Consider the following 72,089-nt stretch of genomic DNA (forward strand, 5'->3'; position numbering starts at 1 on the left):
GGCACCGGCATTCTGAGCACCTGCATACTGACCGCCAGGATCATAATTACATCCCGTAACAAGTACAGGGGGACAGTTAGGGCAACAGTAAGTAGCTAGACTCAGCAGGCAGTGGTAGACTAAGGGGAACTCTGTCTAAACCTGCTGAATACATGCAAGAGAATAATTTATTCTCTTTGTCAGACACTCCTACGCTCCCCAAAGCTTCAAGTGGGCTCTCACAACCCATTTTTTTAAACCAAAAGCAAGGAAATTATTTTTTGTGCTGGAATGAAGACTCATAATGATTTATTAAGATAATTCCCTTGTTGTTTTTTACTATTTATTGAAACTAGTAACTGAAGTACCTGGTGTTGCCCAGGTTTAAATCTTCAAGTTATTTAGTTAGGCATCCCAGACTAATTGCAACCCCTCTGTGAAGTTTGCATCCAAATCCTTCTAGTGGAAGGCCCAGAACAGGCTACCCGGGTCAAAGTTCTGCCCAGCATACACCAATGGGAGATCTGACCGGGTTGCTAACCCCCTAAAACCTAAACCCCCTAGTATGTCTTCTGGGATCCAATGGTACCACTCTGTGACGTTTTCATCCAAATCCATCCTGTGTAAGGCCCAGAACAGGCTCCTCGGGTCAAAGTTCTGCCCAGTGTACACCAACAGGAGGCCTAATTAGGACCCTAACCTCCCTAAAACCTGGCTAGGATCCAACTGGCCCACCTTGCATTGGTTTCATCCCAATCAGTGCAGGGGTGTATCTTCAAATTATTAAGTTTTATTATGTGATGCCATCCAAATCCATCCAGTGGAAGACCCCGAACAGGGTCCCTGGGTCAAAGTTCTACCCAGCGCACTCTGCCGCGAGGTCCGACCAGGACCCCAACCTCTCCCTTAGGCGTCTCAGACCAATTTCCACCCCTCTATGAAGTTTTCATCCAAATCCATCCAGTAAAAGGCCCAGAACAAGCTCCCCGGGTCAAAGTTCTACCCAGCGTCCACCACGGGAGGTCCGACCGGGTCCTCAACCCCCTAGTATGTTTTCCGGGATCCAATGTTACCACTCTGTGAAGTTTTCATCCAAATCCATCCAGTGGACGGTTCAGAACAGACTCCCCGGGTCAAAGTTCTGGCTAGTATCCCTGGGTCAAAATTCTGCCCAGTGTACACTTAACGGGAGGTCCGACCTGGGCCTCAACCCCCTAGCATATCTTCTGGGATCCAATGTTACCACTCTGTGAAGTTTACATCCAAATCCATCCAGTGGAAGGCTCAGAACAGGCTCCCTGGGTCAAAGTTCTGCCCAGTGTACATCAACGGGAGGTCAAACCAGGACCATAACCTCCCCAAAACCAGACCGACCAATGAACTTTATATATAAGATTTGGAATATTCCACTGTCTCCTAGGCTGCAGGCTTTAAACCCCCATTCTTTTTCCTGTGTTTCACTGTAGATCCCTTCTCTTCTTTCTTTTGTCAAGGCTATCCTCCTAACCCATCCATTTTGTCCCTGCACGCTTACACATCCCTCTGTGACACCCATGTCTGACTGCCCCTCCCCTTTATTTCTGTAGCCCTTGAATAGCCATGAGTAGCCCTTGAGCACTCGCCTGAGAGTCCTGGAAAGGTATTGCTTCCGTTATCTACCTGGATGCATGCAGGATTGATAAATCACAGGGATCCCATGCGGCTACATCCAAGTAAGGTCACTAATAGACAAATGTAAACACACTCAGACGTTTTGAGCAATCTTGTTCCTCCCTAGTTATTAAGCATACAATGGGGCCTATCCTTTTATTGGGCATGACTAAATGAATGGCAGGCCAAACACGTACCACCCTTTTTCCTGCTTACTGGGAACCTTTTTTTAAATTGATTTTTTTTTAGGTGTTTTAAAATTTTCCGGACAGTAAACAAGTATAAGTTACAAATGACAATTATAGAGACTTGAGGCAACTTGAACGGTAGCATTGATTAAATATAGAAATTCGCTGTGAACACTATGACATCAGCATAGGCATAATAAATGTTAGCAATCACCAGAAATAATCTGGAACATACATGTTGAAAGAGAGTAGGGAGATAAGGGGGATGTGGAGAGAAAGGAGAAAGGCACAAAAACTACATTAGTTTACACAATAAGGCAGATAATAATATACTGTATATACTTTATAAATAAAGGAAATGAACTTATCACCCAATGCTACACTCATTGGGGCTAGATTCAATTAGACATGAGCAGAACATTTTAGGAATTTAGGCATATTTATCAAATTGGTCCTCTGATCTATATGAGTCGTACCTTCTTCATATGCAGGACGCAACATTGTCTAGCCATACATACACACTGCACTGGAATATTAATTGAAAAAAATAAATAAATACATTTAAATAATAGTATCTATTCATGGAAAAATGATTTATTCTAGTAATAAATAATTTTTTTCTACATAACTAATGACTTCCTGAGATGCCAATAATGACTGAAGGACAGAAGCGGTACTTCTACCATCCCTGTCATTGATAAAGCTACTGCCAGCAATATAAATCCTTCCTAGTTCACATTTAGTGGCAGAAACTGATGACTTATTACATTCAAAATATTTGATATGCTCATGAATAAATTAGACCAGAATGTTTAGGAGAAGCGCATATTTTTAATAAGGAATCATATACAAGAAAATTACATAGGTTTACAAGACCCAAGTAAATATATAGAAAAATGTAGCAGTTGCAATAGCAATGATTGGGAAAGTAAGCCGATACCGTTTGCTCATTTAATAGTCAGTGCTGCAGCTTTTTTGTGCACAGATGTATTTCCAAAAGCTGTTAATATATGAAGTTTAGAAGCTCTAATCAAAAATTTCAGAATCACAGGACGTTATTAAGAAAGATATTACTGATCTCACCACAAGAGGGCTCCACATACAGTGATCACTAGCAGCATGGTGGGAGAAGAATTAAGTAAACCTGAATTTGGAGGACAGTCTGTATAGGGTTCCAGACAGGCTGCATAGGCCATGACATGGGCAATGTAACTCTGCTCATGGATGCCATGGAAGAGATGGGCTTGGGGTCCTTTAGCCATAATGGCCACATCTTCCCCTCCATGCGTCTCTGATGAAAGCGGAACAGCCGACTGCTGTTTGTAATTTCCTTCTATGGGAAACAAATATAAATGTGAAGCTGATAACTATGTTTATAAAAGAAATCATAACCAATGCCATGCAGTTCTACAAGATAGAATAAAAGCATATTACATTTACAAGGTAAAGTGTTAGGGAAGTGTAAGACTTTAATTACACATCTACAAGTGTCCACCTGAAGCATCACTGTCCAACTGTCTGCTCACAACCCTGAAGGACAGTGAGCATTTCCCACTATGAGCCTGATTCAGAGGTTTATGCAAGTCTTCGATGTTTAATGATCTGTACATGCTCATATGCATATCTGGTCCTGCAATGTCACTGGCAGTGCCCCAAACACCACAGCATGATTGATATCTTGCTGTCTTTGGGGGGCAAAATGATGGTATGTCAGCCCCATTTTATGGGCATGGCACAGCCAGGGGATACGTCCTTGGCCGCAGCTTCACTGGCCCCAGCAGCGTGGTTTTGCTAGACATCCTGAGTAATCTGAGGGTTACTCAGATGTCCCATCTTCTCCTCAGATGCAGCATCGTATCAGAGAAGCCGGCAGTGTTAATCTTTTCACTTACGACACCTGCTGCAGCTTTTGCATATGTAAGCACAGGCGTTGCGTACAAAGACACAATGATGGTGCCACTAATGTAACACTATGAATCAGGCCCTATTAGCAGTGAAGGAATAATGAATCCATACCTATGTTAATATTGGTAATGTTTTCTCGTAATCCATTTACAAGCTTAAACCCAGGTCCATTGCCATACAGCAGGCTGGTAAAGGGATTTCCATCCATGGCTCTATCTGGAGCTTGTCCTGCCAAAAAAATACAGAATAACCATTTAAATGTGTTTCTGTACAAATATAAAAAAAATAAACTCAAGACAAAAACAGTTGATTAATTTACATATGCAAATATTTGTTTCTAAATGATCATTACAGTAGCTCAAAATATATTCAGAGTCAGAAATCATGACATTAAGCTAATAATACAAAATAAACCTTCCCTAATGTAAGTTAATGAATGTGGCGTAACTAGGGTTTTTGGAGCCTAGGGCAAGTTAAAAAAATTCCCCTTATGCAGTGCTCCTGTAGTAGTGCCCCTTATTCAGTGCCCCCACTAGTGCCCCTTACACAGTGCCCCCAGTAGTGTACCCTTATACATTGCCCCAGTAGTGCATCCTTATACAGTGACCCCAGTAGTGTACCCTTATACAATGCCCCCAGTAGTAGTCCCCCTTATACAGTGCCCCCAGTAGTGCACCCTTATACAGTACCCTAAGTAGTAGTCCTCCCTATGCAGTCAACACTAGGCAGTGCCCCCAGTAGTAGTCCCCCTATGCAGTGACCCCAGTAGTGGTCCCCCCTATGCAGTGCCCCCAGTAGTGCCCCTTATACAGTGCCCCCAGTAGTAGTCCCCCCTATCCTGTACCCCCAGTAGTGCCCCCAGTATTGGTCCCCCCAGTAGTGCACCTAGTAGTAGTCTTCTCTATGCTCTGCCCCCATTATTGGTCCACCCTATGCAGTGCCCCTTATACAGTGCCCCAGTAGTAGTCCTCCCTATGCAGTGCCCCCAGTAGAGGTCCCCCTATGCAGTGCCCCCAGTAGTGCCCCTTATACAGTGCCTCCAGTAGTAGTCACCCCTATGCAGGGGATGCAGTCAGAAAGCAGACGGTCAAAATGCCGACCGCTGGCTTCCCGACTGTCAAATTCCATCCGGGTACTAATGACAGGGATCAAAATCCTGACGCCTGTCATTATACCTATGCCAGGAGCCCGATGCCCGGTATACCGAATGAAGGTAAGCCGGACGGCGGGTGCGGACAGCCTAAGGGTTAGGTTAGGTCTCCCGGGGGGGGGGGGGGTAGGGATAGGTTAGGGGAAGGGGGGGTTAGGGTTAGGCACCCCGGGGGGAGGTTAGGGTTAGGCACCCCCCGGGAGACTTAGATTTAGGCTGCGGGGTCGGGGGGGTTAGGTTTAGGCACTTGGGGGGGTTGAGGTTAGGCACTAGGGGAGGAGGTTAGGGTTAGGGGGGGTTAGGTTAGTTATACTTACCTAAATCCCCTGTCGGAATCTTCACTGCTGCTGGTCTGCCGGCATCGGGATTCATACTGATTCCCCATGCAGTGCTCCCAGTAGTGGAAGTGCCCCCAGTAGTGGTCCCCCCTATGCAGTGCCCCTTACATATATCATACAAAGAAACTCACACAAAAAAACAACACTTGAATCCCCGCTCTTGCGCCCGCCACCATCCGCTCCTCCTTCCTCCCCCTTGGCACTAAGGGAAAGATGTCATGACGTCTCTCCCATCACCCATTGCGGGAGCCGGAAGGTGGAGCTCATGAGTGATCTCCAGCCCGGCTCCACCAGTGGGCGCAGCAGCCAATGAGAGCCTGTCTGACTCTCATTGGCTTCTAAAACAAACGCACCACCACCGGGTAGTACAAGTGTACTACCCGGTTCCTGCGGCAATGTGTTTGTTACTGTGTAGTGTGGTCTGTACTACACTGACTTGAAACCCTGTCCTGGACTGCGGCCGGCAGCGCGCTCCCCCCCCCCCGCCGCCATTCAGATGGCGCCCAAGGCACGTGCCCTGCACGACCCCCCTAGTTACACTACTGCTACAAAGTTACATTAATTATTATAACTTAATCAATTAAACACAAACAGGATAATGACAAAGTTGTACATCTATAATTTAACTAATACAGAGGTTTCCCAAACTCAGTCCTTAAGACACTCTAACGATCCAGGTTTTAAGGATAACCATGCTTGGGCACAAGTGACTTAATTAGTCAATTTGATTTAACCATCTGTGATCAACCATGGATATCCTTAAAACCTGGACTGTTTGGATGTCTTGAGGAATGAGTTTAGGAACATCTGAACTAACAATTGCATGGAATATTCAATGTGAACATTTGAAGACTGCAATAATGAACAATCAATACTACGTGATTATTCCAGAATTCCACCCAGAATTCCATATTTACAAAAATGCCAAAGGATATAGTATATATATATAGTAAATATATATGTACCAACCCCTTAGAAGAAGTCAGGAGGAGACAAAACGCGTTAAGGAGCTCTATTCTCTTGCCACCTGAACTTATTTCTCCTGAATGAAGATAAGCATTTTAACATATTTATTCCCTTTTTTGCTGCTCTAAATTTATTTATTATAGTATATTCTATATTATAGAATATTCCATACATTATAGTATTCTGGTATTTATGGGTTGGGTTGGCTACAATGGTTTGTTTATGGCATCCATTTACCCACGTATGCACTTCCGGGTTTGAGCTGTGGGAGGTGACTAGTTGATTGATGTGGCTATATAAATCGGCTCATTTGGCAGGTGAACTCAGGGTCTCTGAGGTGGAACTATGTTGGTGATTATTATGTCTTGACAAAGGTCAGTCCTGACCGAAACATTTACTTTTTACTATGCACTATGTGAGTAATTAAAACAGCTTTTCTACAACTGGTGAGTGCCCATTCCGTTTGGACTCTGTATATTCAGGACATTGATGTCCTTAGTGGAGCATCCCATACTTTGACATCTATATACAGTGAGTGCAGCTTTTAGGATTGTTTATATATATATATATATATATATATATACACATTATACACATACTGTATATACACATAAACATATAGTTTGCTCCAGCACTCACAGAATTCATATATCAAAGCGTCAGGTGCCTTCAGAGTACTACACAACAAATATCTACAGCAGGTGCGGCACTCACGGCAATAAATCACTCCTTTAGACCATCAAATTGTCACAGAGAGAAACAAGGGTGCCACACTGTATTAAAAGTGATTATTGTCCCGGGACCTACTGCTGGATGCCTTCTTCTGAGAGCTATCTATGGATAATCTTGTGTCTAAAGAAACTCCATTGGGTATTTTCTATGGCTCTCTTTGAATGTTTATTGTCTTTTATGTAATAAACAACATGTTATACTGTATCACATGGTTATGGGCCCTTCTTTTTTAAGTTTGTGATCTTGCAGGAATTCTCAGAAGATTCTCATGTCAATTTCTTGTGGTTCCTAACCACGGGGTGTTGCATCAAACCTTGGAGAGAGATAAAACAACAACCAATCAGCTCTTAACTGTCACTTTACAGGCTAAACAGTTAGGAGCTGATTGGTTGGTACTTTATCTCTCTCCAAGGCTTAGTACATCTACCCCTTTATACACTTAATATATCTCCAAGGTTTGAGACATCTCCCCACAGTCCTCACGGTAAACTAATAGTCCAGGTTTTAAGGATATTAATAAGTTATACCAATTTCGCAATGGAACCACTCACCCAAAATACTGTTGCCACGGTCTGTGTAGCCACCAAAGGTGAAGACGTGGGAGTGGTCAGCGGTCACAACGGTCAGTGTATCAGATTCTGAGGTCAGCTGCCCGCCCCTCTGAATGGCTTTGTCAAACTCAACAGCCTCAGTCAATGAATTTCTTGCATTTGAGTCATGGTGACCATGGTCAATTCTACCACGTATAGAAAACATGTTAACAATGTTAGCATGTATAATACTTTAAGTATCATTGGACCATAGCAAAGAAATGCTGCGATAATAATACGACCCAAATATACTGTTATTATTAAGGATTTGTCAACCATTAGCAATGAACCTGCGGGGTCGATGACATAAGCGCCATCACGTGCTGAGCCGGTGCTTTGAGATGAAATCATCTCCAAGCACCAGCTCTCTCTATGCTGAGCACGGGACATGATTCGTATCAACACGGGTTACCCGTTCACATTGCACCGCAAGCCGGGTTGAACACGCATTCAACCCTGCTCGTTACCCGGGTTGAAATGCCTGGGTTATTTTAACCTGGCCCTTTCACAATGAACAATAACCTGGGTTGCTGCGCGTTCACATGCAATAGCTTGGGTTATTGCTGGCAGAGCAAAGGGCAAAGGGGTATTAGTTGCATGTTAGCATTTGTGGGAAAGGAAGCATTACATGTGTTCTGCTGTTTTAATAATAGAAAATCAAGAGAGGGGGGAAAAGCAAACTTTCTGCAACTATCATCCAGCTGTTGACTAAGTTGCTACTCAGGGCTGTAACTAGGGGTGTGTGAGCGGTGCAGCCGCACAGAGTGCAGGGCTCTGTGGGTGGCACCGTCACTGCCCTGCGGCCCTTGCCTCTGGCTAGTAGGGTGCATGGAACAATAACCTACAGCGAGTATCGCTGCGGTAGGCACCCTGCCATGCAGGGGCGTAACTAGACCTAGTAAAATTTCCACTGGCACCCTAGGTCCCCGGCCCCCCCTCGGTCCATACCCCCCCCTCCTCCCCCTCCTCACTCCCCTCTCCTTGACTTACCTGCTCCCTGGTTGCTCTGTGCAGGGCAGACACAGGTCCTCTCCCGTTCGGCTCCATCACTCCTCACTGACTGATGCTGGGAGGAGTGGGCCAGGCCTGTCAATGAGGCAGGACGGAGGCGGAGCCGACAGGAAAGAGGCGACCACAGAGAGGGGTGCCGTGACCTCCGAGCAGGTAAGTCAAGCAGAGGGTAGTGAAAAGGTTGCGGAGGGGAGTGTGGGGAGAGGGGGGGCGCGGATCGAGGCCTGGCAGCCATACCCCCTGCGCCTACGGTAGTTACACCACTGCTGCCATGTATACAGCTGCACGGAGCTTCTTGAAGTTGTTACTTCTCAGCTTTTGTGTTCAGATCTATCCAAACCCAGTTATATACATACTCCGATTCCTTGCAGACCAGGTCACTTATTGTGACAATAAGTAGTTATCAAAAATTGTTTTAGTTCAGCTTTCTCCCCACACAATATACTTATCTTCTACAAAGAGAAAGAACCCGTTGGGATTCTTGCTCAGTATCTTAATGGCCTTCTCAGTCATCTCAGTGAGGGACGGGTCCATGTTAGGATCACGATCAAGCTCATACTTCATATCTCTTGGCTCAAAAAGACCTAAACAATTTCAATCATATAATGTATATAGCAATTACACAACAGTGCCGGTATTATAAAAGTTATGATAAGTACAAGTCATGTATTATCATCCCATATCCCCAGAGATTGCTATAATATATATCGTACTGTATGTACATCATATCATCATGATATTACACTACCAATAAGATAATCAGTTCCAGTTTCATCCACAGCATCAAGTTGTTGTTTGTTCCACACATATCGTGACCCCTGCAAATAAACAAAAAAGTGACATACAAATGTCAGCTACATGCTGTTTCATTACAGAACTCAGAAATAGTTGGTTGTCAATTATTTTGAGTATGGGATACCAGCGCTCAGAATCTCGATATCGAGAACCCCCTCCCTACCCCTAATCCTCTCTCCCCGGTGCCTAAACCTAAGCACCTCCCCCAACCATCGGGATTATGACCACATCCCTTTCATAGTGCCAGACACACCAACAATGCATAAGTATATGTATGTATATATCTATATATCTATACATCTATAAATATATATATATATTTATTTATTGTGTGTGTGTGTATATACATATATATATATATATATATATAAACACATCTATATATACTTTTCTAATGTAATATATTAAATAGGTGCTCAGGATTCCTTTAAAACAGGCTTGTCAAACTCAAAATACCAACCAGGCCGAAAATTCAAGGTCAATGTGGGCCGCAACAAAAAAAAAAGTCATATGCAATTTTGAAAGGTTTATTAACTATTATTAATAAAAAAAACAGTTCAGTGCCCCCTGTAGTAGTGCCCCTTATGCAATTACCCCCTGTATTAGAGCCCCTTATGCAATGCCCCCTGAAGTTGTGTCCATTATGCAATGCCCCTTATGCAGTGCCCCCAGTAGTGCCCATTATACTGTGCCCCTTATACAGAGCCCCCAGTAGTGCCCCTTATGCAGTGCCCCCAGTAATGTCCCTAGTAGTGCCCCTTATGTTGTGCACCCAGTAATGCCCCTAGTAGTGCACCCTTAAGCAGTGCCCCCAGTAGTGCCCCTTATGCAGTGCCCCAGTAATTCCCCTAGTAGTGCACATTATGTTGTGCCCCCTGTAATGCCCCTAGTAGTGCCCCCAGCAATGCCCATAGTAGTGTACCTTATGTTGTCGCCCCAGTAGTGCCCCATTTAGTGCCCCTTATGCTGTGCCCCATCCCAGTATAGAACAGGTCCCACTCACATGTGCAGTACTTACCTTTCTTCACAATGGCCGCTGATCACTGCTCCAGTACACGCCGTCATCACTCTCACCCCCGCGTAGACACTGCCGCTGACTGGATCTAATTAGATCCAGAGCGGCAGACGCAGGCTCCTCTCATCGTGTGTGACGTCATGACATCACCTGTGCGCTGCATCACTGAGACGCTGGCCTCTGAAGAGATCAGAGGCTTCTTTAGTCTCTGATCGCCTCAGAGACCAGCGTTGATAGTTTTAAATAAAGTAAACACTGCCCGATCGGAGCTGAGCTCCGATTGTGGCAGGGGTGTGGGCTGCATATTATATAGATTTGGGCCCACACTGTCGGGCCGCATATAATGTTTATTCTGGCCGCATGTTTGACATGCCTGCTTTAAAACAAAAACAATAAAATCACACACCCAAGTAATAATAAGGTGAATTGCAAATGTATTATTCATCTCCTTTTTTTTTTTTGCAGCCTGAAAAGTAGAGATGTGCGTAGACCACCACATTTTGGTTTTAGTTCTAAATCAGCGTAGTGGTTTTGCTCTGGTTTTGCCAAAACCACCCTCATGTGTTTTGGTTTTGCTTATTGTTTGGGATTTCTTTAAAAATATATAAAAACAGCTAAAATCAAGTAACGTGGATTTGTTTTTGTTCCTATAGTATTATTAACATCAATAACATTCATTTCCAATCATTTCCAGTCAATGTAAACCACCTCACAGCTCACAATATTGTTTTCACCAATATTGGCCAAAGACTGCAGCAAGCTGGCTGGCTAAACTAAGCGACAGAGCAGTGCCACAAACACATGGCAGCTTAAAAGAATATATACTATCACATATATGAAAAACAATGGTAAGTAAGTGCAGCTCCCATCAAGTTAACTTCTCTAGCAAACATACACAAGAGCCTGTTTGTACTGGATTGCAGGTGCTAGTTAGTGTCTGACAAACATATACAGTGACAAAGATGCCTGCAGTTCTTTATGCCCTTCCCACCCACTCCAATTACCTACACCTCTCTGTAATGGTGACTAATATGTAGTACTGCAGCATGAACTACAGCCAGCACCCTCTCCATACACTCTCCTGTGTGAAATGGCACCTGAAATCACAAGGGAGAGACTTACATGCAATCCGAAACACGCAAAATCCATTTTTGGGATCCAAACTTGGCGAGAAGCCCCGAGTCGGGACTCAAGGCCTAATTCAGACCCGCTCGCAAGCGTAGGACGCTCGCAAGCGGGTCGATGGTGCCCTAATGCGCATGCGCACAATGGAGGGAGCTCCGTCGTGCGCATGCGCGAGACCCGCATAGCGACAGCCAAGCTGTCGTTCCGGGTCTCGCACCAAAGGGGGCGTGCTGTCGATGGTGAGTGACAGCACGCCCCCTTTATTGGGCGTGCCGGGGGCGTGGCTGCCAGACGGAGGCTGTGATGTCAGTGGGAGTGATTTTGGCTCTGATAGAGCCAAAATCACTCCAGGGCTTGCGGCCACGAGACCCTACCTCAGGGTCTCGTCGCAAGCCCGATGGTCGCGATGGTCTTGACCTTCGCGACCATCATCATGGACGCTCGCATAAGCTGTGGGTGGTAACCCATAGCTATGCGAGCGTCCAAGAGGCCACTCCATTTTTAGGTAGGAGGGCCCTGATTCAGAGCGAGCGCTCTGGTCAGAGCGTCCGGCTCTGAATCAGGCCCTCAGTTCTACTCGGTACCCCAAAGTGAACCAAGCCTCGACTCGGTTCAGCTTGGAAGCCCAAAGTGATCCAAGCCAGGACTCAGTTAGACTTGGAAGCCCAAAGTGATCCAAGCCAGGACTCAGTTAGACTTGGAAGCCCAAAGTGATCCAAGCCAGGACTCAGTTAGACTTGGAAACCCAAAGTGATCCAAGCCAGGACTCAGTTAGACATGGAACCCCAAAGTGATCCAAGCCAGGACTCAGTTAGACTTGGAACCCCAAAGTGATCCAAGCCAGGACTCAGTTAGACTTGGAACCCCAAAGTTTGGGCGTGTTCAGTCTTAACAAAACCAAACTACTCATCTCTACTGAAAAGTTGTACCGTTCATATTGTTAAAGCAATTCTGTGCTGACACAGGTCAAAATGAGATCAAGAAACGCTCGTCTCATGGGAATATATAAGCGCTCAAGACAGCATGCAATGTTTTCTGAGCATGGCCCATTGACCTGTTTGTGTCAGCAATTTCAACCCTACACTTTTGTAACTAGAAAAGCATCCAACTAAGAAGTCTTATGGTAAAAAAAAAATAGGATTATATGTAATTGTTTGGAATCATTCACTTGCATACTGAATATTACAGCTAATGCCTCAACACATTTTCAAAGCTCATACTTCACTACAACAGTGCTGCAGTTCTCTTCCAAACATAAGTGCTGCAGAGAAGCCTACTGTATACTGTATATACTTGCATGCAGGGCCGTTTCTAGGGGCAGGCGACCCGTGCAATCGCACGGGGCGCGCTGCCTCCTACCCCTGCTGTAGAAACAGCATGTTAACTGCCAGGCGCCCGCTGAGATTCAGTTACCAGCGGGCACCCGGCAGAGCAGCTGGAGACGGAGACGGAGGCTCCTGCTTCCGGCTTCCGGCTCCCACAATGTGCACTATGGGAGGACGTCATGACGTCTTTCCCATAGTGCAAAGAGAGGAGCAGCCGAGCGGAGCGGACGCCAGAGCGGGGCTGAAGGTAAGTGTTACTGGTTTTTTGTTTTTTTTTTGTGTGTGCAGGCAGCCTGGACAATACTTGGGGGGAGGCACTACTACTGGGGGCACTTCTGCTGGAGGAGCCACCACTACTGGGGGCACCTGGGCACAGCTACTAGGGACATTACTCTGGGGGCACTTCTACTGGGGGAGACACCACTACTGGGGGCACCCGGGCACTACTACTGAGGACATTACTCGGGGGGGCACTTCTACTGGGGTTATTGCTTAGGAGGCACCACTACTGGGTGCATTACTCAGGGGCCAGGGGCACTTCTACTGGGGGCACTACTACTTGGGGCTTTTCTACTTGGGGCACTACTACAAAGGGAGCATTACTATTGGGGGCACTAATACAGGGGCATTAATACTGGGGAATTTATAAAGGGGACACTACTACAGGGGGCATTACTATTGGGGGCAATACAACTGGGGACACTACTACTGGGGCACTACAACAGGGACCATTACTATTGGGGGCATTACTGATGGGGGCATGACTACAGGGGACATGACTACAGGGGGCACTACTAATGGGGGCTCTGCATAAGTTACACTACCACTGTGGACACTGCATAAGGGGCATAAATACAGGGGACACTGCATAATGGGCACTTTTGCCTGAGAGCCAGTGGGGAAGCCTAAGACCTGTCAGGATGGAATGGCAAGGGAGGGGGCTGGAATGAAGTCTGTATTATGTGAATCATGTTTTTTCAATGTGTTTTATGTGGTTCTGGATTTAATAATGTATTTGAGGTGGATGTGGTTTTAAAACGTAGTTTATGTGCCTCTGGCTTTTCCAATATTTTATGTGGAAGTGGTTTGTTGCAGTGTATTTTATGTGGATCTGGCTGGGCTCGCTCCGAACGCGACTAAAACCGGGTGTGATGCAAGGTCATACTTCTGCAAATGTCACACCACAGGCATGTACACAGAAATGCGGCGTGGGCTTGTGACAGCTAGGCCACACCCCATTGTGCGCATGCTGTCTATCGTTTGTTTAGCTACATATATTTTTCAGCGCTTTGCCTCTGACAGGTTTGCCACCCCTGGGCTCAGTAGTCACAGTGGCATTTTGACTGCTCGCACTGGGAGCCTCAGACCCTAGAAACTGCCCTGCTTGCATGCTGTGTTTCAAAGTGAAGGCAACAGAAACATGTACAGTATAAAAATATTTGTAGGTCATCTTATTATCAGTTGGGGTATTCGTATTAAAGCATTTGGTGGACTTAACATTTAAGTGGCGCAATCTTGCAACACCTGCGTGTGCCTTACAAGGCTGGCCATCCAGCACCAGCTGATGGGCATAGAGGAACGTGCTAACGATAAAATTATTTTAAGCATTTTGCACTGTCCTGCAGTATAAGAGCAGATAAGTGGATGTTCATGACCAGCAGTAAGAAAATACCCCAATGGAAGCGACATCTGGGTGGGAATTTGCTAAGTAGTGGGTTTGCGATAGAGCCAGGATTTCTGCATTTTCCTGGTGGTTTTGCATCCTGCCAATTTACTAAGCTAAAAACAGATGCAAAACTACACTTTAGAGTAAAAGAATGCAGCCCAATATGAGATCTTTATTCTAAGGTTTCCTCCACACACCTCTCCTGTTAAGGAAATTCCAGAATCCCTGGTAAAACACTTGGGGCGGTATTTAATTAGTTTCACATCGGCGAGAAAGTTTTGCCTGCCCGACTTTTCGCCTACATCGCGTGATTTGGATGCAAAAACTTATTGTGCACACCTCCGCTATTTGCCATATTCAATTACAAACCAGGCGAAAACGCCAAGTGGCGAATGCAGAACAGGCTGAAAGTACTGTCACAATTGGGGAAATCAGTCTGAACCCCCTAAAAAGATGCATCAACATTGGGGATCAATGTAGAAGTGTTCCAATAGCCCTAATAAGGCTATTTGGGGTACTGAAGTTGTTGAAAAATCTTGTTATTAGCGTCCTTATAAAAGTGGTGAAAGCAGTACAAAGCAGTATTTTTTGGTGAAAATAAGTAGTCCAGTCAAATTTGAGGTACTTGAAAATGGGTACTAGCATGTCTCTAAAGTGCAGTTTTTAAAAACTTGAAAAACACACCCTCTGGGGGCGTGGCCTGGCTGTTAAAGAAGACGGACGCACATGGCCGGGGCTCCTGCTGAGAGTGGGGTGAATTACCACTTATAGCCTCCCTGACGACCCCTCCTTTCCCCCCTGTCCTCCTGCAGCCTATGAACATCGGTCGGTGAGGTTCGCGGAGCCAGGCCGTGTTGTTTAACATAGCCGCAGGTTGCAGCCCACTGACCCGCCGGGAGCCGGGACCTCGATATTCGGCCGTGAACCAGGGACGTTCGTGGCAGTGCCGTTACCCCTGCAGCGTGTCTCTTTACCTGGCCCCCTACTTCCGCTGACTACTGGGAGCGAACTTACCTGCTTCTGCCGGACAAGACCTCCTGCATGCTGCTGCCTGCCGAGACTGCCTGCCGCGTCCTCCACATGACTCGGTCTCCTGCCGGGGACATACTCCACGTGTGAGCAGTCGGGCCTTGCTGCAGGAAGCTGAATCTGAGGTCTCTGTGAGTAACGGGAGAAGTGGCTGACTCTCTTGTTGTGTCCTGTGGGCCCTTTGTCTCAGTGGTCTCATTCCCTTATTGCTGCTGCCCAGGGGTGTATCTACCGGTCTGTGCGCCCCTGGCAAAATAATGGACTAGCGCCCCCCTCCCTCCAAATTTTCTGAATAATTATATTCTGTCTCCCCAGCCATCCCCCTTCATTCTCCACAGCCATATCCCTTCAGTGTCCCCAGTCATTAGCCTTCCACTTTTTGTGTCCCCAGAATTTTCTATTCTGTGTCCCCTGCCAACCCCTTCTGTGTCCCCAGGCATCCCCCTTCATTCTCCACAGCCTTTCCCCTTCTCTCTCCCCAGCAGTCTCTTTTCAGTGTCCCCAGGCATCCCCCTTCATTCTCCACAGCCTTTCCCCTTCTCTCTCCCCAGCCAACTCTCTTTTGTGTCGCCAGGCATCCCCCTTCTACTCCTCCCCCCATATCCAGCCCCCGCAGCCCACACAGATACTTACCGTATCTTCCTGCTGTGGTGTGGCTGCGGCAGGCTCCTCAGTGAGTACAGCAATGCGGCGCGCGTGACGTCATGACGTCACGCGCGCCATGTGTAAAGGTAAACTTTATTAGTCAGCTGCTCTGTGCTCAGCTCCTCCACAGAGGACGAGGAATAGGAGGACGCAGCCCTGCAATGGAGGAGCTCCAGCCCCTGGCACACAACGAGCCTCAAGCTATCAGAGTCCCGGGTCAGAGCCATGCCGCTGCCCTCCTCCCAACACTCCCTTTCCGGGCATCCGATCTCCGGGTCCTGCAGCATACCCACACAGGCTCCCTTGCCTGAAAACACCTACATCTCTGCTCTGTCCCCCTTGGAGGCAGCCGCAGCATCGTGGGCCTGGCCTGACACCCTCAGTGCCCCAGACGAGCCTCCCCCTGGCCGGTGCAGGCGGGCGGCTACAGGGTCGTATCTACCCTGTAGCTGCAGGTGACACCACCGGGCAGCGCCCCCCTTTGGCCGCCGCCCCTGGCGAGTGCCATCCTGGCCAATGGGTAGATACGTCCCTGCTGATGCCTTCCCCTTGTATATGAGTGCTGGAATGTGAGACATGTTGGCTGGAACAGGGTTTCCATTTCCACACTGGCTTTCGTGATACAGATGTTGAGGAGTTCTGGAGCAAATTGAATATCTATTGTTTTTCCTTTAATACAGCGTACAACACTGGACTTTTTCCTGGTTTAGCTGGATATGTCATAAAAGGCCTTTAATATCCAAATATGCTGATGCAAGTTTGGCACTGCTCTCGGACGGAGTTCATAGATTACTCCAGAATTGATATATTTGAGATCAGATCTCTCATCTGCCCATTCCTATTACGTTTTTACTCCAATATCTCTGTATTGTTATCTCTATTTCTGAAGCAGCTCTGACCTCCAGTGGCCATATTGTTCTATTTTATCAAATATGTGAGATGATGTGCGTCATGTCCATTTGATACAGCTGAATGTGGTAACCCCAATACCCCTCTACATAATGCTACGATAGCTGAATGATTCTTTATATTTCTATATAATAACTATCAGAATCCCATTTGACTACACACCTGTGAATCCTTGATATAAGAGGTGCTCATCTAATTAGGTCTATCCCCTCATGGCTCCGAAAAGAATTAAAGCTGCCAAATCAGCTCCACCTGTTCATTTCTTTAGCTCTTCCTCCAACCCTACTAAAAACCGTCCCCAACAAACATCACCTGAAATTACTCCTGCTTCTCAGACCTTGACTAAATGAGTAAGCAGCCCTGCAACACATCCTCAAGAGGACTTGGATATACTAGATGGTCCAGTTACTCTGAGATCCATTCACGCTATGCTGAATTCATTTAAGATGGAAATAACTTCAGAATTAAAATCGAACATTCAAGCATTACGGGCTGATATATGTGAGGTTGGAGATCGAACTGACCACCTAGAAACCAAGATGGAAGAGCTCGTCGCATCGCATAATGATCTGATATCAGCTCATGATCTACTTCAAGAGGACCTGAATGCTATGCGTGATAAAGTGACCAACTTAGAAGATCGCTCAAGGCGCAACAACATAAAAATAAGAGTTATTCCAGATTCTGTCACAAATGCAGAACTCTACGATTATGCAACAGACCTCTTTCAGAAATTGCTTCCTACTGCCTCTTCTTCGGACCTCCTTATTGACAGGATTCACAGACTTCCTAAATCGAAACAGGCTACAGCCCATTCTCCCAAAGATACTCTTCTTATGGTACATTTCTTCCACATTAAGGAACGCATTATTAGAGCTGCTCTGCCTTCCTCATCTACAGCTGAATGTCTGGATAATCTTCAGTTGGCAACACTTGCTAGAAGACGTCTTTTCCACCCAATTACGGTGGCCCTATGCAAAGGAAATGTGCAATATAGATGGGGATTTCTTACCAAACTGATCATGTCCAGAAATGGTAAATATACCGTCATACATACACTCCCCGGAAGATGGCCCTGCTATTCTCCAGGATTGGGGCATTGCTATTGACAGTTCTCCTAATCTAGAAAAAAATATAGGTAGGAACCTGCGCTTCAATTTTATGGATGCTGCACTTCAATCCACTGAGGTGGTCACACAACACCTCACAAAATGGCATAAACAATAAAAATGGGAAAAAGGCGCAACCTTCTAGAATATAATAAACAATAAATATAAATAATCCCAATTAAAGTCCACAAAATCACTAGAGAAGTGAAAAATGTCCTCCTTCAATTTTCAGAGTGGGGTAATTCCGACAAATGAGATCCTCATAGTTGACATGCAAAAAAAGGGGAAAATCGCAATATAGCGTAATATATTGATTTTAATCACATAAAAGTTAACACAAAACGTATATCCAACATTTAAAATCCTCCACCAATATCAAAGCAGTGTACCAGAGGTGGCGGTGTATAATGCACACCCATTCACGTATAAGCCAAACAATCCAAAGTCTCCCGGGTACAACCTGGAATGACAGCTCCTGGATGTGCACTCTTTGCTTAGATGTTAAAAATCCACTGGTGCTGTGTTCCTTTCACCAACGCGTTTCAACTCCTATCTGGAGTCTTTTTCAAGGTGTATGTGGTTGTGGTTTAGTCAGTACCTTAAATATCCCCTACTACCCTCTTATAGGTTAATCTGGGTAGGAGGAGTTCAATAATATAATACATTTCTTCAAATGTGCAAATAAAACAATCATGATACCTTTATAAATATAAGCATATCTAAAAACAATTCTATAGATCTACAATAAAAATGAATAATATAAATTGCACTTTCATTCTAAAAATACATCATTCAGTGGGGACGCATCACTTCCTGTTTGTACAATACCCGGAAGTGTGCCGCTAATTCCCCCGACTTGAACCAACCTTGTGGCCTCAGCAAGGACCGCGTCAGCCTAGAAGTCCTTCCAGCAAAACAATCCCCTCCGCAGCGTCACAACCGGATGCTTTGCCAGCGCATGCCCGCCGGTACACGGGAACAAGCCTGTCCCATGTGCCAGAAGTCGGGTGCCGCAAGGCATCCGGTAGGGAGATGGTCCATACGTCACATCCGGAAAGAGCACTGCAGCGTGCTGTATGTAAACAATGCATCACTTCCGATGTAAACAGACCCACTCTTATACATAATACATAAACAGGGTAACAATAAAAAACCAGGGAACAATAAAAAATGGTGCTAAAGGAACCATTTAGGTTCAAAATCGACGTTTAATCCATTAGGTGCTAAAGTGCCAATTTCATAAATAGATTTCATCTTTGTTTTAGCTAAAGAAGTTTCCACATCTCTTTTTCTCCAATGGCCTTCTACTTGTTGGATTCCTATCACCAATTTCAAATATTTAACGGAACATTGGTGAACTTCTTTGAAATGTTTAGAGAGTGAGTGGTTTTCATATCCCTTTTTAATGTTCCTAATGTGCTCGGCCCATCTTACTCTTAAAGGCCTAGATGTTCGGCCAATATATTGGAGGCCGCAACTGCACTCAATTAAATATACACAATTCTTATTATTACAAGTGATAAAGTCACGAATCTCCTATTGTAAATTTTTTGAATTGGCACAATATTTTTCTATTTTACTTGACTGGTTCTGATGATTTTTGCACATAATACACACACCACATCTATAAAATCCTTTGCTTTTGACTCTCCCCTCTCTTTTCTTATAAATTGCTCCTTTCACTAATTTATTCTTCAAGTTGGGAGCTCTCCTATAGATAAATTTTGGATTCTTAGGGACAATAGATTTGAGTATGGGATCTTCTTCTAAAAGATGCCAGTGTTTTCTTATGATTTTTTCAACCTCCTTATGTTGTCCATTAAAAGTAGTTATAAAAGGGAGAGAAATCTCTCTTTTAACTTTTTCCTTAGTAATTAACAACTCTTCCCTATCAATATTTTATCATTTGTTCTATTACGGGATCAATGTCAGTAGTGGTGTATCCTTTAGATAAAAATTTTGATTTAAAATCTTCTGCTTGTTCTTTAAAAACTTGGACATCTGTGCAGTTCCGCCTTATCCGTCTAATTTGTCCCTTAGGGATATTGTTCAACCATAGGGGGTGGTGGTTGCTCTCAGTACTTATATAGGAGTTACTGTCAGTCGGCTTACAATAATTCCTAGTATGTAAAGTGCTACCTTGTATATATAAGACTAAATCTAAAAAACAAATTTCCTCAATACTGGATTTAAAAGATAAATCAATATTAAAAGAATTACAATTAAGTCCAGAACAAAACGTATTAAGACTGTCTAAATCCCCCTCCCATATAAATAAAATGTCATCAATAAAACGATACCATTTAAAAATGTTGAGAATAAAATTGTTATTGGTCCATATAAAATGCTCCTCCCACCATCCCATAAAAAGATTTGCATGTGCAGGGGCAAAACGTGTCCCCATGGCTGTTCCCTTCCGCTGTTGGTAAAATTTCTCATTATACCAAAAGAAGTTATTTTCCAGAATAAACTTAATACCCTCACAGACAAAGTTGATTTTACACAACGAAGAATCACTCTTGGTGAGAAAATATTTAACAGCCTCTATTCCATGGGAATGGTCAATAATAGTATAGAGCGAACTAACAGCTGTGACCAATATATAATTATCCTTCCATTTTACTTCTTTTAATTTATTTAAAACGTCAGTGGTATCTTTTAAATAAGATGGAATCTTTAAATCCTCCGGCTGTAAACAGTGATCAATAAAATGGGACAGGTTTGAGGTGGCAGAGTCTGTACCTGCCACAATTGGACGTCCTGGGGGATTAGTACAGTCCTTATGGACCTTGGGGAGAATATAGAATATTGGAATAGTAGGTTTTTCAATATACATATATTTTTCCTCATTTTCCGTTATAGCCCCTTCTATTCTATATTTTTGTAACATACTTTTGAGATTTTTATTTATTTTGTCACTAGGATTAGTTTTCAGAGGTCCATACGTCTCTCTGTCATTGAGCTGCCTCATAACTTCTTTACCATATTTAACAGAGTCCATAACTACAATTCCACCTCCCTTATCGGCGGGTTTTATCGTAATATCTGAATTTTCACTCAGATTTAATACAGCTTGTCTTTCCTTTGGGTTCATATTTCCAAATTTGCCCCATTTAGGTTGGATCCTATTTAATTCTGCCGATACAAGTTTATTGAAACTCTCTACTAAACAACCTCTTTGAAAGATGGGATTGAAAGTGGATTTGGGTTTAAAGATCTCAATTTCTTCCGACCTCTCCCCCTTTTGGCTCAAAAAATACTTCTTCAAGGAAATTTTTCTAATAAATTTCTGCAAATCCACATAGGTTTCAAATTTATTGAGTCTATTATTAGGAGCGAATGTGAGTCCCTTTTTCAAGACTATATTTTCTTCATTAGTCAGAGTGTGGTTGCTTAAATTGAAAATTTTTGTTTCTCTCAAATCATTGGGTGTAGATGTTGGAATATTAACTTTCGAAATATTCTCACTAACTTTAACTTTTTTGCTTCTACCTTTCCCTCTACATCCCCTTTTATTTATCTTCTTTTTCATATTCAGAAATGTGTTTTCTTCCCTCTCTGACTCTTTCCTAAAAAATCTTCCTTGTTCAAAATATCAAATTTGTTTTGTGTGGGTATGGAATAATTCGATCTTGAAGGGTCTCTAGCATGCCACTCATCTTTCACATAAAATTTTTCTTTGCCCTGGTTGAAGTGGTATCTATTACGGTAATTCATCCCTCTTCTTGGTATGGTGTCATGGTGATAGTTCCATTTTCTAACAGGAGTATTATACCTATCATCCCTCCATCCAGTTCTAGGTCTTTTCCAATTTTTACCAAAGTTGGAATTTCTCCTCACCCTTGCTCTATCCCCTCTCCGGTCTCTATTGTATTTGGAATATTTCTTAAAACTTCCGTATCTATCATGTTCCAATTCATCACAACTGCATATGGAATCAGCTTCATTATCTGTGTCGTAATTGACAATAGGGTTTCTGAATATATTAGACCCGCTTATATTATCATGGGGTACACTCTCTTTGTTTTCTTCTATTCCTTCCTCCCTTTCCACCTTATCCCTTAGGAATTTACGTTTTTTTCTCAGAGTGATTTCTTTCTCCTTTTTAACAATTCTGAATTCCATATTTCTTTCCATGGTCTCGCAATTTTCTGATCCCCTTAAAGGTTCAATTAGAGCAGTAAAATTCACAATTTGTTCTTCTAAATTAGCTAACTCCTTTCTTCTTTCCTGGACAATTAAGTCCATAAGAGAGAAGGAACAATCATTTAAAATTTTATTCCATCTATTTACAAATTCACCCTTCTCTAGTCTGACAGAGGGTGGTTTGTTAATTTTTAATCCTTCTGGAACTAGTTGTTCACTATGTATTTTTCCATAGTAACACTTTCCCACCATGCACGACTCTCCTTAGATAAAATATTCTCTAATTTTTTCAAAGTTTGGAATAAATCTTCCTCCGTTAAATTTGCATGATCAGTGTCTGTGGTAATATCTTCTTTACTATTAAATACAGAATTAATCAATAGTTTTCTCTGATTCCTATATTCTAGCATGATGCTGCAAGGTTCACAAGAAAGACACGGTAAAAATCTAGAAAAAAATATAGGTAGGAACCTGCACTTCAATTTTATGGATGCTGCACTTCAATCCACTGAGGTGGTCACACAACACCTCACAACATGGCATAAACAATAAAAATGGGAAAAAGGCGCAACCTTCTAGAATATAATAAACAATAAATATAAATAATCCCAATTAAAGTCCACAAAATCACTAGGGAAGTGAAAAATGTCCTCCTTCAATTTTCAGAGTGGGGTAATTCCGACAAATGAGATCCTCATAGTTGACATGCAAAAAAAGGGGAAAATCGCAATATAGCGTAATATATTGATTTTAATCACATAAAAGTTAACACAAAACGTATATCCAACATTTAAAATCCTCCACCAATATCAAAGCAGCGTACCAGAGGTGGCGGTGTATAATGCACACCCATTCACGTATAAGCCAAACAATCCAAAGTCTCCCGGGTACAACCTGGAATGGCAGCTCCTGGATGTGCACTCTTCGCTTAGATGTTAAAAATCCACTGGTGCTGTGTTCCTTTCACCAACGCATTTCAACTCCTATCTGGAGTCTTTTTCAAGGTGTATGTGGTTGGTGGTTTAGTCAGTACCTTAAATATCCCCTACTACCCTCTGATAGTTTAATCTGGGTAGGAGGAGTTCAATAATATAATACATTTCTTCAAATGTGCAAATAAAACAATCATGATACCTTTATAAATATAAGCATATCTAAAAACAATTCTATAGATCTACAATAAAAATGAATAATATAAATTGCACTTTCATTCTAAAAATACATCGTTCAGTGGGGACGCATCACTTCCTGTTTGTACAATACCCGGAAGTGTGCCGCTAATTCCCCCGACTTGAACCAACCTCGTGGCCTCAGCAAGGACCGCGTCAGCCTAGAATTCCTTCCAGCAAAACAATCCCCTCCGCAGCGTCACAACCGGACGCTTTGCCAGCGCATCCCCGCCGGTACACGGGAACAACCCTGTCCCACGTGCCGGAAGTCGGGTGCCGCAAGGCATCCGGTAGGGAGATGGTCCATACGTCCCCATGCGTTGGGGAAAGGAACACAGCACCAGTGGATTTTTAACATCTAAGCGAAGAGTGCACATCCAGGAGCTGCCATTCCAGGTTGTACCCGGGAGACTTTGGATTGTTTGGCTTATACGTGAATGGGTGTGCATTATACACAGCCACCTCTGGTACGCTGCTTTGATATTGGTGGAGGATTTCAAATGTTGGATATACATTTTGTGTTAACTTTTATGTGATTAAAATCAATATATTACGCTATATTGCGATTTTCCCCTTTTTTTGCATGTCAACGATGAGGATCTCATTTGTTGGAATTACCCCACTCTGAAAATTGAAGGAGGACATTTTTCACTTCCCTTGTGATTTTGTGGACTTTATTTGGGATTATTTATAGTTATTGTTTATTATATTCTAGAAGGCTGCGCCTTTTTCCCATTTTTATAGTTCTCCTAATCTGCCTGCTAAGTCTATACCTCAAGAGTGGTCTTCAGTGCAGAAGTGAATTGTCCAAGTGAAGTCTTTTTTGATATTTCTGATCCCTAACTGCAGTTGACGACAGTAGACTTACGCTCAATTTCATTATGTTTTTCTTCTAAATAACTACTCTATCTTTAGTCTTTATAATTAATATAATGTTGAGATTGAATCTTACTGTTATGCAATAGGAGATAGCTTTATAGATGTAATATTAGTGGTAGAATATGCCATAAATTAAGCTCTGTTGGCTTATATATACGGGATTCTTTTAGGTAATATTTGTTAGATTTATATAGTGAGGGAATTGTTCCATATATTGGGGTATTGTGTGGGTTTTTAAGCTGAGCCCGCTCTCCAACACCTCTAATTATTCTGTCACAGTGTTTTAGTGACAGAAGCTTTAGGTCCTTTATGGATGCTATTTCTGTCTATATTTTGTTATGGGTATTTTATTTATTTTTTATTTTTTATATTTACTTAATTTTATTTTATTCTTATTTTTCTTTTCATTATTTCTATTTTACTGGTGTTTATATACTTATTCCCTGTCGCAAATACCATTGTATAAGAATGATTATAGTTGTCTCATACCATATTTACATGTCTTTTTCCCATGGTTAATTTCTTAAGTATCAACGCTAAAGGTCTTAACTCCCCGCATAAGAGACGCCTAGCTCTAAAATATTTTGCAAACCAGAAAGCTGATGTAGTGGCAAGTCAGGAATCTCATTTCCTTCTACACTCTACCCCACAGTTCACTAATAACGCATATCCGGACTGCTATACTTCTTGTGGTCCGTTTAAAAGGAAAGGGGTAGCAATATTATTGAGTAGATCCTGTTCATTCAAATTGGAAAACAAATGGGCAGACTGTAACGGTAGATATCTCATTTTAGTTGGGAAGATCGGTCCTAAATATGTAACTCTCGTGTCTGCATACGCTCCTAATACTAGACAACCTCGTTTTCTTAAAACATTTCTACTTAAAATTCAGGAGATTAAAAAGGGAGCCTTGTTTCTTATGGGAGATTTTAATCTTGCACCAGATCCTAAACTAGCCAAATCTTCTTCCCTGGACAAACAGTCACTCAACACAGCCCGTTCTCTTGCTTCCTCCTTTTCGCACCTTCTTGCGGAGTTTGATCTATATGACGTGTGGCGGATTAAAAACCCAGGAACTCACGGCTACACTTTTTATTCTGCGGTACATAAATCATATTCCAGGATAGATTTGCTTTTAACTGATAAATGGTCTCTTCAGTTTATATCTCAGATTAATATTTTGCCAATCACCTGGTCTGATCATGCCCCTTTACTATGGTCCTGGTCCCCTTTTTCTAACTCCCCTTGTCTTAGTCCTTGACGCTTACAGGAATATATTCTATTAGATAATGAAGATTCACATATTCTACAAGAAGCGTTGACTTCTTATATTGAAATAAATTTACCTAATGACACTTCTGTAACAAACCACTGGTGTGCCCTTAAAGCAGTTATGAGAGGTGCTGCTATACAAGCTGCAGTTAAGATTCGGAAAACCACTCAGGCTTATCTTGCATACCAATCTGATCTTTTAAAATTGGAGAAGCAGCATAAACAACAGCCATGGGACTCTTTGGTCTTTTCTGCCCTACTTGAGGCTAGGAAAAAATTAATAACTTACATCTCTCCCAGGTTCAACATGCTATTACTAAACTAAATCAAAAGTTTTATTCCCTTGGTAATAGAGCTAATCGACTACTGGCGTGTAAACTTAGGGGAAAAAATTCTATTAACTGGATCAAATCTTTGTCTGGTCCTAATGGACTTATAACTGGCAACCCTAAAGATATCGCTCAATATTTTGCCTCTTACTACGAAAAACTCTATAACCTCAACCAAGACTCTTCTATTCCTCAACCTTCTGAAACCTTGATCAATTCTTTCCTAGACTCTGTTAACCTGCCTCGTCTCTCCTCTTTAGATTCTGAAGCATTATGTTCTCCCCCTAAAGAAATGTTAGAGGCACAAATTATTACTATACCTAAGCCTGGCAAGGATCCGACACTCTGTCAAAATGATAGGCCTATAGCTTTGTTAAACTCTGATGTTAAAATATATGCAAAACTAATTGCTAACAGATTAAATCCTATTCTTCCTGACTTTCTCTGGACGCAGAGAAAGCTTTTGACCGGCTTCATTGGCTCTTTATGTCTCGGGTTCTTGCTAGGTTTGGTTTCTCAGGTTTGTTTTTGAAAGCTATTCTAACCCTGTACACTTCAGCTCGCGTCTATAGCAACGGTTTTCTTTCTAATAGCTTTAGGACTAGACAGGGATGCCCCCTTTCGCCTTTGGTATTCCCTCTAGTCATGGAACCGCTCGCTGATGTCTTTTTGCTGACGATGTACTTTTATTTATCACAAAACCGGACACTTCTCTTCCAGCTCTTCATACTATCCTTCAAGAATACTCTGCGGCTTCATACTACAAATTAAATACCTCTAAAACGGAAGTATTAGCATACAATATTGATCAGCCTGCTTTAAGTTCACTTCAGAGTAGCTATCCCTATGCTTGGCAGTCCTCAAGTCTTACATATCTGGGCATAAAAATCCCTTTAAAACTACAAGATGCCATACTGTATAATTATCAGCCCCTCCTAGAACAATTCTCAGCACTTACTAAAATGTGGGTAAATTATGAAATATCTTGGATGGGACGCCTTGCCACCGTAAAAATGATGTTATGCCTAAATTCCTCTATTTATGTAGAGCCATTCCATTTTTAGTCCCAATAAGCTTTCTGAATACATTTTATTCAGTCCTCTCTCTATTTATTTGGAATGGTAAATGTCCTCGTATGGCTAGAACTCGATTGTGTAGATCCAAGGCCGCAGGGGGGTTGGTGGCTCCCAACCATGAACTCTATCAGTATGCCTGTCTCCTAGATCAGATGAAAGACTGGTTGTCCCCTCTGCCATCTAAACCATGGGTAGCCATCGAATTTTCTATTTGTTCCAATTTCCCCCTACGGGCTGCTATCTGGGTTAAACCTGCTGATAGGCCCTCTCAATTTCTTGCTTCCAGAAGTGTTTCTGATACCCTTAAAGTTTGGGACAAATTGATTGGTGCCCAGGGTGAATTTTCCCTTCCATCTTCTAGCATCTCCATATTGGCACTCTCAAAATTAATCCATGACCTCTCTTTGACTAATTGGCATGAATGTGGTATCCTAACGGAATTGGTATGAAATACCGCCGGCCGCATGGCCAGCGGTTCGATTCCCGTCAGCGGCAGCCCGACATGAGCAGAGATCCCGGCAGCAGAAGCCCGACAGCGCTGGAAATCCCGATCGTGGATAGGGAAGTATAGACTAACCTAACCCCCCTAACCCTCCTTAGGGGTGCCTAACCCTAACCTCCCCCCCAAGTGCCTAACCCTAATCCCCCCTCTAAGTGCCTAAAACTAACCACCCCCTTCCCCGCTGCCTAAACCTAAGTCCCCCGGGGGGTGCCTAACCCTAAGTCCCCCCCGGGGGTGCCTACCCTAACCCTCCCTCCCCCTAGCCTAACCCTAACCCTCCCGGGGGGTGCCTAACCCTAAGTCCCCCCCGGGAGCCCTAAACCTAACCCTCCCCCCCGCGGCTGTCCGCTCGCGGCGCCCGGCATCACTACGATCAGGATGCCGGGCGCCGGTCTTCCGGCGTCGGGGAATGCCGGGCGTCTACATATAGACGCCCGGCATTTCACCCTTGCCGGGATATGACAGTCGGGAAGCCGGCTGCCGGTATTTAGGCAGTCGGCTTCCCGATTGCATACCATCCTAACAGCTAAACATCTATATATAGATCAACAACTTAAATCATTCCAACAACTTCGAGATTAATATGATATCCCTAAGAAAGATTTCTTTAAATACTTGCAGGTGAGGCATTAGATACTCTCCAATTCTTCTTTGTCATGTCCCCTTCCCTCTCCTCCTCCATACATACTTTCTAAATTTGCTACTGCTGATCATAAAGGGGGTATCACTATGTGGTATAATATGCTATTATCGCCTCTAGAAGATGGTAGGCTCTCTATACAATCCAGATGTGAATCAGAACTTAATATTTCTCTGACAGACGAGTATTGGATTACTCTATTTACAAATATTTTTAAAATGTCTAAGTGTTTAAACCACTCAGAAATGTTATTTAAGTTATTGCATGGTCTATATTACACTCCAGTTAAATTACACAATATTTGTCCTGATTCCTCTAAGTTTTGTTGGAGGAATTGTGGAAATGAGGGCACCCTTCTACATACTGTATATTCTGGTCTTGCCCCGTGATCCTTTCTTTATGGATGGAGGTATTTCAGTTGATTACCCAGATCACAGGGGAGGCCCTTCCACAGTTGCGTGAAACTGCTCTCTTACATTATTTCCCCCTTTCAGTGCACAATAGTAATAAAAAATTTATTGGGCATATCTTTATAGCTACTAGAGCGGCTTTGGCACAATTTTGGAGGAGATCTGATCCCCCCCTTCTCTCGACAATAATCTCCAAGATCCAGAGAAGTTTTGAAATGGAAACTTTTGGGTTCAAATATTCTATTTTATCTTCATCCCCTTTGAGTCAGTGGCGACCTTGGTTTGATTTCTATGATGCTCACAAATCAAAGACATCTCCTATTAGTATTGTCCGTGTTTCACATTGATAATACATGTAATACGGTGGTTGTATTTCTTTATCTTTATTAGTGATTGTAATGTGTATGTGTTACTATTTTTCTCTTTATTTTCTTTTTATTTCTTTTTCTTTTATTTTCTTTTCTATCTTATCTCCAATTTTATTGATTTGTTATTATGTTCATTACTACTATATTTTAATTTTTTGCTCTGTATAGTAGATTTCTGTATTGATATATATGATCTGTATTGAAAATTTTTCACTAATAAAAATACTTGAGTTGAAAAACAGACCTTTAGCAAGCACCTGCAATCCTAAAAACACCTGACACATCCCTGCAGACCCCTAAGAAGGCTATTTCACTAGTTTTAATGCTTGTCCCCCCACTTTGTACTTTTTTGCCCTCAAAATGAAAGTACTTTTTTGGGGTGTTAAGTTTTTTCCCTGGATTTTTTGATGCAGTTGTCCTTTGGGGGGCTGTCCCAATGGTTCTAAATGGTTTCCCCATGTTTGTACTTAAAATAAAAATTGTGCACTTCTGTTCTCCTACTGTTCTTAGGCGAATCTTTGTCACCTATTACTGTACATTGCATTGACTTTCTGTGTAGGTGAAAACCGTCTGGAATTGAATTTGGAGATAACTTCCGACCACACGAAAAGCCCTGATCCATGATACATTTCCGCGGAAAATGGCTTTTCGCTTCTAATTGAATACGCCCCTTGGTCAGCACAACTTTTTTAAACAAAGACAGTCTTATTGGAGCCCTCTGTCCCTCAACATCTGCTGACAGGGACATCGTTCAATGTACAGTCTCAACTAACACTTTCCTAGATGGCTGGGAGGGATTCTTTGAAGCAAAAGCATTAATGAGAACATTTTAAATAGAAGGAACAAAAACGCACACTAACCTATAAGAACTGAGAGTAGTTAAATTATCTAGTAAAGCCCTAGTTCCACTCACAGGTATTGTTACTTTGAAAATAATTAGAAAATTGAACACCAGTCTTTTATTAAAATAATATGGGAGGTACACAATCCAAACCCTGTGTAGTTGCTGCTACAGAAATCTGGACCTGCACCTTATAAGAACAAGTTCATATTGCCACCATACCTCCCAGGAGAGGTAAACTAGTCATTGCCAGACTGAAAACTTTCTCTAACCTCCACAAGCCCAAAGCTTGCCTCATTTCACAAAATACAACTAACAAAGGAAGGTGTAGACATACTTCTAAGTTATGTTTTTTTTAATCTCTTTATTTATTACAGGTAGATAGCAATAAATAAGAAAAGAAAAATTATATACAGCCATAAAAAAAAGATAATAAAAGGTGTCAAACTACCCTGTTTGTGATTTTGCATACTTCTAAGTTTTAATCCATCTACTGCACAGACGCAATGGTTTGTATCCAGAATCTGGTTGTTCCATTGGGAGAGCCGGACACTTCTTTATGCCTTTCCTCCCCAGTACTATAACTGTCTTACAGAAAATAAAGGCTGACTGAGTCAAGAATATTCTAGTTTCTTCCTAATTTGGCCACAAAGGACTTGCTCAAACTATATTGTACAAGGGTTCTTACAGAACTACATTGAGGAGACATCAGACTTAGGGAGGTAGTAGTTGCTTCTGCTAATGAACTAACACCCAGGGCCGGATTAACAATGGGGCGGGTGGAGCTACAGCTCCAGGCCCACCCACAAAAATAGGCCCACAGGATCCTCTGCAGTTTTGACATTGTCACCACTAACAGCCGCACTGCAAAGCCATTTACCTCCGGCTTTGCTAGGCTATGCCCAACCAGCCCCGGCCGTCCAGAAGCTCTGCAATGGTTGGATATCAGAAGCACCACCCAGGTGTCCAAAGCACTGCCCGTTCAACCAGCTCTATGAAGCCCCGTCCATTTGTTTACATCTGTCGAAGCCCCTCCCACCCACTGCACTTAAGCCCCGCCTAAAGAGCCCTGCACATTCACTTTCCACAATCCCTCCCTCCTCAGCAACTCATTTGGTGGGCACCTGGTTCCAGGCACTAAAAATATATGAAAAGTGGAGCCACAAAGAACTGTCTCGAGAAGACCTGATTAATGGTAGCTGGCTGAGAAACACATGGGCACTTGGCAGCTATAACCATCTGTGAGGTGAAGTCTACATTAATCTAGCAAGTCAGTCACAGTGTAATGTCTGGTGCTGCTCTTCTTTGTGTGATATGACCTTCCCCTGGGGCTGTCTATCTATCTATCTATCTATCTATCTATCTATCTATCTCTCTCATATCTATCTATCTCATATCTATCTATCTCATATCTATCTATCTATCTCATATCTATCTATCTATCAATCGATATAGGCTTATATATTATTCCTGAGTGCTGCAAATTTGATGTATGTATGGATTTATTTTGGGGGCACCGTCAGACGGTAACTTTTTTACGGGAGTGCCGGACCTGCTGCAGTGTGTATATATGGGATGTACTACCAGTGCCAAAATCCCGGCACCAGTATCCCAACCGTTGGCATCCCAAAAGTAAGTATTGTGGTGCAGGGGGAGGGTAGTGTTAGCTAGCGATGTTAGGCACTAGGGGAAGGGTTAGGCACCAGAGAGGGAGGGTTAGGGTGTGGGGAGGGGGTGTTTGGTTTAGGGGGAGGTTAGGTTTAGGCACTAGGGGAGGAGGTTAGGCACCGGGGAGGGTAGGTTAGGGTAGGGGTTAGAAAAGTACTCACCACAGCGACCTATGGGTGTCGGTATTCAGGCTGTCGGGATGCCGCTGTCTGTATTAAGACCAACGGCATCCCGACAGCTGGGATATCATACCCAACCTGAATATATATGTATATATAAAATAAATATATATACATACACACACATATGTATTTCCTATCCTCCTCTGTCCCACCCCGTCTCTATTCCCACTCCCCTCTTCTTCTGCCATGCCGGCCCCAACATACAGGACTGGGGTTCTAGACCAAGTGGAGTCCAGGCCGAGATTTGGTGCTACCCCCTTCATACACCATCTGCCACCCTAAGCTAAGTACACACTAGATGATATTTTGGATGATTTATCATTTTGGGATGAATCGGAATGACAAATTGTCCACATCATCCAGTGTGTATGCACTATTGCGTGCTCCTGTGCATCTTTCGTCGCATGATCAGATCCGCCTGCAGTGCAGGACAATCTGGATATATGGTGGCCAACACCATGGTTCTGGATACGGCAGGGGAACAATATATCTGCTGGTCATACACCAGATCGTACAGTGTGTTACGAACCGCACGATTTATATCGGGCCATCGCTGAGTACACACATTGTCTAGTGTACTCCTTCTAAAATCCTGGGGATGCTTAATATTTGCAGTGGCACACTATAGGCCCTTCATGAATTTCAGCTCCAGGCCTATGTAAACCTTAATCTGGCACTGCTAACACCCTGCACAAGGGCCAGATACCTTTAGATAAGACAAGAATTAAATGATTGGAAGAACTCTTAAATCTTATGACTCAGGGCCTGATTCAACTTCAGACGGAATTGCAAAGCTGCTCGCAGGCTATAGATATATGATGTATTCTCACAAGCAGCTTTGCATTTCCGTCTGTGCCGATATGGTAATGCAGCAGGAGGCATTACGTATCCAAGCTCCGTTGTCCAACGTAGCATCGGATAATCTGCGTACCATCAGTCGGCAAAGATGACCCATGGGGTCACGCTGCCGGCCGCCGTAGTTGAGATGAAGAAGCCAGGAAATCTCCATCAGCCAACGGAGATCCTGGCTTTTTCCCTCCCTCCCAACGGCAGCGACACGGCCCCCTACCCTCCCACAAACGGCAGCTGACTGTCAATCACTGACAGTCTGCGAGCAGGATCGCAGACCCATTCTGAGCATATGCAGAACGGGTCATGCGCCTCCGCTGATTCCCGAACATCAGGAATCTACGCTCAGCAGTGCACTAGCATGAACTGCTGAATCAGGTCCTCAGTCCTTAGCTTGATTATCGATCTAGCAAAAACAGATTGGCACCTTATCCTGATTATGAACAGTTGGGATAGAAGCAGTTACAGATTGAGGCATTCCACCTATATCTCAGCCAGGTTGATTGAGTAATTGGTTTCAAGGTGTCTTTATAAGGCTGTCTCACTGGCTGGTATAGCATGAGTCGCTTAGGTTCTGTTCTCTGTATCTGTTTGGGTCTATTTCTCTCAACTGTTTAAAGTTTAATTATTAATTAATGTCATAAATCCTATTAAACCTTCGCGTCTGGGATCCGTTTAGGCAAGCTTGGCAAAAATATTGGCTTGGCATCTGTTGCTGACTGCCTCAGATGACATATAGCTACCATTCCCAGCTCGACGAGTATAGCTACATTAATGCCAGATTTACAGTTAGACTCTTGGGCCAGTAGCAGTTTTCCTACATTGGGAGATGTTCTGTCTGATAATGGGCTTTGCCCGTTTTCATATTTACAGTCAGCTTATAATATCCTGGACTTCTATAAATGGGCTACAGACATAGGAGTCTCCAGGCATGCAGAGGACGCAGTTGCTAATTTATGGACACCCAGAAAACAGTGTTTAAATGGTCTGACATGTCTGCGTTTTCCTAACCACCTCTGTTTCCTTTCCCAAATGCTGACTACCTGTCACTCAAATTCCAAATGAATCCTCTATGAGTAAGTGATCGCAAAAAATCACTGCACATGCGGCTTTCATGTATGCGCAATTGCTAAAAATAACTCAAACTGCGTAAATATTGGCATTGCGTGCGGGTCTGAATCAGGTCCAATCTCTGCAATTAAGACACTGGATTCAGAATTCCATACCTGCCCCCTTAAGGAAGCCAACGTTCCCAGGATATACACTAGCATGGATCACTTCACCTACTCACAAAGGGGGATTACCTGGTGGTATCGTTCCCAATATATGGAAGTTAAACAGGAGAAATATGTCTGTCATACTAAATGGGAGCATGACCTGTCTCAGCCAATTTCTTAGGGGACTTAGGGTTAGGCCACCCCCCGGGAGGGTTAGGGTAGGGAAAGGGGGGTTTAGGGTTAGGCACCCCTCCCCCGGGAGGGTTAGGTATAGGCTGCGGGGAGGGGGGTTAGGTTTAGGCACTGGGTGGGGAGGTTATGGTTAGGCACCACTAAGGGAGGGTTAGGGTAGGGAAAGGGGATTTCGACCCGTCGGGATGCCGTTGTCGGTATTTGATCCAGCGGCTAAACAGCCACCGGCATTACATACCAATTCCTTTCCAGATATTGTTGGAGAAATTGTAAGCAGGTGGGGACATGTTTCATATTTGTTGGAATTGTCCGCGCTTGCAGCTAATTTGGGCAGAGGTCTTTACGTTAATAAGAGAAGTTACAGGAGTAACTGTACCTGTTGACCAATTAGTAGCTCTGTTTCACTTTTATCCTGGGGAAATGACACCGGGGGACAAGTATATTATGGGCCATATTTTGGTGGCCACAAAAGCTGCCATTGCTCAATTTTGGAGGACCGCTGCTGTGCCCAGTTTAACAGTTATTGAGAATAAGATTCAGGAATACTTTAACTTTGATACTCCTCCTCATTATCCCCTCTTATGAAACGGCTCAGATGGAGTGTGTATCGAGAGGCGCAGGGACATATATAGCATATAGGATGTAGTCATGATGCCGATAGACGGGATGCTGGCTGTTCCCAACCCTATATGGGATGTAGTTATGATGCAGGCGGACAGGATGCCGGCTGATGAAAATGCGGCAACGGAACTAAACATGGGCGCCTAAATCCCGACGCCAGTTTAGATACCAATGCTGGAATCCTTACAGTCGGCATTCCAAACATAAGTATAGTGGGCTCGTGTTAGGTGTTAGCTGCGGAGGGGGGTTAGGTTTAGGCACCACAGGGGGGGGTGGTTTAATATTAGGTTACAGACAAGGGGGGTTAGGTTTAGGCACCACTGGGGGGGAGGTTAGGGTTAGGCACTAAGGGGGGGTTAGGTTCAGGCACCCTGGGGGGAGGGTTAGGTTTAGACACCAACAGTGTGGGCAGGGTTAGGGTGCAAGAAGGGAGGGCTAGGGTTAGAGGCTGAAGGAGGGAGGGTTAGGATACTTACGTACCCCTGTCGGGATACTGAGCATCGGGATGCTGCTGTCGGTATTTTGACAGCTGGCATCCCAACTGCCGGTATTTCATACCCAACCCCTTGCAAGTATGTGTATCATCGCTACATCTCAAGTGTTCTGCACTTTAGGCCAATATGAACAAAGAAGTTAGATATCCCTTCCCTGGGCCTCAACCCAACCTGTATTCTGTTCCCTTTGCTCTCTTTTCCTTTCTCTATCCCTTTTATAATTTGTAAGTGAAACTCTCAATAAAAAACTAATGTGTAAATAAATAAATAAAAATAAATTACCTCTCTCTTACTCAGCCATATATTTGTTAGGTTCGCACCATCCTTGCGTACACCTTCATTTTGTGAACTAGATGGATATTCTGGGTCAGGTGTCCCCCGAGGACTCATGTAGGCTCTTCCCCCTCCTAATATCACCTGCAGGGAAAAACATGATGAAAACGGTGAATTATTCTGATAGGTCACGTATACAGACACACAAACAGATGAAAAAAAATAAGAGATATAGATATATACTGTATATATATATATATATATGTGGTGGAGACGGCGGTACTCACAGGACTTCCAGTAAGTTAAATCATAGGATGCTTAGACCTAAGCATCCTATGATTTAACTTACTGGAAGTCCTGTGAGTGTCGCCGTCACCACTACATATATTGCACGGAGGATATTACCCCCAGGGAGGGCACCAAGGCAAAGTTTAGTTTTTTAACGTGGAGTGCCGGTATTCTCTCTCTATAAATATATATATCTCATTTACTATTGTGTCCGTCTAGTGCTGGCGCAGTGAGAGCTGGAGGGCCATGCCCCCACCTCCTCGGGGTGATGCAGAGTTAAGTCAACTCCTAAAATAACATATAGAAAGATAGATTATTTCTGTGGTGCTGGCCAGCGGCAAATGTGTGTAATAAACCTTTTCTTGAGGATATAAATATTCCATCATTTCACAATGAGCTATATAAAACACTGTCCATCTGGTAGTATATTCAGGTTTATAAAGGTTATCATTTATTTAATAATCAGAGAACAGCAGAGAAATGTCCTGGAGTTTGTACTTCTATTGTGGACATAAAACATTCAAATTGCTGGATTCAAATAGTTCACTTCAGTTGCAGTGATAATAGTTACTAAAAAGCACATGGCATTTATTTAAACAAAAAATTATTAAATAAAAAAAATAACAAAAGTGTAAAAAAAAAATAAAGCATAAAATAAAATCTAAAAACTAGGTATCTGACATAAATCAATCTGAAACACATTTTGCGGTAACATCTGCTTCTTCAGCCAGCGAAAAAGTGGAGGTAAAAAAGAGACAGTGGGATAAGGAGAGACAGGATTAGGGAGGAAAGAAGAGATTGGAAGCGAGAGGAAGAGAGAAGAGCAACAACAGTTAGTAACCTAGCAAATGCTAGCAAATGACAATTCCGAAATACCAGTACATAAATATGTGAGAAAATTCAGAGGCACTCTGTGAATGATGGTATCAAAGGGAATTTAGGGCCTGATTCAGACCCGGACGATAAGATGCGCTCGCATTGAGCGGTTTTTCGCAATCTGCGCATGCGTATGAGATGCAATGCGCATGTGCGAACCAGTCATTGCGATGGCAAAGTGATCGCCATTAGCCCGCAGTTGGGTCGCTATTTTGAGTGACAGATAGTGCCGTTTGTGGGTGGTAACGGGAAGATGCTTGTAAACGGGGGTGTGGATGTGCGAACGCAGGCGTGCCCGACCGTCAGAACGGCGTTTAATGGGTGTGCATAATTAGCAAAGTAGCGTCATTACAAACGTGACTGGGTTGTATATTAGCCTGAACTGCTCGCAATGTTGTGGAGGGCAAAGGCTACCACAAGCACTGCTAGCAGCTCCGATGGCTCTCGTTGGTCCAGATTAATCCTGCAACTGCCGGAGATGACGTGTGTTGCGAGTGGCAAAGGGGCGTCTTTATACAGGTGCGAGCAGATAGTGCGGTCGCTTGCTATTACTTAGTGGGCGGCTTTACGCGATGCAGTGCGAGCACATGATTTAAATAGCCGGCTCCTTTTAGCCAGCGAGCGGATGCAAATAGCGTCCATGTCTGAATCAGGCCCTCATTCCACACAACAGTAACACAGTACCAACAATTCAAGACCTGTTGATATCTTTTTAAATTTGAAAGAGAGATCTAACAGGTCTTGAAATGTTCCTGCAACTGTTGTGTTGAATAAATTTCCTCTGATACTTTTCCTTCCTGGAGTACCATCTAATTTTACACTGGCACCAAAGGTTGCTGTCTTAAGACAGCATTTTTCATACATTAATATATACATATTTTTTTTATTTGTAATTAATCAATTGTGGAACTTGTAGCTTCCAGAATAGAAGTGTAATGTTTTAGTAACTTTCAAGTAGTGTTATATGGATAAAGTGATACTGTTGCTATTATTAAAGACATTGGGGCCTATGTATCAAAGCTTGATGAAAGATAAAATTGTGAGTGATAAATCACCAACCAATCAGCTTCTAATTTACATTTTGTAGGCTGTGTTTGAAAAATAACAGTTGTGATCTGATTGGTTAATACTTTTTCTCTCAGAATTTTATCTCTCATCAAGCTTTGATACATAGGCCCCATATCTCCTTACCACTAATGAAGACAACAATCTGTCAATTCCTACTAATAAAGTTATATCTGTTTAATCTATTGATGTTTCACCATAGCCCACAAGTTTTTTATAATTACATTAATATCTGTGTTTTCTACTAGCTGGTATGCAATGTCCTTGCAGCCACTGTCAATCATACTTTGAGTCATCTCATTGTCTGAATACCAATCCCTATCGGCACTATGGGCATACGCAGCAGCTGGAGAGGCATGTTGGACACGGGTTGTTGTCACAATACCAACAGATTTACCTGTAAATACACATAATTTAAAAATGTAAACAAAATTGCAGGTATAAAGAAAAGAGGACAGAGCCTGATTAATGTGTCATGAGGCCCTAGCCAAAATACTGTAAATACAATAAAATAAAAATAGAAACAGGTTACAGAAATTCAGCAGCAACAAACCCACAGGACCTAAAACCATAGCCTAGGTTACATAATGGAGTGGCAGGCATAAATTGGTCAACTCCATTAATACAGTAATGTACACTGTGTAAGATGGGAGAAAAGGCTATTCCATTTTATTACTTTAACGCAAATCAAAGCTGATGGAGTGCTCAACCATTATTCAGCCCCGGTCATCCCTCCTACCGTTAAGTGGGAGTTTTTTTGTTTTGTATTATTGAGGTCTATTCATTATCACTTAATTTCTATAAAAGCAGGTAAAAATTTTAATTTTCACCTACTTTTGTGAAAATTAAGGATCAGGGCTATTCATTATAAAGGTAATGCGGGACATATCACTGATACCTCTGGCTTACCAACCCCAATCTGTCCCGCTGTCCCCATCAGTGGCGTAAGTAGGGCATGGCGAGCAGGGCACATGCCCTGGGCACCATGGCAAGCCCTGCAGAGGGGGGCGCCGCCGGCCAGGACATCGTACCCGCACGCCCTCCCCAGCACCACTATTGTGTCCTGAGTCTGTTTTTTAACGAGCAGGCAAGCCCCTCCTAGGCAGCCTTCCTACCAGCTCTATCCTCCTGACCTGCTGGAGTCCTGGACTAGAGCTGCCGTCTGCGTCGGGTGAGGAGTGATCTTCCCTCCCCAGCGATCTCCATCACCGCTGCCCGCGCACACTACAGGTAAGTTCTTGGGGGAAGGGGGAAGGCTAATAGCTAAACTGCTGCGAGGGGGATTTGGGGGAAGGAGATTGGATGGCTAAACTCAGTTGCCGCGGGGGGGGTATTGAATGGCTAAGCTGCCATGGGAGGTGAGGGGGTGTTCATTTTTTGTGTGCGGGGCTGCTGGCTGCATTTGTGTGCGTGTAAGTGTGTGTCTCTGTATAGGTTTTGTGTGTGTGTGTAAGTGTCTGTATATGCTTTCAGTGTGTGTAAGTGTGCCTCTGTATAGGCTTTGTGTGTGTAAGTGTCTGTATAGGCTTTGTGTGTGTGTCTGTATATGCTTTCAGTGTGTGTAAGTGTGTCTCTGTATAGGCTGTGTGTGTGTAAGGGTGTCTGTATATGCTTTCAGTGTGTGTAAGTGTGTCTATGTATAGGCTTTTTTTGTGTGTAAGTGTGTCTCTGTATAGGATTTGTGTGTGTAAGTGTGTCTCTGTATAAGTATTGTGTGTGTGTAAGTGTGTGTCTCTGTATAGGCTTTGTGTGTGTGTAAGTGTGTCTCTGTATAGGATTTGTGTGTGTGTAAGTGTGTCTCTGTATAGGCTTTGTGTGTGTGTAAGTGTGTCTGTATAGGCTTTGTGTGTGTGTCTGTATATGCTTTCAGTGTGTGTGTGTCTCTGTATAGGATTTGTGTGTGTGTAAGTGTGTCTTTGTATAGGCTTTGTGTGTGTAAGTGTGTCTCTGTATAGGCTTTGTGTGCGTGTGTTAAGTGTGTGCCTCTGTATAGGCTTTGTGTGTGTAAGTGTCTGTATATGCTTTCAGTGTGTGAAAGTGTGTCTCTGTATAGGCTTTGTGTGTGTGTGAGTGTCTTTATAGGCTTTGTGTGTTAGCAAGTGTCTGTATATGCTTTCAGTGTGTGTAAGTGTGTCTGTATAGGCTTTTTGTGTGTGTCTGTATAGGCTTTGTGTGTGTGTGTGTGTGTGTGTGTGTGTGTGTGTGTGTGTGTGTGTGTGTGTGTGTGTGTGTGTGTGTAAGTGTCTGTATATGCTTTCAGTGTGTGTGTGTGTGTCTGTGTAGGCTTTGTGTGTGTGTAAGTGTATCTCTCTGTATAGGCTTTGTGTGTGTGTCTGTATAGGCTTTGTGTGTGTAAGTGTGTCTGTATAGGCTTTGTGTGTGTGTGTGTGTGTGTGTGTGTGTGTGTGTGTGTGTCAGTATAGGCTTTTTGTGTGTGTGTGTGCCTCTGTGTAGGCTTTGTGTGTGTGTGTCTGTATAGGCTTTGTGTGTGTATAAGTGTGTGTATCTGTATAAGCTTTGTGTGTGTAAGTGTGTGTCTCTGTATAGGCTTTCAGTGTGTGTAAGTGTGTCTGTATAGGCTTTCAGTGTGTGTGTGTATATGTGTCATGGTTTATGTGTGTATGTGTCAGCGTGTGTGTGTAAATGTGTCAGTGTGTGTATATTTGTCAGTGTGTGTGTATATATGTGTCAGTGTGTGTCACTGTATGTATATGTGTGTGTATATGTGTCATGGTGTGTATATGTGTCAGTGTGTGTCAGTGTATGTATATGTGTCAGTGTGTATGTATGTATATTATCAGTGCGTGTGTGTGTATATGTGTCATGGTGTGTGTGGGTATATGTGTAAGTGTGTCTGTATAGACTTTCAGTGTGTGTGTGTAAGTGTGTCTGTATAGACTTTCAGTGTGTGTGTAAGTGTGTCTATATAGACTTTCAGTGTGTGTGTGCAAGTGTCTCTGTATAGGCTTTCAGTGTGTGTAAGTGTGTCTGTATAGGCTTTCAGTGTGTGTGTGTCATGGTGTATGTGTCAGTGTGTGTGTAAATATGTCAGTGTGTGTATAAATGTGTCAGTGTGTGTGTATATTTGTCAGTGTGTGTCAGTGTATGTATATGTGTCAGTGTTTGTGTGTATGTATATGTGTCAGTGTGTATGTATATGTGTCATGGTGTGCGTATATGTGTCAGTGTGTGTCAGTGTATGTATATGTGTATGTATGCATGTATATAATCAGTGTGTGTATATGTGTCATGGTGTGTGTGTGTGTATATGTGTCATGGTGTATGTGTAGATGTGTCAGTGTGTGTGTGTGTGTGTGTATATGTGTCAGTGTGTATCTATGGTAGTGTGTTTGTATGTCTGTGTGTATCTGTGTCAGTATGTATCTATGGCAGTGTGTGTATATGTGTCAGTGTGTGTGTATATGTCTGTGTGTGTCTGTGTGTTGAGAGACAACGCGGGGGGAGTGATGGTGTGCTGAGAGTTGATGCAGGGGGGGAGATGATGGTGTGCTGAGAGACGACGCAGAGAGGGGAGGCGATGGTGTGGCTAAGAAGAGATGACACGCAGTGAGATGATGGTGTGGCAGAGAGACAACACAGGGGGAAGGAAGTTACACAGGGGGAAGGAGTCTGGTTGAATCTCTAATATTCCTACACAAACAGGCATCTTCCGGACAATGTGACCTACATGAATATTGAATACAGACTGAAGACGCCGTCGTCCCAGGGAGGATGTATTTCTTAAGAGTTCCACATTGTGAGAAACCACCGTATAGGTAAGGTGCATATGGAATAGAAAGGAATGTTCCCAGACTGGCAAGAAATTGGTGGCGTGTCATGTTGGCCCGCCCCATTTTCAGTAGCCGCTTGGACGCGCTACACTTATTTTCCTGTGTGTGTGTGGGGTGGGGGGCTCCAATCTTAAATTTGCCCTGGGCTCCGAAGACCCTAGTTACGTCTCTGGTCCCCATACACTACTATGGGGACCTAACTTCATCAAGCTCTGAAGCTTTACTGTGGGAGCATTCGCCATCTACGGGTGGTATTTGCTCCCTCACCCCCGCTCCTTCCTTATGGGAAGGAGTACCGGGTTATGAAGAGTAATCCGAAACCGCCCCTTTCCAGCTCCTTTCGCCGGGGCTTTATGCGCCTGCGTGAAGCCCAGTTTCCTGGCCCCCGATAATAAACATGATGAATGGCTCCCTTAATTTGAAAATTTTATTACAAATTTTGAAAATATAGCCTACATGGGAAATAATACAATTCACGACAAATAGAAATAGCATAATACAAATAAAAGGAAAACAAACAAGAACATGTCATTGACAATAGCCATATCCATAACAATATAAAAGATAAAAAGTAGGGGTAGGACAAGAGGCGAAAGGAGAAAGGGGAAATTATCCAGAGACAATAAAAATCTTAAAACATTCTATGGTTCATACAAAATCAAACATATAATATTTATTTTAGAAAAAAGGAGAACATTGATGACAAAGCACTATCCAACAGTACAACATTAAGAGAACCAAAACCCACAGAACATTATAAGGGTACTTTGCTCACAGGGGGGCTCGATGTGGGTCTTAATGAGGAATAATATTCAAACCACAGTCTCCACTTAACCAAAGGAGAAGACGTTGAGGTAGAATATTTAAAACCCAGAATTTCAATGTCATAGCTCTTTTGGACATACCGTAAGTAACTACCATAATGTGCGTATCCACTAGCAGACTGTGAAACGACTGCACGATTACAATGTTTTAATTGTGCAGTCGTTTCACAGTCTGTGCTGTGCTTACACTGAATGATCAGTGGTTCAGTGTAGGGACCCTTCCTCATCCCCGAACATGGGCAATCTGTCATTATCGGCAGATTGACCAGCATGTTTGGGCGATGATACAGAAGATGTCAAAAACGACCAGCGGGCATGCGCATCGCTGGTCGTTTTTTACATTAAACTGCCCGGTTTGTGCCCAATTAATGAACTATTCAACGATAACAATGTTGTTATCGTTCAATCGCTCTGTTTAATCAGGTAGTGGATACCTGCCTTTAGAGCAGGCTGGGGAATTAGGATTCTTCCAGTATTGAGCAATGGCTGATTTTGTAGCACTAAAGACGTGACCAGTTACATATCTACAATGGGTTTAGAGAGAGATGGAATAATGATGAAGTAATGCCGTTTATGCAACCATGTCAGAGTGAGAAATATTCTTTTTATAAACGTAACCAGCATTTCTGATATGGAAACCCTCTCACCAGTTAGTTTGCACCTCACCACGGTCTAAAGATACTTATATCATGCAGAAATGTTGCCTTTTCAAGACATGAAGGACAATTTGAACATTACAGCAAATGCCGGACAAGCAGATATTTATAAAAGTCACACGAAGGAATGCTATATTTGGATTGCAGTTGAGTAAACGATATGGCACTGGTATTCTCCAGGTGGTCAAGACATGTGGAGAGCCCCGAATCCAACCAAAGAGACAGGGAAAGGGCCGGGATTAATTTAGATATGGCTTGCAAGGATAGCTTGGGTTAAGGGCAACACAATATTGCCGTTGATTTTAATAATAGTATCCCAGGCATGTGCTGTAGATGCTGTAGATGTCGGGATCTAGCCAAAGGAGGTCTGTTAATGGTAAAGAGCCAGACAAAAAGTGTTCAAACTCTACCCACGGCTTAGGGATAAGTTAAACCAGTCTGAGAGCTGGGTGAGCATACTGGCTAATTGGTAAAACTCCAATTTGGGTGCTGCTAGGCTGCCCTAGTCTTAAATCGAAACATGCGGTCAGAAGAATGTCTAGGTCATTTCCCTTTCCATATAAAGGAAGAGGAAGCCATATAAAATTGGTTAAAAAATGAACGAGGTAGTACATATGGAACTGCGCGAAAAAGATAGAGAATTTTGGGGTGGAGCATCATCTTTACAGCAGCCAACCTACTCATCTACGATATCTCGTAACTGAACCATGATTTGGTAAGGGTAGTAAATTGTTTTAGCAGTATAGAATAGTTACAATCTCTAGTAGTTTGAATATCCGCAGGGATTATATCACCTAGGTAACCTATAGAGGATTCTTCCCAGGTATATGAGTACAAGGTTTTAAGGGACTAGAGCAATGTTTGGTCAAAGTGGGAGTTTTTGAAGGATATTGTGCTTCTGCCTATTTACCATAGCCTCCCTGCTGGTGAAAACTAGCAACAGCTATCGCAGGCTATAGTCTTCACCGGGGGATTCCTTCAAATTCTAGTTATAATGTAATACAGCAACAGTACCACCTCTGTCCTCCGATAGCAAATGCCATCTTGGGATGGTTTTCACCATATGTGCCCATAAGAAAAAAATGTTTTCTTATTAAAATAAAGTATTTTTTTTTTTTACATAATTTTTTTTTCTGTTTAACGAACTTTGGACAGGATTCAGAGATGGGCGGATTTGATGAGCTGCACAAAAACAGCAGTGCAATTCCGTCCAACTCAGATGCTAATGCAGAATGAGGTGTCAGACACACCCCAGTTTCCAGGAACGGTGACCAGGCATGTCCGCACTTTGCCCCCAAAAAACCGCAGCATGTCTATCATGTCCCATCAACATCAGAGATGTACGTTAATCATCGGATTAATGTACATCTCTAAATCAGGCCCTCTATCATTAAACTTTGTAGATTCAGGAATTGTAAGTCTGATTTCCAGTGGCACCAGATAAGCCAGCTCATGTATGTGCTATGGGCTTCTATCGGGAGAGGGCTGTGAGAGAATTGGATCACTCCCAGCAACCACTGCTGCACGTGCGTCCTCCTGCCCATGAGCAGAAGGACGCTGTAGGGGCTTCTGGGTCATAGATCCGGAAAATTATCAATCACAAAGGGCTGCTCTTACCAAGAGAGCGGTCCTTTGCGGGGTTCTTCAGGCATACCGGTGTTGCTAACGCCAGCATGCATGCGAAGGGTGGAGGATGCATCGCATCCAGAATGCGATGTGCTATGCTCCCCGCCCCAGGTTTATGGAATGATTTGTAAAGTGGAAGGCGCTTAGGCATTAAGAGGCATTTATTAGTTCTACGGTCCTATAATTTCTTAGGGCTGCTATTCGCCAGAATGTATTATAATTAGAGATGTGCGGTTCGGTTTTGGCTACCCAAAACATGTGAGAGCCGAACATAACAGTGTAAAACCGAACAGCTCATCTCTAATTAACCACTTAACTGGCTAATATATTTACCAAAAACCGGTCAAAAATTGTTGGGTTTTTTATGCTTGAATTACGTTAAGAAGATCAATTAAAACTTATCCAAAATGATTTTATTGAAAAAAAAATTTTTAACTACGTAGGGGAGATGTACTAAGCTCTGAAAAGTGATAAAGTGGAGAGTGATAAATGACCACTCACACTCAGGGCCTGATTCAGAGCTGAACGCTCTGACAGTAGCGCTCCCTCTGAATCAGGGCTGCCCTATTTACATGTGGAGCGGCCTTTTGGACGCTCGCATAGCTGTGGGTTACCACCCACAGCTTATGCGAGCGACCATCGGGCTTGCGACGAGACCCTACGGTAGTGTCTCGCTGCCGCAAGCCCAGGAGTGACTTTGGCTCTATCAGAGCCAAAGTCACTCCCACTGACATCATTACTGATGTCAGTGGGGCCGGACTCAGACGGTAGGCGTTCCCATGGGAACGCCTCCGTCTGGCAGCCACGCCCCCGGCACGCCCACCAAAGGGGGTGTGCTGTCAGTCACCATCGACAGCACGCCCCCTTTGGTGCGAGACCCCGAGCGACGTATTTCTCGTCGCTCGCCGGGTCTCGCGCATGCGCACAACATCGACTCGCTTGCGAGCGACCTTTGCTCGCGAGCGGGTCTGAATGACCCCCTCAGCTCCCAACTGTCATGTTACAGGCTATGTTTGACAAATGACAGTTGGGAGCTGATTGGCTGGTGGTTTATCACTCTCCAGTTTATTACATTTCAGAGCTTAGTACATCTGGTCCCCATACCATAAAACTGGCAATTTTTATAGTATACTGTAGTGAAGGCTATCGATAGCTGTACCATTGATGGGCGATAGTTTGGACCATCATTAGAAAACCATTGATAGTGCAGACATCGATGGTTTGTATTGCACATCTGCAGAGCGTGACCATCGTTTTATATCAGACGTTGCCACTGATGGGACGTCATCAGTGCTTGCCGTCAGGCACAGATCAACGATGGTTATATACCATCTATGTTTGATGGCTGTCCCTAGTATACTGTGCATGAACTTTTTGAAAAAAAACAACAGTTTTTTAATATGTCAAAACTCGATACATATGGATAACCGACACTTTCGCGGGCAGCCGGGACTCTGCTATAAATGTCCTGACAGCTGCTTCTCTCTGCAGCTACAGAGACATTTATAACAGCCGGGTAATCACGAGGGGGCCACTGACTATTCCCGGGGGCTGCTTCTGTCTGCAGCCACCTGGTAATCAAAAGGGGGGGGGGCTGACTGTTCCCGGCGGCTGCTTCTCTCTGCAGTTGCCGGGTATGCACAGGGGACGGCGTGCTGACTTGCAGAGTGGAGAAGCCGCCAGTTAGGGGTGCCGACTTGATGCCAGAAGGTCCCTCTGAGATCGGTGGTTGCCGGAAAATTATCTTCTGGTAGCCGCCCACTAGGCACATCAGAGTGCGCTACCCCGGCCCAGGCAGGCTGTGCGGCTGAGCGACTGCAGGTGACATCAGAGGTCACACTGCGCAGGTCTACGCCAGCTTGCACCTTCAGCAGCACCAACCCGCCCGCTTAAGCGGTGAGACGGTGAGGTACCAACAACTGGTAAGTGCTGCGGTGACTGGCCTGGTAGTGAGGTGAGTGACACAGTGAGTGACATTGGGGTATAATCTTCGAAAACATCCGTTTTCTGGGGGTTACCTCAAATACTAAGTATCCCCCATATGTATTAAGGAGGGACCGCAAATCCCTCCATTACCGCTGGCAGCCGCATTCCCCTTAGGTTTCTATTGGGGAAGCGATGCTGACAACTTTACCAATATCCGGAATACGATTCATTCCAGATATTGGCCCCCTCTGCTAGCGCCATCTGAAGATGATGTTAGCCACTGTAGCCTATGTGCTACACTGCGTACTATAAGCCGGCGGAACCCTCCCCGGCTATGGCGGATGTGCATGTGCAGTCCACGGGACTGAGCATACGCACCACCCCCTGCACTGGCCGGCAGCTCTCCGGACACATCGCAGGGATGAGCTTCTTTCGGAACCCATGTCCCTGCATGTCCCTGGATGATACATCCGGCCCATAGGATCGCTTTTTGCAATGCGATCATGGGCGTTACTGGCATGCCCTGATCGCATTGCAAAAGTGATCAGTGATAAATGCGCCCCATTGTCACTGTATCACACTGTATCTGGGAAGGCTGAACGGCACCTGCGGCGGGCCAGAGTCCATGTCCCTGCTCTGCCTCTGAGTGACTTGTTGGAGGAGCCTGGAGGCTTGGACTGTCACTGGAGCAAGCTAGGAGGACTGGGTGGACTGTCAGCTCTGCTGAGCCTAAAGCTGAGGAGACTGTCTGTGTGCTGCACTGTTGCGGCCTTCAACTGGAGGGGAGTGGACTGGAGGGCGAGTCAAATTAATTTTTCTTTTCTTAATGTGGTACTGGGCTGTCTGGCGGGTCCATGAAAGTTAGTTTATTCCTGTGGGGGGCTGGGGGCCATGAATCATGGCCCATGACAGAATAATGATATTTTTATTGATCGACTCAATCCCGGGTATCCTGGGAATCCCAGGATCAAGATTTATTAATGTTATTAGTCTAGCACAGTCTATAAAATATCAGAAGCTGATAGGTTGGCATGGGCAACTTCTCCACTTTCTTTCTCTTTAACATTTGATACATCTCCCCTATGCCTATTTATTCTGATTAGTACCAACAAGCACTGACAATTCACCAGAGAAAATATTCATAACCAGGGTTGACTGATTCTCAACAGCAAAAATACATTAACAACCGCTACTCACCTGCTTGCTTTGCTCGGTGAAGTATGGATTTCACCTCATTCCCATTGGCGCTTGTGCATACTCCATATTGTGCAGCCGCACTCACTCCCAGTGTTCCAGAGTTACCCTTCACCCCACACAAGTATGCCGTCCCTGTACCTGCGCTGTCTGGCACCTGTGCATCTACGTTGTACACCTACAGTATAAATTATATAAAATACAGATAAACATTATGCCAGCTCTCCTGTACTTATAAACCAACTAAAGAACTGACTAGACATGATTATGACATATAAACAATATTTACTGTAGCTTGTGGAGATGAACAGGCGTGAATAATAAGTTAGGCTTCTTCAATTAAGTTTAGTTCTGGAATGATGGAAAATCACATTAATTGAAGTGGCAGGTAAAGGCTTTACTAAAAGGTAAACTATTGGCAGTTAGAGGGTGTAATCTGGCTTGGTTAGGAAATATTCTTTCATGGCTCTTTGGTTAGTAATTGATTTATGTATACAAGAAATCAATTGTTCTCCACTATAATAATCTGTTAAGATTGATACAAAGGGGTATACTAAAGTGCAGGTTTATAAAAATATAAATATAAAAATTATACATTCAACAAGAAAAACACAATTTAGGTTGCAATTTTTTGACTATACATTTATGTTGAGGCCACAATATTTGAACTATCTCTAAATCCGTTATCTTTTCTGCAGTGCACATTGCAAAGAATGAAAAGTAAAAAACATTTTAGTATACATTTTCTGCTGACTTGTACTGTACTGTAATTGTCTTGATATCATATTAATAACCTGTGCATGTGTAAAATATATATATATATATATATATATATATATATATAGATTGTGATACAGTCAGGATAGGGGTCCCTCTCCTGGGGTAGATGGACTCCCTCTTTACACACACAGCAGCCGTAGAAACAGGATACAAGTCAGGGGTTCTCGTACAAACTGGTCGGCCCCAATCTTTATTGCCGAATGCATATAAACGTAAACAAAACAATAACATAAGTCCTAGCCCGGCTGGGCACTAGCTACACAACAGATTCCCTCTCTATAATAATGGTAGGGCCTATTGCCCTCACCATCAACAAAACACATGCACAGTACTTACAAGGATTATCACCAAGTGTCTCTGAACAGTCTGTCTACTCTCCCAGGTGTGAGACACTCAGCCACAAACAAACCATGCTTATATTAGCCATTTCCAGCTGCAAGCCATAATGAGCCTGTTACCAGGCTGAAAGGCCCAAAACCTGGAGCGGCCTGTGGATGGAGCCCTCCCTCTCCTCACATCCACACCCCCAGGACCCAAACCAGATTTTCCAAAAGCAGATACTCTGGTCTGCATACAAAACAGACCTCCTGGGGTTTTTTAAAACACTTAGGCCAAAAACCTAGGACAAATGTACCTGCCATTGACCACTTTACCAGTGCTTCTATCACAATATAGAACCTGCTGGATCCATTCCTCTGCACGCTCCCATGTCGTGCGTCGCGCCATCATTGGGTGATGTGGCAAGCCAATTTAAGCTTGCCACACCATCAATCCCAGGTGCCTATGCGGCAACTTATTTTAGCCACAGCACCATCATGAGCAATGGGTACACAAACAACTATACACAGGCATGGGGAGCAAGAATCTGCTGAGTTTAAATAGCCCAGTGCTTCCTCTAATTGATCTCTGCCTGATGAAGGATCCATAGGGATCTGAAACGCATTGCAATGGAATGCATGTGGAACGGAAGAGACATCCAGATAATGCCGCCTTGTGGACATTTATGCTTTCTGCGGTGGTGCCGAACTGCTAAGCCCGGGACCATATGCTAATATATAGCACTAGCCCACTGCAGCATCTACTATTGGTGAGAGGCTGAATATTAGAAATCCTACCTTATTTGATTATCTACTTTTTATCAACTTTGTTTTTAAAAATGTGTGATGCATCTTTGGAATAAATTATTTGTCCCTATATTGGGTAATTCATGCTATTCAAGGTTTGACTCAACTTTGATTTTTGGTTTAAAGACTTCAGTCCTATTTAACAAGTAGCACCGACCAAATACACAAATATTTGTTAAGAACATTGGTCTTATTGTCCACGGGTGATGAACAGGTAAAGCTTAATGACCAGTTTGAAATAACTGGCAACAGCTTCTCAAGAACTGCAGTTAAACAACAACTTTCACAGTGACCGATATGAAAACTACAAGTCAGCAACACAGAATCCAGGCTTCAGTTACTTTAATTTGATATAATCAGGGCTATTTTTCGAGAAAAATAGGTTTAGGAACTGCTGGGAGTGGGGCAGATGTGGGAGGAGCTAAAGCAGGTGTGTAAACCAGTTTTAAAAAAAATAATAATAATTACCTTTAGTAACCCTGCGCCTCTCACCATTGACTTCAATGGTGGGAGCCTTTCATTGACTGAAAGAGGCGGGGGATGACCTCTCTCAGCCAATGAATGCTCAGACACGGCCCTACAAAGGGAAAAGCTGCATCTGAGCTCTTCATTCGGGAGATAACAACCATCGTGGTTGGTACCTGTTTCGTGGGTCTGGTTTTCTCATTTTTTATTTTACGAAGACCTAGGATGCCTACAGGGAGATGAGTACCACTCCAGATAATGTAGGTGAGTATGTGTGAGTGTGTATATATGTATTAAAACTATACTGTCACGGTGTGTGTGCATTGTGTTTATCTAAATATTTCTTTACAGGTACCAGCAGGCCCTTAATGCCCCACATGCTGGTACTTGTGGTTCTCCAAGTACCAGCATGCAGGGGAGGCTTGCTGGGAGCTGCAGTTCTACTCGTAAAGACAATGTTTGCTATTCTCATTTTACACTACACTTACACTATCAACCCCGCACCCACCGCCCACGGGTGCCGGGGATAGCCCTGAGCTATCAGCCTAGGCCTGGGTTTCCCTGGAGAGGGGGACCTCTTTATTTGGGGGGGTCCCCAACTCCCCATGGAGCCCCGACCTGGGCTGACTAGTGGTCAGGAGTAATGTTTTGGCTGGGGAACCCAGTGATAGGGTTTCCCTGACTGTGACATTATCCACCCTCTAGAAAGGGTCGGGAGCTGGTTGTGGAAATTACAGGGGAACCCTATGAATTTTTTCCCCTGTAATTCCAGAACCAGGACCGGATCAGAGCCTGGTGCTGGTTGTGCTCGGTACAGGGGAACCCTACGCAATTTTTTCCCTGTACTTACACAACCAAGACTGGCTATGAAAATTCTGGGGCTGGTTCTGTTTTAAGGGGGGACCCCACGTCATTTTTTTTTTTAAACATTAACTCTTTACAAGCTTGTTACAGTAAGATATATGCATGCATCTCACTGATGAATGTTTGTATCTGTTTGAAATCGAACTGATCATACTGAAAACTAATGCATGAAGTTCTTCTATTAATTTGGGGAGTTGCAGTTCGAGTTTGAGTTCGTTTTCCAATCGATTTACAAATTGAATGTTAGTAAATGAAGGGATCCTATTGTCCTCCTTGTGAAAACATTGATGTTTTTCAGAAATTCGATTTTATTTCAAATTTCTTTTTCTGTTCGATTTAACATTCGGTTTGGCCTTTAATAAATCCCTTCATAAAAAATTGAACCAAAATCGAATGCAAAATCGAACAGAAAACAAAATCAAACCATAGTAAATATACTCCCTAATGGTCTAGGAAGGGGTTAATGATACCAGTGACCAAGGCCACCTACAGACACCAAAAGAAGAGCTGCAGTGGGGAGCTTTGTTTTTAGACCTTTGCTTCCCTCCACTGCAGCACTCGCTGATCCTCAGTTTTTGTCTTCTGCCTCCTCTTCTCAGCATCACGTTGTCTTCTGGCCTCTTCCACGACCGCCGGAGCTGTTCACTTGCAGTCTCCTCTTTTCTGCTGCCACCACCACCACCGAGCTAAAGCTCCTGCTCGGCAGCATCTAATAAAATATGCTGCGAGTGGATAGAGCTACGATGCGCCGAACCATGTTTGGCTTGCCATGGCAGCTTCCTATTGGCTGCCGGTCCGGATGACGCCAAATACAAAAAACCCCCTCTGCCTCTTGTATAGGCTGCTGGTCCATGAGCACTGGGTGGCTCAAGGCCAGTGCCAAACAAACCGCCACCGCATCCGCCACTTCCCTACTGGCTCTTGGAGCCAAGACCCTGTCCCAGTACCGTTCGCCCTCCAAACGCTGCACTGACAGGCGGTTACGGAATGCCATTTCTGATAACGTCATTTTTGAATTTTTCAAAAGACCTTCAGGAACAGCTTTCCGGTGCGTTCTGCCTCAAGAATAGCTCTGGATATATTGATAAATATACAGATATAAAACAATTTGTTGTGTAAGTTATTTATATGCTCATATAAACTTTTTAACAACTAGCAAGAACTGAACAAGCTTGGAGAGATAATAAAGTACCAACCAAATAGCTTTTAACTGTCACATTACAGGCATTGGGGACAGTGGTGTCGCAAGGGGGGTGTGGGCCTCACCCGGGCATCACCTGCCGAGGGGTGACACCAAGGTGCAGACTCCGCCTCAGTGACAGGAGCCGGGTGCTGCACTGAGTATTAAGTGCAGCACTCGGCTCCTGACACAGTGAGGGAGCCGGAAATGCACAAAGGGCAGTCCACACCTCCTGCACCCCCTGACTCTCCCAGTAAAAAGCATGGGAGTTGGGACTATGGGGTTCGGGCCGTGAGGCCCCAACCCCTTCCCGTGTGACCACACCCCTTTTCGGTGCCACATAGCATCCCTCCCCACACAAGGTGACACCGCGGGAAGATGAGAGACAGAGAAAATCCCTGTAAATATCACTTCTCAATATGTACTAAAGGGATTTGTCTGTCTTCTGCCTGCTAGCGCTGATAGCAGGCTAGAATATCAGCACAGCCTTAGACACCTATGGCAGCACTAAGTGACCCAGAGATTATCACGAGGAGATGTCACTTACCGTCAGCACCAGCTTCGGAACCTCCAACTGCCGGTATCTGCCTCTGCTCACATGTAGACCAGTGAGAAGCAGGAACTTCCAGGATGTGACTTTTGTCACTTTTGCCCAGTTATTAATTATTACTTTACAATCACTCTCCTCATCGGGCCTATTTTTAGTAAACATCACGGTAGCCACCTCGTGCTTTGCATCTCTCTTTCATAAGCCTTCTAATGCTGTGACGTTGAAAGAAAATCTGTGTAGATACCTGTCTGTCTGAAACACTTTTGTTCAGCTTTATAAACATACAATTGAGAAAATTCCTACTACTGTAGCAATAGCAACTGGCTTAACACCGAATGAGCAGACAACACTCTCCTCCTATGAAAGGGATGGCTCCCAATACAACAATTGCACTGTGATTAAGTACAGGATGATAATAAGACTGAGAATACCTACACCACATGGGGGCATTACCTTAGAAAGAGCCACATAAGGGAATGTATCCATCTCCAATATATTCTCCTCTCCATTTTTCCCTGCCAGTTGTCCCTGGTATATCCGAGCTGCACTTATTGTGGTGACTCCCATTCCTGAAAGAACACATCAGTTGCTATCACTAAATACAAAAGTAATAAATACAGGTTAAGTCTCCCATATCCAAATATTCCGAAATACAGAATATTCCGAAATACGGAATATTTTTAGCATGACTGAGATAGTGAAACTTTTGATTTTTTATGGTTAAATGTACACAAACTTTATTAAGGCACACAATTATTAAAAATAAAGTATAAAATGACCTATAGGCTGTGTGTATAAGGTGTATATGAAACATAAATGAATTTCATGTATGTACACAAACTTTGTTTGAGCCACAAAATTCTTGAAAATATTGTATAAAATTACATTCAGGCTGTGTGTATAAGGTGTATATGATTCATAAATGCATTCTGTGTTTAGATTTGGGCCCTATTCCTAAGACATTTCAATATGGTATACAAATATTCCAAAATACGGAATATTCCGATATCCAAAATACCCTTGGTCCCAAGCATTTTGGATATGGGAGACTCAACCTGTATAGCAAATGTCACTCATATGTGGCCAATAAAAGGTGTGGTGCTGATTCAGATGTTTGTGTATATTGGTCTGCGTCATTGTGAAATAATTCCAGTTTAGAGGATACAGAGGACTTGTTTCAGGTTTTCATGCTATGCCGAAACGCATGCAAACGGCCAATGTTTTGTCTTCTGTGCATGTGTCTGAGTCGCACCTCGCATGCATTTTGTTTGTACAGTCGCAGATAAAATTTAGACGTGTGCACCAGGATTGGGCATTAACATAAAGTCACAGCTGCAGCAAAAACTGCATCCAACTCAGGATCGGACCCAGTATGTGGGGCATCCCTTGTTCTGCAAACATTTGGACATTGAGTTATTTTATACATTATCAGGACACAAAAAGAAGTATACAGCCATCATGATTAAACAATAAAGCAGGAGACTTTCAAGAGTATTAAAATGTGCACAGTTTATCCTGCAAAAATTAGCTGTACTGATTAATATTCTGTGTGGCACAATTCTGTACCCACTACCACAGTATCAGATGTGGGTGGTCCATCTCACTCACCATCTCCCAGAAACATGATGAGATTCTTGGCTCTGTGGTTGATGGGATTCAGATTTTTCGCTTTGTTCAATGTGTCCTGGGCCTGATCATTCCAATATTTAGGAGACTTCTCGTGCTCTAAAATGCAGCAGGATTTACATTAGCATACAAACACAGTCAGTTCTCCCAAAGTCAGTAACCCCCTATCAGATAAGTATTCACAACCAACTGGTGTATAAATGTACATATATTATAGTGTATTGATGCCTGGGTCAGGAGTTCGGCAAAATTCAACATCTTGGAAATCCTTGATTCGCTGATTCCTAATCTGATATTTTTAACATTTCCAAACCCTCAACAAATCGTCGAGTCGGCATCAGGGAATTGGCCTGTAGATGTATGGCCGACATAAGCTTCACTGACAATTAGTAATACAATCTGTGGAAGAATTCTGAGCACATGTTTATAAACAAAAGATTTCCAATGGGGCAAGGGACACAAAGATGAAGTGACAATGTTTTTGTTCACAACTTTGCCTAAAGCTTCTCAGTTAATTTCAGTGTACACAACCCAGACTGTCAGTGTCCAGGACATTTCAGGAGTTCTGGTTGGATGCAGGCAAACATTAAAGATATATATGTCTATATATAATAAATATATATATATATATTATATATATATATACACTAATTTTAGAACTGATTATATAAAGAGCTAGATGATAAATTGAGGGCAGAATACTGTATGCTGGAGGTGGATTAAACCAAAATGCTGGGGGCAAGGGCTTCATAGGGTTTACTATTGTGAGATGCAGACCTCTTAGTCTGGTGGATCTTGCTCACCCACCCTTTCCATTGTGTTTATTTGGTGGAAGTTTTGCAAGCTGTTTGGTGGGTAAGTACAGTAGTGCAACAGACTGGGTGCAAGTATAAAGTTTACTTTCAAATATTTGTTTGGGTGCACTCACCTTTGTGATTATGTTGTGAGCTGCACCACCGTTACAGGTTTAGGAGGAGGAGATGGATGTTCTTGTTGTTTGTGCATTTTGGCGGTCTCTGCCTACAATGCGTGTTTTATTATGGTTAGTTATGCATTGTATGGTTATGATGTGTAAATTCTTTTGTTGCCACCATACATTTCATTAGCTAATTTAATTAAATTAATAAATAGCTAACTATTTTTAATGCCAAATAACTGGTGTATTTTTATTTTAGTATTAAGTTTTTTATTGTTAATTAGTATTAAGTTATTGTGTGTCCCTGAAACGGGGGACACTCTTCAGCTTATAGGATGTTATATGTACGTTATATATGAATTTCCTCATCAACGAAAAACAATTACATACTGTAAAAATCCCTAGAAGACAACAAGATAAAAAAGGAATTCTGCCTTCTATTTTTTTTTACATAAAGTACCTAATTTAGAGTTGGACTTAAGCGTGAGTTGCTGCATTTTTTGCCGCAACGAGCACATTTTGGAAGTTTGCCTGAACACTTAGATGCAGCCACAGCACAATAGGGCTAATGTGCCTAAGATGGCCACCTAAAAGATGCAAATGTGTCTGTTTGGAAGGACATGACCTTCAGGTTGTCAAACCCTGGTGTAACTTGCAAACTGATGATAGTGACAGCTGCGGACCACATCTGATTCGTCGACTATATCTAAGACACTCCCAATTATGCAAAGGTACTGTAGTAAAACTGCTGCAGCTGCTATCTAATATGAGGATTACCGTGTACTGATTACAGTGTACTGCGAAGATTTGTGGATCTTAACCATACATGCCTACCCTCCCTGTTTTCGCTGGAGGCTCCCGATTTTTTGGGTAACCCCCCCGCACCCCTGGAAGGGTAGGCATTTCTCCCACAGTCTGCCCACTTCCTAGTGAAGTGGGCAGGATTAGGAGCATTTCCACGGCGATCGCGGGTGTCCGTGCAGGGGGCGGGGCCTAATGAAGTGATTGGCATCATTTAAATCTAAGCCAATCTTGGGCTTTTAACCACGAGGGGACGGGGCTTAATTACGCTAATTGACAAGACCCGCCCCCGTCGCCACCCACCTGCCTCTCCTCCCAGGGCTTCTCCCAGAGAAGAGATAGCAAAGGTAGGCAACTATGTTCTTAACTGTGTGGGCTAACACTATCTTCAGATGGCATTGGCCGATTACCTGCAAGTGCTTTGTCAGAGGAAGCAGACAGAGATCTGGGAGGTTACTAGTTTGCTATTTTCCTGTTCACACTTGCATTACTTATTTTCTCTCTCATATTATTTTATTTTTTGCTTTTACTATTCAATTTAATTCTTATATGTTAATTGCAATTATTTATGCTTTAAGGTTGAAGTCTCTTCACCTTTGAATAGATAATATTTTTTTTATATATATTGATTGTCTCATCTTAAATTGGGAGGACAATCCCTGTTTTCTAAGAACACCCTAGATTATTTAAATCCTTATACTCTCAGTAAAGAGATATCTGGACTATGAATGAATTTATAAAGGGTGAGTACAATCTTGAAATATTTATTTTGTCCGATTCACCATATGCGACAGTAAATTTTCTTGTAACTCTTTCTGTGTATCCTGATGAACACCTACCAGAAAGCTTGATAGCCACTAGTGCAATCTTCAATCACCGGCAGGTAATGTTGTAATATTACCCAAGGCTCAATTACATTATAGTGATCATACATCATATTGAGTGTATGTTTGTGGACTCACACAGTGTACAGTATATTTTTGTTCCTCTTTATTTGGTAAAATTACAAAACTTCTTGAGACTAAAGGTTGGAGTAGTGCTAGAACACCCGTTATTTGAACATGTTATCTTATTGGTTGAGTTCCAAAAGTTTGAGCTGCATAATCCTAACCTCTGTTGGACTTTTTTCATTGGCGCAAGTTATCTTCACTTCACATTGGGCCCAAGGCAGGATATTATTTTTGGGGCCTAGTCTAAACCATCTATATCTTATTTTATTTACCGTCTTTGAATCAATACTGTTGCAGAAAGTGGAGATGGATATATTCATAAACCCATATCTGTATCCTGGATACTTTCACTCATCGCTTTCATCAAGGACATGATGTAAAGAGCCTGGACCATCTGTTAATGCCTGAATGCATCTCAGCTTGTCCTCCTCAACAAAAATAAACACTATACAGTATTCAATCACCCAAATATAGTATATTGTATTTATATATAGCAAATAAAACAAAATTCTGAATATTTGAACACAGCAAATATATAAAATACACATATTATAAATAGAGATGACCAGTTCGGATTTGAGAAATCTGACAGAACCGAATGTAGGGGTACAGAGTAGTACATGACTGAAATTTGCATGCCAAATTTAAACATTGTCACAAGGCAAAATGCTATTTTCTCAAGTGTTTTTCATCGCATAATCGAATCCAAGGTGAAGCAGATAAAACATAATTTTCCCATAATTCTCTGCTTGCAGTGTTTTTTTTATCACATACTGTATTAGGACACTGTGAGGATGCTCAGCTGCCATTTTGACACTTGCGCCTGTAGGGCTGGCTGCTCTGCAACTTTGAAACTTCTGTTGGAAATTACATTATTTTAATCATCACAGTCTGCAGTGATCTTTGTTTCAATTTCAAAATCAGGACTCCAGAAAGTTAACAGCAACTCCGTCCTATACCCTGTTCTGTGGGTTGCATCAGCATTCTCTGTGACATTGCCTGCGGCTATAGTCAAGTATAACCTGTTATCTTGCTAACCAGACCTAACTTTAAATTATAGTTCTGAATTAATTATTATTATTATAATTATTATAATAAATTTGAAGTTGGTACTAGAGACTAAGCAGCCCCTTAACTGACGGCAGTGCACCCTGTGCCTGCGCCACTGCCCCTGGAACGCATGCCGAGGGGGTGGGTGGGTCCGCTATCACAGGGAAAATACGGCACTGCCCAAAGTGTCCTGAGGACGCTCCAAGTGGCTGTACAGCCTGCAGGGTGCGGAGCATCCTGTAGACCAGTGTTTTTCAACCACTGTGCCGTGGCACACTAGTGTGCCGCGAGCGGTTGTCAAGTGTGCCGCGGCGGTCAGCTCAGCACATTAGTACTGTAGTGTATTTTATTCCCGAGGAGGCCAATGTAGTGTGTTGTATTCCTGTGGAAGTCAATGTAGTGTGTTAAATTCCTGTGGAGGCCAATATGTGTGTATATTTTTAAGTGGGAGCCAATGTTTATGTTTTTTCTATTGGTCACGCACACCGCATAGCCGGATAGTGTGCCTTGGTAATTTTAAAATCTTGTGTAGTGTGCCTCAAGTTGAAAAGGTTGAAAATCACTGCTGTAGACACTCCGGGCAGCACTGCAGCAGCAACACTGGCCATAGGGTACCGTGGTGCGCCCCCAGGACACTGCGCCATGTGCAACAGCATCGCTCGCACACCCCTAGTTATGGCCCTGGAACTAAAAGTGAGAGGCAGGTTGAGAGTCTGCTAGATTCTAATATTTTACATTCCTGCTAAAAATTATCTAACTTAAATATTGTTTACACTACTTATTGTTTGCAGTGCAAACCATTGTATTGAAAATAAAATTACCACAGACACCACAACCATTTTTTCCCACACTATCCAATTGAAAAAATGGTCGTGGTCATTTTTACTGCAAAAACCTGCAGGAGAAAAAAAAATTGTGGAAATCAGCCTGTACCCAAAAGAAATAAAAAAAAAAAATATTGAGTACCATAATAAAAGTATATTATGATCCCAAAAGAATAGTTTAAGCTTTAAAATAAAATTAAGAATTCAGATTTTTGCACTTTTTAGAAAAAAGTTAAAAAAATGATACAAAGCTTTTTTTTTGTTCAAATACAAATGATAAAGGTGAAAAAAGTAGAAGTTTGTTTTGAGGTAATTTGAGGCCATTTTTTTCACACAAATAATGACGTAAATATTGGACTAATTAATCTAATTGGAATCTTCCAAATGCCTAATTAGTCATTGGTGGGGCGTATTCAAGGGGTTCTGAAGCAAGTTCTGCATTTTTAACTTAAAACAAGGAGTTTCCCTGACTTTGCACCTGCTCTGGGGCTGCGAGAAATAAGCCATGTTAATTCCTATTGAAATTACCACTGAATTTTTTGCAGCCTATTGAATAGGGAAAACCTAAATGCTGCAGGAAAAAAAACCCGCTCTGCAGAAAAAAAGAAACAATCGCTCGCAATTGAATATGCCCTATAAAATAAACACAAAAAATATTTATCTTATTGGTCTTATATTGTATGCTGAGTTACAGTATATCACAGTTTGTCTAGAAATTTGTCAAAGTTTGGACTACTACATTGGTGTTTGTAAGTGAACTTATCTACCTTCCCCAAAAAAATTCCATTTACCACACTTTAAAAAAAAAAACACAAAAAAATAGTCTTCTTGTACTTATATTGTGTGCAGAGTTATATCACAGTTTACCTAGGAATCAGCAAAAGTTTAGGCTGCTGGTATTTGCCAGTGAACTTATCTACCACGTCCAAAAATTTATGTTTTCAACACTGTTAAAAAAACACCAAAAAATGTATCTTACTGTACTTTGGGCTATTACGCTGGTATTTTATTTTTGTGAATTGCAATGTATCAGTTACCCCTTTCCCTATCTCACTGTGAGTGGGATGTATCAACCTCAAAAATGCTGTCAAACCTTCGCAAACTGCTTTAAAACCTGGTGTTGCCGGCCCTGTTAGGGCCCTGGGCAATTCCATCTATAGATGTATTAACTTTGAAAGTCTATGAGCTCCTTTCCACCATAAATTCCTTGAAAGGGATCCGAAAGATCCCTCTCTGACCCCCACCCCCACTGACCCAGCCGCACATGCGCAGTAGGACTCCCGAGTCATAAACCCGGGAAGCCTCTCTTCACAAATGACAGATCTTTTTAGAAGTTCCTCACTTATTGGAAGAGCTGTCCCTTGCATAATTAGTCATGCCTACAGGATTAATAAATAACAGCATGCCTGCAATAAGGGACAAGATGTATCGCAAAATGCAATATACGATGCATGACACATCTCGCACAGAACTGATTTTTTTGGAGGTTTGCCACAACCCCCATATGCATTAAAGTGGTCAACAGTGGACAACAGAGAGATCAGCAGCTACCTAACAGCACTACGGGCCCTATAGACTTGATGTGCAGGTATGCATCGAGCTCTGAAAAGCAAAACTTTCTGGAGCTTGTGCCCAATAGGCAATGCCATCTATAGCTGCCTATGACCATAGAAGCCTATGTGCTTCTTTATGCAGCATTCCGCTATCCATCTCGGACCCACCAGTGGCTTGCAAATGCCCTCAGGGTGATGTGATTGGCAATGCAAATGTTATTGTATGATGAATGTAGTGATTTGGCCAAAAGAAGAAATATAGCTAATATTCTGTACACTATCCATGGTGGCAAAGAAAGGCTCAGACCATATCCACTTTTTGCTCGACATGGTACTAGTAGAAACAAGCACAGGTCATCTCCTGCAGCTTCCCAAAAATTAGCACTAGCGTGTCCATGAGCTTTATGTGTATGTCAGACAGATCACATCTGGAACAGCATCATCTCACAATTTCTAAATCATCTGAAAATGTGAGAATGCGAAGTATTGAGGAAGAATTAGAAATAGAGGATGTTAATCTGCAACAGAATGATGGCGATAACTTTGTATCTAACAATGACGATGATGACTGTGTTGTACGTGAAAAATATGATGATGGTGATGAATGTCATCAAATAAGGCAGCCACCAGTGGCAGCCACCAGTGGAATCAAAGTACCAGAAAGCTTGTCAAGACAATAGATATCATATTCAAGAAACAGTATAAATTACAGAATAACTGGAGGTTGCAACATAGAACAAGTATGTGTCACTGGATATGCCAGCAACTTGGGTTATGTATGAAACCGGAAGCTACCAGTGTGGACATTCAGCAGCAGGAAAGGTCTAATGCAAAATCAAATAACAAGAAACCCCCTAAAATATATGATAAGGAATTCTCAAATATTGAATTCAGTGAACTTCAAGACATCCAGAAACCAAAGTCAAAATCCGACTGGTGTGAGTGGAAGTCTAAGTCTAAGAAGTGTGGACGACATCAAAAATTGTGGGAGTAACAGTCCTAAGTTTGTGAACACATAGACTGTTGATGTGGTCTGTTTTCAGTGAGAGGAGTCTAACTTATATTGTCTACCAAGAAAGGTGGACTAAGGGCCTGATTCATCAAGGATCACTAATATGATCATGGCTGCAATCGCGCACGCAGATCTGCTGCAAAAGTATGCTAATAATTGGAGTCGCAAAGCACTCGCACGGACAACATGCAGACGCCCACTTCCCCTCTCACACATCCGTAATACCTTGCAATCCAGAAAAAAAATCAGTAACATCAAAGTACATCAGAGCCGCTCACACATTTAAGGCAGGTCTGACCCTACCAGTAAATTGCTAACTTTCCTGCACGCAGTGAGAGCTCAAACTGAGTATGCCATTGCAGTGGCTAATTAATGCATGCCCCTGCAACGGCATTCAAACGCACTGGCACACCTCCGACCACCCACTGTCACCATCCCCAAATGGTACTTCCTGTCATTCACTCTGCGAGGGTTCTGCTTACGCACTGCGATGCATGCGCAGTAGGCAACAATCGCCTGTCCGTGTATGCTTTAGCAGTTGCGATCCCTGCTGAATCAGGCCCTAAAGTCTGTTCATTTTTCTTGACTAAGCCTGGATTTTTTTTTTAGTTTACTACAGAGAAGCTTTTGGTAAATGTTTGTGCTACACGGAGAAGCATTTAGTGAGGGAAAAGTGTTTCAGATGGAGTGCTACTGTGCAGACTCCATATTGGAGCCTCCAGTGAGGCTTCACTCCCTGACTCCCTAGTACTGCACATGTGCGGCACCATCTTGTTTACTGTGTTAGATTTTCACAGTGGGTGAAGCAAGTCTTCCACTTAGCTCTGTGAGACCTGTGATATATTGCCTTATACAACTGCACCACTACACGCCTACGCTCACTAGCTGGTGAGCTGTATGACACCCTGCTCCGGCCAATCTCCGCTCCATAACCAGCGAGAATAACTATTGAGTGTGGCTGTACTGACAATGGTATCAATAAACCACCCTACTGATTAAGTAATATGGGATGTTCGTGGACTCAGGGCATCCACTGGTATGTACACTACAGTAACACCATGGACTCTCCCAGGGACAGACTGGAGCTGTAGATCAGCAAAAATAAAGTGTCTTTTTGCCAAATATATATTTTTGGACTGCAACTGACATGGACATATCTACACCCACTAAGTACAGTAATATATGTTGCCTCTGCGAAACACACTCTCTTGAAAAAAAGTTTGAAATGTTTTTTTTTTAACACAGGCAATAAAATGCTTTTATTCCACATATAGGGGTAAGTGTAATAGGTTCTGAGTTTGGAAAATGTCCAAGTATAGAGCTATACTCCAACATTTTCAGAACTCACCCTATGTAATAGGGTGCGAGTACATGCAAACTAGCATGCTTCTTACATCCTCACAACTGGCAAAACACACATCCAGATGTTTTGCCTTTGTGAGCATACAACTCGGGCAATGTAATGGAGTGTGATTGTTGAACTCGCACACTATTACTGCCTGAAAACTTGTGAGAAAACAGCTGCTTTAGGCTAGCGAGTCCAGCCTGAGCAGGTGCAAGTTACACAGAAACATGCACAGATCCATGAGATCCATGCATGTTTCTGTGTGTTAGAAAAAGTAAACAGTAAGAACAAACAAAAAAAATGATGTGCGTACCCCCCCAAAAGCATAACCAACCTACCATGGTAACCACAAGGTTAATAGAGGTGAACCTTCCGGTTACCATCATAGGCTACAATGTAGCGGTTACCACCATAGAGTTCAATGGTGCTTTCAACCATTGAAGTCTATGGGGGAAAGTGTGACAGACAGGCTGACCGCAGTGCATGAATCACGGAGGCGGAGGCGCCTGCTGATTGGCTGGAGGCTCCTGTAATGACAGGAGTAACGCAGATCCCAGTCATTTGTGAAGAAGGAAGTGTATGTACATACCCTTTCTCCTGTACGACCTGGTTTCACGTGCCCATTTTTTGTTTTTAACCCCTTGGATGCCTACTTTGAATGAAGAGGACATGATCTACACTAGGAATAGGTGAGTATGGAATTTTGTTTTTACAGGTGTTGTGGATGGATGCTACTGGACAAGTGGATGTGAATGGCTACAGGAATTATAGGTGAGTATGAGTGAGTGTGAATGTGACTGTGCATGTATGTTTAAATAAAATTTAACTTTCACGGTGTGTGAGTCTTGTCTTTATTTTAATATTTCTTTTGCAGGTGATCTAGAGGTACCAGTGGGCCCTTAATGCCCCACATGCTGGTATTTGTGGTTCTCCAGGTTCCAGCATGCAAGGGAGGCTTGCTGGTACCTCTAGTAATCCAGTAAAAGCCAATATTATTAATTCTATTTTCTACACACACATTTACAAAATCAGCCTGGCACCCACCGGGGAGGGGTGCCGGAGATAGCCTTGGGCTATCATTCCAGGCCTGGGGTGTCCTGGAGAGGGGGAACCCCTTTATTGGGGGGATGCCTACATCCCCAGGGATCCCTTGCCTGGGATGACTAGCGGTCAGGTAAAATGCTTTGGCAGAGGGATCCGGCGAAAGAGTACCCCAGCACTGGCATTACACACCCACTAGAAAGAGTTTGGTTCTGGTTGTGGAAAATATAGGGGACCTCTACTCATTTTGCCCCCTGTATTTCCACAACCAGGCCTGGCTCAACAGGCCTGGTGCTGGTTCTTAAAATACAGGGGAACGCTACACATTTTTTCCCCTGTATTATAAGAACAAGGACAGGTTCAACAGAGCCCAGGGATGGTTCTGCTTTTAGGGGGGGATACCACGTCATTTACTGTTTACTTTTATTGTTTTAACACAGAAGCCTTTATGGATCTCAATGATCTGTGAAGGCTTCTGTATAACTCAGACCTTTTAATGCTAGTCGCATTAAAAGGATCCAAGCTTTCATAGGAGAAAACTCACACACACTCACATAATGTAATATCCGCAAACTCACTAGTTCGCAGGCTATTACATTTGGCAAGTTGGGGGACAAACTCAGACCTTTAAATATGCGAGAAGGTCCGAGTTTGTCCCGCAGGAAAAACTCGGACCCTATTACATTTACCCCATTATTTTTAGCCTGCACTTGACAGGGACACGTCTACACCCACTAAGCACAGTGATATAAATTGCTTCTGTGAAACACTCACTCTTACAAGATACAACTTTAACTAAATTATAATAAAAGACTTGACATTTATTTTTTTGTTTTTGCAATTATAATTTTTTTTAACAGGAAAAGAGGTCTTCTTTCTTTGGGGTACAGCTCACTCAGACACAGCACAGTAATTTTTGGGCAAATAAGCTTGAACTTGCAACCACACTGTACCTGCCTTCATACACAGGTGACCGGCAATACAATATTATATACTGTAGTGTAGACATATATCCTTGTGAAAAACAAGTGCAAACTCACTTTAACAAAACATACACAATCACGGCAGCCTGTTTGCAGCACTAGAGTGCAGATGCTACATTAACAATATTAATAGCAGTGTAGAAACAAAAAAAAACCTGGTGGGTGCCAGGCTGATTGTGTAAATGTGTGTGTAAAAAAATAGAATTAATAATATTGGGGAAGCACAGACGGTGTAATGGCTATCATTACTGCCTCACAGCACTGAGGTTATGGGTTTGATTCCCACTTTGATGCCCTAACTGTGTGGAGTTTGTATATTTACCTTGTGGATAATCCAGCCCTGATAGTGTTTGTACAATTTTGTTCTTTTAAATGAAGATCTAACTTACCAGGAGTTCCACAAATAGCCACCAAAATGTCATTACAAGGACCAACACTCCCTGTAAGCTATTGATCTTATGCCTCTATAGATGTTTTACCAGAAGAGAAGGCCCATGTGCAGTCTCCATCCAGGTCCCTATTCACGCTGGCGCAGGTGCTGAGAATACTCTGACTAAAGATGAGTGGGTTGGGTTTCCTGAAAATCAAACCCATCCAAATTTTGCATATCCAAATACTTCCGTGCCCAGGCTTGGGTTTTCTTGCCAGACTCAGAATCCATAACGAGGCAAAATGTCATCTTCTCGGCTTCGGATCTCGCGTGTTTTGTATTCGATAAAAGTCCCTACCTCGTGATTGCATTAATGAGGATGTTGATGATGAGGATGTTGTTTGTTTAAGTCAAGCACCAGTGCCAGCAGTTCTTGTCCATGATAAGAAGAAGGATATTGTCATGCCTGGGCATAAGAAAAAAAATCCACCTCTTATGTGTGGAATTATTTTTACCCGAATCCTGACAACAATTGTCAATCCATCTGTAGCAGTTGTCAAGCCAACATAAGCAGATGTAGGAACATTAACCATCTTGGATCCTCCTCCCTGTTACATCATTTACAGCGAGTCCATGCAGAACTTTTGGAAAAAGCTTAAAAATCTGGTAACATAATAACAAGACATCCAGCATCAGATAGTTTCCAGCTAGATCCCAGCTCATGCAATCTGCACTGCCAACACCTTCATCATCAGTCTCCTCATTAAAGATTGGAGGTATTCCTCCTGCATCCAGTTTGTGAAAGTTAACTGACTCCTCCCCTATTAAGGATTGCCCAGAAAAATCCATGCATGCTAGGGCTGTCGATGGTGAATCTTCATCCCAGAAGGGGACCAAGATGACTAGTTTTAAACAACAATTGACTGTGAAACAATCTTTGCAAGAAAAAGCAAGTATGAAAGCAGCCAGGGGGTATCTATAATGGGTGCAGGGTGTGCAGTGCACAAGGGCCCCTGGGTCCAGGCTGGGCCCACACCCTGCATCCATATCTTTTAATACTCACCTCTCCAAAGTCCCACATCGGCTGTCACAGCCCTGCATAAAATGCCTGGAAAATGGCCGTGCGGCCAATTCTCCGCCATTTTGTGCATGCGCAGTGGGGAAATTGCAGAGAAAATAGTGGTAGCGCCATTTTCCCAGGGACCTGTGCATGTGCAATAGACTCTGGGCACAGACTAGTGCACAGAGTCTACTGCAGCTGTCAGTCTGCCACCGGGGAGAGAGGAGGGCCCTGGACGGGGAATGCACATGTGCCCCCTCCAATCTTAATACACCTCTGAAAGCAGCCATCCATTTGCACAGTGGATCATTGAAGCCATGATGGCTATATTAGCATTGGATCTGCAGCCAATATCCACCATCAATGCATCTGGTTTTAGACAGTTAATTGGGTTCCTGTGTCTCCGCTACCAAATTCCATCTTGATTCCATTTTACAAGAACAGCAATTCCTCGACTGTTCCGGAACATTAAAAGAAAACTAGTTCTTGGCCTACAAAATGCCTTTGTACAACGTGTTCACAGTGTAGCTGTGAGAGAGAGTTCTTTGCACTCCTGAAACCTAGACTTGTGCTCCAGTGCTTGCCCTAGCTCATTGTCGGACTCTGGACCCCTGCATTGCCTGCACTGCTCTGCCTTGTGCTCTGCTGGAGATCAGCCCTGCACCTTTCACCAGACCCACTCCTGCCTGAACCTGTCTCCTCAGCTAACCCATTCCTGCGCAGCCATCATCACAGCATTTCCGGATATCCCCTTCAGCCACTATTCAGCAAACCAGGATTTCCACTTCACTCTCAGTCTATCTGGATTCATCTCTGTCACTGATCTGGACATTCGTTTACACCCACTCACTACAATTCCCTTCAGCCACATATATCAGTTTGTTTATTACTGGACTTTAGTTTATCTTATTATTCATGTCTATGAACATTCACATTAAACAACCCACCTTTCAGTTTATAAACCTGTTCCGGTGTCTGCTCCTGTTTCCACCCCGGGTCCACAACAAACACTGGAGCTCATTCAGACCTGCTCGCAAGTTGCGTTCGCTCGCTTGCAAAATGGGTCCGGATATTTAAATGAAGTGCTCGCACTGCATCGCGTAAGGACACCCACTATGTTTTAGCGAGCTATGGCAAAGTGCAATCACAAGTGTCTAAAGATGCCCCTTTGCCACTCACAACACATATCATCTCCGGGAATGTAGGATTAATCGGGACCATCGTGAGCCATCGGAGCTGCTCGTAGCACTTGGGGTTGCCTTAACCCGCCGCAAGCACAGCGATCAGTGCTAGCTGAAATACATGCAGGTAACGTATACAATGAAGCTACTTTGCTAATTATGCACACCCTTTAAATGGCGTTTTGGCTGCCTGACACGCCAGCGTTCACACATCCACTCCCCCATTCACAAGCACCTTCCCCTGTTACCACCCACAAATGGCACTATCTGTCACTCAATGCAGCGACCTGATAGTGGCTTACGAGCAACCAAAATCAGATCGCAATGAATGGCTTGCGCACACGCAATGCAAATTATACGCATGCGCAGATGGGTGAAAATCACTCAGAGCGAGCGGGTCTGAATCAGGTCCACAGTCCCTAACAGTCAGGCTTAAAAGATCTGCCCACAATTATTGACACCTCTACTGTGATTCAATCTGGTACACTAACTATCAATAGGATGGTGTAGGATTATTTGAATGACAGTGTACAAATTAGCATGTCACACAATAAACTTAATTACTGGGATGAAAAAAAGGCAATTTGGAGTCCCTTGTACAAACTACCTTTTATGTACTTAAGATGTCCACACTCTATTGTTTACACGAAAAGAGTGTTTAGAACAGCCGAGAACCTGGTGAGCGATTGGCATAGGAGGCTACTTGCTCAAAATGTAGAAATACTCAGGTTCATAAAAATTAACAATTGCAACAAAGTACAGAGACTTCCATAATGGTGGCTTCCAGTAGTGTTGAGCTAAAATTGTGTGATGAAGATGAAACTGATGAGGGTGATAAGGGTGAGGATGATAATGACATCTTCCCAATATAGAGATGATTAGCTGCCTTAAGACCATTGGAAGCTTGCTTTGTGGGGGCCGAAACAATCCAAGCACTTCAGCCACAAAAGTTGCAGTCCCTCTCCCTGAACTGCTTGGTTTATAAAGTGTGCATGTCCTTTTTAATATACAACATAAGGGTGGTTGGGAGGGCTCAAGGACAATTCCATTGGTGGACTACTTTTCTTTTATTATGGGCTGTTTGGGGGCATTGGTGACAGACTTTTTTGCATAGACAAATATTTTTATTGGTTATTTCTCACTAGTTTGCAACACATTTTTAACCAGAAATAATCTGGTGCCTCACAAAATATAAAAAAAATTAACAGAATTATGGAGCAAATTTAATATTTAGTACTATGAACAAGATAGAGCCACATTTAATTTTTTTTTTAAATTAATCAATCGATCATTCGGAAGTAGGGAAGAGGGTGGGGTTGTATGGACAGCTTCTCTTGCAACTCTTGTCAAGAATCCTTGGCTATATTAATGATAACATTTTATTGTTTTAAGGCCTTTTCTTTTCTCGGTTGCTAAAAAGAAAATTTGCGCAAATATAAAATGTCAATTAATCATTCAATGCTTTACCTGCCTTCCACTGCATACTTCACCCACTTTTCCCTGTACTGCCCTTTGGACTGTGTAGTGTAGTGTAGTGTAGTGTAGTGTAGTGCAGAGTAGTGTTGTGCTGTGCTGTGCTGCGCTGTGCTGCTGTTGTCCATAGGGGCTGTGTCCACTACTTCAAAGTCCATAGGGGCTGGCTGTGTTGTGCTGTGCTGCTGTTGTTAATAGGGGCTGTGTCCACTCCAAAGTCCTGTGCAGTGTCCCAGTCCTAAAGGGGTGCTGTAGTGTTGTCCAGGGGGTGCACTGTCCGTCAGGGGTGCTCCCCCCAAGTGCTGAAAAAAAAAAAAATTTCTGTGTTTGTGAATTGTGTGCGCAGTAGCCGCACGTGCATCAACAAAGTAGTGCCAAGCGTGCGCCTGTGTCATAAGTAAAGGGCCGGCTGGCTTGACCGTTAAAGGGTGCTGTAACCCCCAAAGTACACTCCAGTCCAAACCAAATAAAAAAATATTTTCTGTGTTTGTGAATTGTGTGCGCAGTAGCCGCACATGCATCAACAAAGTAGTGCCAAGCGTGCGCCTGTGCCATAAGTAAAGGGCCGGCTGGCTTAACCGTTAAAGGGTGCTGTAACCCCCAAAGTACACTCCAAACCAAATAAAAAAATATTTTCTGTGTTTGTGAATTGTGTGCGCAGTAGCCGCACGTGCATCAACAAAGTAGTGCCAAGCGTGCGCCTGTGTCATAAGTAAAGGGCCGGCTGGCTTGACCGTTAAAGGGTGCTGTAACCCCCAAGGTACACTCCAAACCAAATAAAAAAATATTTTCTGTGTTTGTGAATTGTGTGCGCAGTAGCCACACGTGCATCAACAAAGTAGTGCCAAGCGTGCGCCTGTGTCATAAGTAAAGGGCCGGCTGGCTTGACCGTTAAAGGGTGCTGTAACCCCCAAAGTACACTCCAAACCAAATAAAAAAATATTTTCTGTGTTTGTGAATTGTGTGCACTGTGGCTGCAGGTGCATCAACAAAGGAGCAGTGCCAAGCGTGCGCCTGTGTCCCATAAGTAAAGAGCCCCCTGGCTCATTTCTTAAAGGGTGGTGTAACCCACAAAGTGCACTACTCTCCAGCAAAAAATAAAAAAATATTTTCTGTGTTTGTGTGCGCCTTAGCCGCACGTATATATCAATATAACATAAATGGAGGACCAAACTTTCTCCGATAAAAATAAAATAGGGAATGATCAAGAACCACTTCCTCCTAGTGCTGTTGCTGCTGCTGGGAGTTGTTCATCATCCCAGAGAGGAAGTAGGAACACCACTACTTTTACTAAACAATTGACCCTCCAACAGTCCCTAGCGATGAGGATGAAGTACGACAGCAGTCATCCTGAAGCAAAACGTATAACTGAGGCCTTGACTGCTATGTTGGTGTTAGACGTGCGTCCGGTATCCGCCATTAGAGCAGTGGGATTTACACAATTGATGGAGGTAGTGTGTCCCCGGTTCCAAATCCCGTCTAGATTCCACCTGCATCCTCAAAGCAGCAGCGACAAGCGTGCGTCTGTCTGTTAAAGGGTGGTGTAACCCTCAAAGTGCGCTCCACAAACAATAAAAATATTCTTCTTTTTTTTTCTGTCTTTGTGAAATGTGTGGGCTGTAGCCGCACCTGCATCCTTAAAGCAGCAGCGACAAGCGTGCGTCTGTCTGTTAAAGGGTGGTGTAACCCTCAAAGTGCGCTCCACAAACAATAAAAAAAAAAATTTTTTTCTGTCTTTGTGAATTGTGTGGGCTGTAGCCGCACTTGCATCCTCAAAGCAGCAGCGACAAGCGTGCGTCTGTCTGTTAAAGGGTGGTGTAACCCTCAAAGTGCGCTCCACAAACAATAAAAAAATTCTTCTTTTTTTTTCTGTCTTTGTGAATTGTGTGGGCTGTAGCCGCACTTGCATCCTCAAAGCAGCAGTGACAAGCGTGCGTCTGTCTGTTAAAGGGTGGTGTAACCCTCAAAGTGCGCTCCACAAACAATAAAAAAATTCTTCTTTTTTTTTCTGTCTTTGTGAAATGTGTGGGCTGTAGCCGCACCTGCATCCTTAAAGCAGCAGCGACAAGCGTGCGTCTGTCTGTTAAAGGATTACATCGGCGACAGCATCCAAGTAGGCATGTCAGACAGTCCGTACCTGTACTGGCAGGAAAAAGAAGCAATTTGGAGGTCCCTGTACAAACTGGCTCTATTTTACCTGAGTTGCCCCCCCTCCAGTGTGTACTCCGAAAGAGTGTTTAGTGCAGCCGGGAACCTTGTCAGCGAAAGGCGTAGGAGGTTGCTTCCACAAAATGTGGAGAAGATGATGTTTATAAAATGAATTATCAACTCTTCCAGGGAGACCAGCCTCCAGAACATACAGAGGGACCTGTGGTTGTGGATTCCAGCGGGGACGAATTAATACTCTGTGAGGATGAGGATGTACACAACACTGAAGAGGGTGAGGAATCGGTGGATGAGGAGGATGAGGACGACATCTTGCCTCTGTAGAGCCAGTTTGTGCAGGGACAGATTAATTGCCAGCTTGTTTTGTGGGGGCCCAAACAAACCAATCATTTCAGCCACAGTCGTGTGGCAGACCCTGGCGCTGAAATGTTTGGTTTGTTAAAGTGTGCATGTCCTGTTTATACAACATAAGGGTGGGTGGGAGGGCCCAAGGACAATTCCATCTTGCACCTCTTTTTTTTCTTTGAATTATGTACTGTTTGGGGCCTAGTTTTTCAAACTGCCATCCTGTCTGCCACTGCAGTGTCACTCCTAGCTGGGCCACGTGTTTGTGCCGCCCACTCGTATCTCTTAGCATAGTCATCCAGCTACCTCGGTGCAACCTTTTGGATACAAAAACACTATTGTGAGGTGTGAGGTGTTCAGAATAGACTAGAAATGAGTGGAAATTAAGGTTATTGAGGTTAATAATAGCATAGGAGCAGAAAAACACACAAATTCTGTGATTTTAGCTGTTTTTTTGCTTTTTTTAAAAAAAAATACAGATCCAAAACACAAAACCCAGAACCCAAAACACGGAAGGGTAGTTTTGGCAAAACCAATCCAGATCCAAAACACGAAGAAAGATCCAGATCCAAAACCAAAACACAAAACACGAAAAGTGGCCGGTGCACACCCGTAATATTTACATACATACACAGTATGTGTGTGTGTAACTGTGTATATATATATATATATATATATATATACAGTATGTGTGTATATATATATATATATATATATAAATAAAATGTGTGTGTGTATATATACAAATATATATATATATATTTAAATAATATATATAATATACATACACATACATCTAGGGCTATATGTGGGGTGGGGCTTGCAAACATGGAGGAGGGAGAGGAGGGGTTGGCTCATCGGCCAGCGGCTGCACCCTCTACTACTTGCAGCTGCTGACAGGGCGGTGGGATGGGGGCAGAGAAAAGGTC

General features: G+C 43.2%; 1 protein-coding gene across 1 annotated transcript; it reads right to left on the reverse strand.

Annotated features, from left to right (window-relative positions):
• Positions 1 to 2,896: 2,896 nt before the first annotated feature.
• LOC148542685 (intestinal-type alkaline phosphatase 1-like) lies at positions 2,897 to 54,088 on the reverse strand. Its single transcript, XM_088467439.1, has 10 exons — positions 54,073 to 54,088; positions 52,918 to 53,033; positions 47,505 to 47,679; positions 37,709 to 37,881; positions 35,265 to 35,399; positions 9,258 to 9,327; positions 8,959 to 9,093; positions 7,460 to 7,651; positions 3,834 to 3,950; positions 2,897 to 3,150 (listed from the first exon to the last, which is right to left on the reverse strand). Exons 1-10 carry the CDS (start codon positions 54,086 to 54,088, stop codon positions 2,897 to 2,899), a joined length of 1,383 nt encoding a protein of 460 aa, XP_088323565.1.
• Positions 54,089 to 72,089: the final 18,001 nt, after the last annotated feature.

Source organism: Taudactylus pleione, unplaced genomic scaffold (genome assembly GCF_031769625.1).
Source record: "Taudactylus pleione unplaced genomic scaffold, aTauple2 ptg000010l, whole genome shotgun sequence".
NCBI classification, from domain to species: domain Eukaryota; kingdom Metazoa; phylum Chordata; class Amphibia; order Anura; family Myobatrachidae; genus Taudactylus; species Taudactylus pleione.

What these genes read in the sequence shown, in the direction of transcription:
- LOC148542685 (XM_088467439.1), bottom strand. An exon ending in TCACCGAGCAAAGCAAGCAG is followed by an intron (nt 37,882 to 47,504) that starts GTGAGTAGCGGT and finishes GTGTATTTACAG; the next exon opens with GTAAATCTGTTGGTATTGTG. An exon ending in TGGAACTGATTATCTTATTG is followed by an intron (nt 9,094 to 9,257) that starts GTAGTGTAATAT and finishes GAAATTGTTTAG; the next exon opens with GTCTTTTTGAGCCAAGAGAT.